Source organism: Tinamus guttatus, unplaced genomic scaffold, assembly GCF_059628265.1.
Source record: "Tinamus guttatus ecotype Peru unplaced genomic scaffold, ASM5962826v1 Tinamus_guttatus_pri_ptg000497l, whole genome shotgun sequence".
Lineage (NCBI taxonomy): Eukaryota > Metazoa > Chordata > Aves > Tinamiformes > Tinamidae > Tinamus > Tinamus guttatus.
The window spans coordinates 4,174,155-4,246,243 of NW_028289031.1; positions in this window are offsets into that span (position 1 = coordinate 4,174,155).

The window sequence follows — 72,089 nt, forward strand, 5'->3', positions numbered from 1 at the left end:
ACAATGCAGTAATTTTCATCTTGGCTGTATACACCTCACCATAATGTAATGTTTATTTCCACAAATATGTCAACAGAAAATTGTTACCCATGTAAAAAAAATATTTGTTATAAACATAGGTTGATATCTAGTTCTCCCCTTTCGTGCATATGCATACGGATAAATGTGCACACATATACCGTATATGTACTCATTCTCTAGGTAATCAGAGACACAGATAAAATAAAGCTTCTAGAGTGACAGACATTGTGCAGACAGGGTTGTTAGTTTATGTAGGCTATAGGCAGAGTCGACTGGAAAATTTTGATCACTTTAATTTACTATATCCAGCATGCCTGCTGTACTCGTCCAGCACTTTTATCAAGCCCTGTGAGGTGGTATTGATTTTTTTATTTTCTATGTAGGATAAGAAGACAGAGAGTTAGGAGCAAGAGTGAATGAAGAACTTTCCTCAGATTACTGCTATTCTCTAGCTTATTGCATCCTGTCGTTTGTAGTTTCAGATGATGTCCAGTATGTCAGGGTTGCTTGAAGCAATAAACAGGGTGAATAACAATGGAAAGGCTAGATGAGAAAGATTGAAAAAGGAGAAAGAGGCAGCAAAGAAAGTAAGAAAGTGAATGTGAGAAATAGGAGAGAGTGGAGGAAAAAAAGCAGAGGTTGAGAAAAAGTGTCCTAGGTGCAGAGAGCTTGATAAGCACACTTTAAAGAAACTATAAGCAACCATGACAGTTTTTCAACCAACAGCTAAACATAAAACCTATGGAACTGTGAAGGAATTGTGAAGCAGTGGCTATGTGTAGCTATTTTGCTATAACAAAAAGCCAGACAAAATACAAGTGTTTAAGGTAGATATTGTTTTTTTCCTTTCCTGAATGAATTCCAAGTTACTGTGAAAGGATAAAACTGTCCTTTGCATGCATTAAAATGTACTTCTAGGAATATGTAATACCACGGAGATTTCTAATCTTCACTTGGCCATCTTTTTCTGCCATAAACTACTGCTTTTCTAATAGAGGATCTCAAGTCTTTTGCTTATTCTGTTGAGTACCATCACTGTGGAACTGTCACATATAGCAGAACAGATAAAGAATCATGATTTGCACCTGTTAAATTCTCACATGTCAGACAAGTACTATTGCTGACCCACATAGCAGATCCCTACTGGGCTTATGAAAGGAGCTGCACACATGGAGGCATGGAGGTCACAGTGTCCCTGTTGGGAGCAGCACAAGCATACCCACATGTAGAAGAGACACTACAGAGATCTGGAGCGAATAGATTTGCAGCAATATAGAATGCAAATCTGGCACAAATTTGTCCTTTGTTAAGATTGTATTTATGTTGCTGTTGTTTAAAAGCAGAATCTTGAAGGAAATTTTTATTTCCTTTTTTTCCCCCCCCATCTCTTGACTTGAAATATACACGGACTTCAGAAAGGAGGTGTGATTCTACTATTTGAAAATAATCTGTCTCACAGCTTTTATACTGGAGGTTGGCACAAGTACAGCTGCTACGAAAGGTAGTTTCTATAATATATTGTGCACTGAAAGCCTGTTTGTTAAACTAAGGCACTTACTCATGGTGGCTCATAGGCAAAATGACCTTACAGAAATACAGGGCCTAACTCTTCATCCTCACTGATGTGAGTAATCCTGACTCATAGAAATAGATTCCCTGCAGCCAGTTCAAAAGCTTTTTTACATAATGGCTATTACCAATTAAAATCCTATTGCCCGTTAATCCACCTTACACCAACTACTTGGGCCACCCTACACCAATTACTTAACTGGGGCCAGTTGGCCTTAAAAGCAACCCAGATCTGTAAGCGGAAATGATTGCTTTTGCAGAGGATGGGAAATCTGTGCAGGGAATGTGAAATAGATATCAGGATACCTGAGAGTGAAGAAGGCCATGGTAGAGCACGGCTTCTCTTTGCCCAGTTCCCCATCAGCAGAAGATCTTATTCCTGTGTGGTCCTAATTTGGGATCCAACATGAACCAGGTGACCCCAACAAGACTGTGAAGCCTTGCTTCTCTGTTTCTTCCAAAGAGTAGAGATCAGATAAGAGTATTGGAGCAGAAATAGACTACTTATATGATTCTTTCAGATTATTAACGCAAATTTGCTTTGTTACTTCGGACATTTTCTTAAGTATGATCATGTCCTTGTTCTAAACAGAGAAGTTGTGTCTTGGATTCCTGTTCAGCTTCAGAGCACCTCCACTGAAGCTGACAGATCCACTGGTGCAAAACAAACACCAGTAATCAAGTCTTTTTGTGTGGCACACGGCAAGCAGATTATGCCCTAGAAATGAACAGCCCTTTACCAGAAGTATTATTTGAGCGAAGTTACAGCAATTGAAGTGTAAGGAAGGGCTAATGTTGTCTTTGCTCACACCACCAATGACTTCTGTAGCGAAAATTACATTCTAAAATGTCTGTGATAACTCAAATACACCCTGAATTTAGACTTAGTAGAAATAGGCTCTCTCACTGCCAAGCAAAGACTGGTATTCTCTTAATGGAAAAATTACCAAGAAAGTGAAAAATTGTTTCAACTTAACACTGTAAATATATCAGTGAGAAGGAGGAAGTCTAACAGACTGGTAACATGAAGTTTTCTTTTCAGATTTTCATTTTCCAAATTCAGAACATCTCAGAGTTAGAGAACACATCAATTAAAGTCCAGTTATAGAATTTATCAAATATTCTTATTTTGGTAAGGCTTCCAATTAATTGTGACCTAACATTTTAATGCTAAATAAATAAATAAATGCTAACATGGCAGTTTTTCATTCAAAACGTGAATTTCCATTCAAGTTCTTAAAGGCTGCTGGATCCAGCATATTTATCATCTTAAACTTTTGCTGGTTTTAATCACTGAGAAGGGTTGCAATTGTACAAAGATACAGGAATGACTACCCTGATAGATGCCAAGTTACTCACCCAGATGCTCTGAGCATTTTCTAGGGGGCAGATGACTCCCAGCTTGCTGCATGAAAGTCCATCTCTTTGCAAGATATATCTTCTCATATTAATAAACCAATTTGCTTGTGTATAAGAAAAACAATGCGTTTGAGAGAGAATACCCTACCCCCTCTTGTGGCTCCTGTCACCCGCTCTTGTTTTATATGTACCTCCCAGTCACAGAGTAAAAAACAAAACAAACAAAAACAACAACAAAAGCACATCAACACAACCCAACATTATTTGACATTTGTGATTTATTGCAAGATTCCTCACCAAAGGGATTTTCCATATCAAACTTTCTAATATTATTTATCTGTATCTTCACAAAACAGGATTTATTTCCAAATAAGTGCAGAAGAGAAGAACTGGCTAAATTGGTTGGACAATGTAGCCACAATTAAAAATTTAATCCTCTCACAGTAGTGCAAAGGATTTAGTTTGAAAAGAAGAATTAAATTCAGCTTTAAAAAGATTTTAATCAGTCTTTTTTTTGAGGTGGGGCGGTGGATATTGCTGGAATTTGGAGTGAGGGAAAGAAGGCTAGGTGTTTTGTATCACTGATGTATGACAAAGTCATTTGGACTTTCACTTCTTTTACTGAATTATAAAATATTAAATGTCAGGGTTTGGGAATTGTGCTTGTACACTTCTGTCAGTTCTTGCGTACACAGCTTTTAAAACCCTCATGACCTGAAACTGCAGAGGAGTAAGTAGCCTTAGCTCCTACTGTCTAACATTTCACCAGATAAGTCCCCTTCCCTGTCTAGAATTTGGGACCTTCACGCTTAAAGAGCTGAAGTAGCTGGAGTCATTAGCAAGTTAAACTGACGGAAGTTATATCGGGCTGTTCTAGTTCTGATCTGATGAGCCAGAGTAGTTCTTCTTGCTCAGAAACCACACTGCTGTAATTTATGACCACCAAACTACATCAAGGGAACTTAATTTCAGTGGTTTCATTACCAGGTGTCCCTTTCTCTCTTACACACTTACCTAGAATTTTTTGATCAGAAAAGGCAATTCTGGTGGCTATGTTTTCCATTGAAAAGGTATCACTAGGGTGACTGAGTCACACTACGGTGACTGTATGTTGTTAAAATGGTAAAAAAGTAGCTACAAAGAGAAATAAGCTAGCTGAGTGTTAGAAAAAGAAGACGACAGTCAATGCCAAGAGTTTTCATACAGGAACTATTACTGCTTTATCAAAAAGTCACCAGCTGCAGCTCTCTGACCTGTGCGTTAGGCAGAAATCCTTGTCCATGAAGGGCTGCAAGAGTCTAACATTTAATTAGGGGTCAAATTAGGCATGAAACAAACACTTGGAAGCATTTGGAATATTTTAAAAGAATAAAAGTTTTAAAGTTTTATTTCAGAATACTTTCCCCAAAAATCAGAAATCAAGTTATTAAAAATAATGAAATTAATTGTGACTGCTGAAGTAGAATGTTTTTATCATGTAAGGATTTCTTTTCCCAATGCAAAGTTTCTGCACTTACATACTGAGGGAAAAATACTATGCTTCTCATTTCAGCTTCTAGCCAAGAGATGCTTATACTGTTAGTGTCACAGCAGTGCAAAATTCTCAACGAAATTTTCCTGGAAGCAACACTGTGCATGCACTAATACAAGTATAAACTAACATGTCTGTGCACAAATGATGTTTATGTGACGTGCTGCAAGCATAATGTGGAGGCCAAGAGTTGAAGATGGAAGGCAGCATTCAGTAGGTCTCAAATTCACATATATATATATATGTATATGTATATATATAAAAATACCAAATTTCAGAAGATGTGCCTATTCAGTGGAACAGCAACAATACTTATCTCTTTGGTTTGGGGAAGGTACTGTGATATGATTATCACTGTTAAACACACAACAGCTCAATACCTATACGTATTAAGCCATACATATTGACCATACGTATTAAGTAATCACTGCTCCCTCTGCATTAACTACGGGTCGTTTAAACACAAAAAGCTTGGTATTATTCAATGGTGTGAATTACTCTTGACAGTTCAGCTTTGCCTGTATTTTGTTTTTTTTTCCCTGTACTTCTGTATAGAAATAATGTTAGAAATAATGGCACATTTTTAATTATAGAGGACTCCTCTTAGCAGATAAACAATACAGAAGATTTGGGAGTTTTAACAGCTTGTCTATTGAAAACACGAGTCAGATCACATTACTTGAATTACCAGATTTTAAAAAGCCTAAAAATTAAATAAATGGTTTCAGTTCATCTAGGTTATTTCAGAACAGTAACGCAAAGATGTAACAGCAATAATTTAGACATGGGTAAAGAACCTTCAAAATCAATAGTGCTAGAAGAAATGAAACATATGCTGATGCAATCAAACAGAATTGAATTTCATATAAATGTTAGCAAATCTATATCAGATTATCACTGCAAAAACTTCATTTTCATTGATTTATAATGTATTATTATTGTTTCCACCAAACTGCCATAGACAGCCATTTAGCAGCTGCCAAGCGCCTTAAGGGTAAATAAAGGATATCATTGACAGTGCTGGGTTATAGAAGTTTAAGAGACCAATAATTCACAAGTGCGGCAGGTGTGACATTCTATATATTCTTTAGTCTTTTATTTTAATCCTGTTGTCTAAATCTCTTACAGTTTTTAAATGGGAGGAGGGTCAGTTACAGGTTTCATAAAGGAGCCATAAAGAATAAAGTGAGTTTGTGCTAGTCCTCTTGAGAGGTGGGTAGAGTGCTTTCATTAAACAATCAAATGATAGAAAAATACAGAAAGATGATCACAGGCAAACCTGTGCTAGAGACACACTCTAACAGGCCTGTTCCTCCAAAAGGTTGCTGAAGAGTGCTCTTTAAATGTGATCAAGGCTATGGGTTGGTGTACATGTACATTTGATGAAAACTCAAGTCCTGGAAGTCTTCATCATCGCCTTCCATCAGATGAGTAAAACGAACACGGTTGATGCATGTTCTACCAAGGCTGGAGCACACACTCTTTTAGCCTACTGATGTTACTGATTAGTGCAGCTGACATCAGTAGGAATGTCTACTCTTAAAATTTGGCTTGGCAGAAAGTTCTTTGAATAATGTTTTACTTGTTTTAAGATGCTGCAAGTGGTCAGGGACTGGCTGAATCTATTCCTAAGCCTACAACAAGTTTTTAGACAAAAAAAAAAAAAAAAAAAAGTTTAGAAAGCCAAACTGAAAATCTGTTTCAGTTCAATGTGGTTTGCTTTTTCAGTATTTTGATTTTTCATTTTCAAATTAATGTTTCATTGACAAGGTTTGTGAAGATCTACCTAAAAATATTTAAAAAACAGCCAACAACCAACCAACCAGAAAAGAAATATCTCAAGCCTAAACAAGCTACCTGTTTTCAGGTCAAGTAGAACAGCGAAAAATAAAAGTAAAGTCAACCAGTAAAAACTATTAAAACTGAAAATGTTTTGTTTTGATACAAGATCTTCCCTCCACTTTCAGTAAACTGAAGAAGCAAAAATTCTCACTGTTCTCTTTATGTCTCTAGTCAAGAGCATATTTAAACATACCAAGGCTTTGTTTAGTGCTCAGAAATGTAAACCATTAATTCTGCAGTTAGTTCATTTTCTGTTTGCTGCCAACATCCCCTTGTTGGAAGACAAGACATCCCCAGAAATATGTTTTTCATATTTTTAAAAGTCAGGCGTACCTTTAAATACATGAGGTGTTTCTTTCAAAACAGGTTTGTGACTTTCATATTCATACCAATAAATATTAAAGCAAGATAGTAAAAAATAATTCTTTTTTTGTTTTTATTAAATGATCGCCTGACAAGTCAAGTCTAGATTGTCTTGTAGATGTGACAGTTCTTTGTCAAAAGGAAAAGAGTTCTTTTGTTATTTTTGAGCTGGTGGGAAGGAGAAAAAAAAAGTCTTCAGGAGTAATACCTCTTGTTTTCCTTGGGTTTAGGATGCTATAATATGTGATTTTGCTTGTGATTTTGCTCAGATAAACTTTGCATTTAGGTGTATAGCATGTGCTGGGGAGGGAAAAAAAAAATCTATTGGCAAGCTCCCATCTAAATGCATGGCAAGAGGAGGTGCAGAAACCTATTCAATAATTCAGGCAATGATGACCTCAGAGGTATATGTGTATGTTATCTGCTTTGGCTCATGTTGTGTGTATTTTGGCTGAAAAGAACGCTTATGGTGAAAATCATATCAAGTTGGCCAAGCCAAAATAAACAAACACACATATATTTTTGAGGTTATTTTTGGCCATTGAGATCATTCAACCCTTTCAATATTTAAAGGAGAAACAAGATTTGCCATGATCATAAACATTTTATTTACTTTTTCCTCTGTTGCAGCATGATTATTTTCGGTAATAAATCCAGCCAATAAGGAGCTAAAGGACAATTACTGCACACTAACAGCATATGTTCACTGTCACACTAACAGGGCTTTCTACGAGCAAAAGCCTGACAGGCAGGCTAAAAAATGACGACAAATACAGCTTGGGATGAACGTGATGGTCCCAGTTCACTTCGGAATGGATCTGTGATTCTAGCCACAAAAGACACGAACTCACCTGGTACTTGCTGGCCTTATAGAATTGAAGGAGCAAGAGCATAAGATACCCTCTTAGGCTAATTAATGATGTTTTATATAAAGCTCTCACACAGCTAAAGACAGGCTTGCATTACTGCTTCTGTAAAGTACAGTGCTCCTTCTATTATAAGTCTAGCATTCAACGGTGCCAGTTGGTCATGTTTCAGTTCTCATGACTTCTAAATTCACTTTACGCCATGCCAACCAAAACCCTTCTGAAGCAGAACAAATAAACCCTTGCTTTTTCTGGTTCTGGTCCAGCATGATGACTCTTCAGCTTATATATTTGCCTCGGTGTTGATTCCCATTATTACCATTGGAACACTGCGTGGACCAAAGGTCCATTGCAATCACTTTAAACGCAGGATCGTAGCCTTTGAAAACAACCAATCTGAATGACTGAGGCAAAAAGGTCCCACAAATGGGAAAGGGATCATGCATATAAAGGTTTATTTAGAAGGTAGAACAGCAGGTGAACATCTGGGAAATTGAGACTCAATATCTGCTTCAGACAGTTCCCTTATGACCAAGCGACTCACATAAACTCAATGTGTTTTAATTTCTAGTCTGCCAAGTACTTTACTTCTTGACAAAGGTGAAGTCCATTAATGACAGAGACTCAGATTAAAGTGATGCCGGATTTTCAGGAAAGGGGCGGTGCAGGATATGTGCTTTTGGAGAACGTTTGCGCGGTAGAAATAAGACAAAGAAACCTGGGAAAAATGTATCCAGGCAGAATAAGTATTTTACCCTATTTTACAATAGAATCTCTTTATCATACAAAAGACTGATGCAAGGACAGGCAAAGTCCTCAAAGTGCTCAAGGGTGAGAATAATATTCAGCAAAGTTCAGGCTGCAGAGCATTTTGCCTTATCTGTCGGTGCAGACTTTGGGTTAGGAAGTAGAATGTATCAGGTCTTATTGGTGTGTACAGCAAAACAAGTAGTGCCAAGTACCTGGTGTCCACAATAAGCACATTTTGATGTAGCTCTCTACTTGGTTCCACAGACTGAATGCCCAAATGCTGCTAGTGTGCATTAGCTATGCTCCTGAATGCATATCTGGTTTATCATCCCCTGAGAAGAAATCGGTTCAGGTGACTTGAGAATGCTCCTCAACACAAACCAAAGCACAGTCGTATGCTATCCAAGCGCAGTCCTGAACCAAACTAAAGCACTCGTATGGACATATCCAAATTGGTCTCAATCTGAAGCTCTAATTTATGCAAATCATTCAGTTTGGTAAACATAAGTCACTCTCTCAAGTTCCATCTGACTTCATGCTCCCCTTTATTAATACATTTTTGTACCTGTGAATACACATGCTCCATTAGTAGCAGTCTTTCACATGTATGTCATACAGGTTACCTGCAAAGTCTTACAGTGTAGTGGCTGCAGCATTGGACATAAACAGCAATATAAGGGAATATTACTCCAAGTGGTCTTTCCATTGCCTACCCTTTAAATGCAAATTGTTATCTTCCTTAGATTTTAGAAGGTTATGCAAAGTGAAGGTATAAATACTAACTGGATTAATCTGGAAAGGGTGACATTGACTTGCAGTGCCAGTGAGCTTTAGAGAGATATGTTTAACAGGTGCCAATACTTACTACTTTTTAGTGTTCAGCCTCAGAAATGGGATTGCCACCTGCAAAGGCTATGTTAATCTCAGAGTTACAGGACTGAAGATTAACACCTGAGAGCTTCATACAAGCCAAGAAGAGACTCAGATAAATTAAGCTTCTTTTCAGCAAGTATCATACATTTTAAAATCATACCTTTTAAAATGTAGTACATCAGAGACTCATAATTATGTATAGAAATAGCAAAGACTGAAAAGAAAGACAGTCTTGCACAAAACACAAAACAAATCAAATCTAAATGTTCAATTACATCAAACCTGGGCCTAGCACAGGGAGATGTGATTTCTAGCAGTGCATTTACAGCTCTTGTGGAACCTTGCTTGTCAACCTTCCCTTGCGCTAATGTGACTCCAAAACAAGAATCAAATCTCTGCTTTTTTGCCATTTAAGCTATTCTAGTCCTAGTATATGTAGGATTATGTTCCTTTTACATGAAAGAAAAAACATGCAAAAGATAACCAGAATTTACAGCACCATCATTCTCCTTTAGAAACCGAGGCAGAGCATCCAAGAACCTTTCCACAAACCAACCAACCAGCCTCACGGCAAACCATCCTCTCTCTTCATTAGAGGAACAATTTAAAAGAAAAAAGAAAAAAAAAGAAAAAAAAAAGGGTGTTAGGTTAGCAAAAAGGGAAACTTAAAAGGTCATGAACTAGATTCAGTAAAACACACATTTCCTGAGTACCTTTCTAAGGGAAAACCTCATTGAAACTCTTCCAGCTCTGTTCAGAGAGCACTTTAATTGCAGCATTTTATTTTTTCATCAGTCACCACCACCCCTCTCAAGTAAGATCCCCAGTTTCCTACTTTATGTTTTCATCTTCCAAGAAAAACTGGTGGTATCCTCAGGCAGGTCTTTTTTTCCCCCTCCTCTCTCTTGCTGTTGGAGGTAGACTCTTCTAGCCCCCTCAGGTAGAGAGACCAGTCTGAAAGTGCCCTAATGATAGGATGAGTAGTAAAAGTACTTAAAGACACAGGTACTTAGCCTTTGGTGGGATGAAAAGGGACTAGAGCAAGTAAAATGGGTCACCCAAAACCAAGTCATATTCTCCTGAAGATGTGAGGGGGGACTTCACACACCCCTTTTTTTGTGGCTTGGGGGATACCTTGGTCTTGCTGTTGCCTTTCTTCAATCCTCTCTCTGAAAGCTTAGGAAGAGAGTGAACCTAGAGAAAAGTTTCTGATGGGTTCTTTCCAATTCTTGATCCTATCATTTTGGGAGGCTAAGTACATATATAGGGACTTAGCTCTTTCTAGTAATTGTCAGTGAACAAAACAGATTGAAAAATTGCCTTGGTATTTTCACTAGCAGTTTGTATAAAGCAATCCCCAGGTGATCTGTCAAACTGTAAATGCCAAATACATTTTTGTGATTTGTATTTTCTGCATACGTTTATTTTTAATAAAGGGCTTCTTGGTAGTTTTTATGTCTTAAAACCTTAATGGAAGGTAAAACAGTTTTAGCTGTGGAAGTAATGAATCTCAAGCTCATCATTGTACTATATATTTGGGAAGCTACTTTGTTAAGAAACATGAATATGTGAGCTGCTATAATGTAATTCATGTCCTATTTTACAGATAGGGAACCTGAAGTAGTACTGGTTTTAGTAATAGACACCAGACCTGCTGAACTAACATTACCTCAGCTGTCCTCTGCTGGAGAGTTGACTGCAGCACTGACAGTTTTTATTTTGGTCTGAAAAGTTACATTCAAATGTAAAATCTAATTCTGTACCCTTTATTTCTGCAAATACCCTCACTACATTCCCCTTACATTTATTTTTTTATTTTTTTATTTTTTGCTAAATAAGGTTGTAAATGTCAGGGAGAAGATCTGAATTAAGGGACAAACTTTCCCAAATAAGATGCCTACTGCCCTCTACATCAGTTTCTCTATATTCTGTTCTATATGACTTACTATCAGATATATGTAAGAGATCAGTTTGCACATTACAGAGGGAGTACATAGGTAAATACCGGCATTATAAAGTGGAATAGAATATCATGAGATACTCAAATATATTGCAGCATGGTGACGTAAAATGTAGCATTTCCTGAATCCAGGGATTTAGCTGTCAAAGTAAGAATACATTTAAGGTTTGATTGTCCTCTCTGCTTACATGAGCAGGCCTCCCATTAATGTCAGTAGGAGTTATACACACAAAAAAGGAGGATAACAGACATAAACAGTAAACAGAGCAGGAGAGTGAGAATAGATGCCAGTGGAGCTGGAAAATGCATTGTTCCCTCTTCTTTCCTTTGCAGAGCCTGCTCTTTAATAGGAAAGCTTCACCACGTTTTTCTGCATTTCCAGGAAAGCAAAATTTTGAGTTGTCCTGACACATCTTTTGACTAGTTCTCATCTTGGAGAATTGCCATGTGAAATGAAAGAAAGATGGATGCTGGACTGACAGCTAACATATGATAAAAATAAGCAGTTAACAAGCTCCACTGAACACAGGTGGGCAGTGAATCAAAGTGTCTTAACCTATTAACCTATACAGTGTGGCTCCTGTGCGGTTTTTCAAAGACATCTTGCTTTTTTTCATTACTGCTGTAGTGAGAATTACTTTCCAGTGCCTTTTTTTTTCGGTGCTGAAAACCTTTATTATGTGTTCAGCAGAGAATAGCTCGTGGAACCATGCAAGTACCATTCTTTTATCTATCAGTGATGTTATTGATAAATAGAAACAGTGGAGATAATAACATTTAAATAAGACTGTGGGGTTCTCATTAAACTTAATTCGCTTCTTAGTCAAACTTCTGTTTTACTGATGGGCATTCATCGACTTTGGTGTTACTCTTAAGTTGTCCTGGAATGGAGAATCAAGCTTATTGGCCTTAACCCCAAGCAAGTAAATCAGTGCTCATGTAATGGTTATTTCTGTATTAGAGTCCTTTCACCTTAGTGCAATACAAACAACAATAGTTCTCCTATTGTCGGCCTCCTATAGACAACCCCAACCCGTTTTTTTCTTATTTTCGAAGGATTTTCTGCTGTTGATCAGATCAAATTGCAGATGACACTGTCTAGCTAAAGAGTATCAGGTGGTGCATTGGCAGTCTCATTGATAATTTTTCTTCTTATATTTCAAAATCTATCCCTGAAAATAGTACCTTTACAAATAGTATTTTCACAAGAGATGGAAAGATTGCAAAGGTTCCTGTCCATCAAAAGCAGCTAGTACTACCAGCGTGCTTTAAGATTAGTCTGGCAATGAATGAGGCAAACACAGCTGTTGGTACTCTGTCTAAACTGACTTGCCAGTATGTACAGTGACACACCTCAAAGTCTTAATTTCCTGAATAGTAGGTAAAACTCTGGAGTACGTTGTGGCTCCTGTCCAGACTGGGCACTTGCTTTGATTTCATTGAAAGCCACAGGAGAGGATTTGGGGTCTGCCTGAATTTTGTTCTTAGGTGGTTGTGGCCAATATATGCACTGGGACATAAAGTACTAAATCATCTCACAGTCCCCTTACTTAAGCACCATTTTAATAGGAGCCTCCCAAGCTCTTCTACCCGCAGTATTTGCTTTACTTTATAGCTCCATGAGTACTTTTTTTCCATCTGATTTTCTACCCGCAAAACTATTCTACCTAGAAGAGGTACAAAGCATCCCTAGCAGGTAGCAATGTTCTAGGTCAACACTAAATATTTATTAGCTGCTAACACCAACTCTTAGACCTATAGGTAATTTCAGGTCTAGCTCAAGCTTATTCGCAGTTAATAAGATACATGGATTTCTGTGCCTGTGATTACCCATTAAGAAAAGATGTGGCAGCCTATACTGGGCACTATGAAAGTCTGGGGATGGAGGGGTACATACCGTGTGTGCTTTACTCATGTACCCTGCACTGTGGAGCTGGCTGAGATACTAACCTGGATATGGGAACACAGATGGGGCTCCTGCATGTCATTGTAGCTCCTTTTTCTCCCTTCTGACCTTCACTTCTGTATACACCTGAAGTCTGTGACACTCACAGAAGTTGAGCAGAGTGTTGGAAGGAGCTAACGCTGTGCTGACACATTGCCGACATATTGACACATGTTGTCATTTTGGGTGTAACACTCTGAATGCCTAGTCAATAATATTAGAATCTTTCTACACCGCAAATGTCAGTGTTGCAGAGACAGCTCTAAATGACCCAACATGGCTTTGTCCTATGCTGCATCAGCAGATCCCAAATCTCAGCAAAACCCTAGGAAGGAGGTGCATATTCAAACATACACAGGCATAGTCATACTGGCTTAAAGAATGGAGCTGTCTAGCCCAGTACCCTGCTTATAACAGTGGTCATTATTGGATGCCAGTGGAAGATTGGTATACATGTCTTGTATACATATAAGAATTTGCTTTGCCTCCTCAGAAGACTTTCTGATGTGTCTTGTTTATTTAATAATCCTCAAAGACTCTCACTTTCAAAAACTTGTCCAATTTCCTTTTAAAGCCATTAAGACTTTTAGACTTCAAAACATTATTTGGCAAAGCATTTACCAGATGTGTCACCTACAGCATGAAGAACCACTTCCTTTCGTTTGGTCTGAACCTGGTTCTTAATAGCTTCATTTGATGGCTGTGTTAAACTTTCTGTTTAAAGATCAGGCACTGGAAGAGGCAAGCAATCAACAATCAATCCCCATATACCATCTCTATGTTCCAGCTTACATTGCTGATTCATACTAGCTGACCTATATTCTTATAAAAGAAAAGGCACCAATAGGCAGTGAATGCCCATTTACTCTATATCTAATCTGCATTTTGTTAGAGTGCATTCTTGGCAGGCCATCTTCTTCCCTCCCTCTCCTGCTGCAAGACAAGTGGATGCTCTAATTCAATGTACGCATGCAGCAACCTCCACTGTTGGGCTTATGTAAACTTTGAATTTTAGCACAGAGCACAAAAAAACTCAAGTGATGCCCTTGTTCCCTTACCTAAAGCCAGAATACATGACATAAAACATTCCTTTTCTTCTTTAATAGCATAATTTAAATGTATTGCATTTCTTTTTGGCAAAGAGGTCCTTTTTCTCACATGCTGACTGCAGGTCTTTAAGTTTCTTTCATAGAAATGATGACAGAATGCTCCATACTGACTGACCGACCTTTCAGAGCTGCATTTTCAGAAGAGATAAATGACTGTGCCTCAATTTGTGGGCATTCAACACTACAAAAGTACTTGATTTATCAGCCAGGGTTCAACATATTCCAGAAAAAAATGAAATTAATTGATAACATTCAAGATAAGACACTTAGTATGGATAATAAATAAATAAACCCCCCAAACATTCATTATTGAAAGCAATTTTAAAATGTGTATTATTTCAATCAAAAGCTATCACATGACATACAATAAAGCCTGTTAGATTCCTTACACAAAAAGAGCTTGCATTTGAATGGATATTTCTGGTTTTTAAACTACTACTACAAATACAGATATTAGGACCCGTTTTTTTTGAGCATCATCCCAGTAGATCCCAATTCATCTTTTGTCCATTTACTAGGGATCAAAGTATAATCTTTTTCTTGGGAAGATTATCACCCTTCTGCTGAGTAGGTCTTAGACTACATATCCTTCTATCTGGCCACTACTTTCTCCTGTTGCGAAGCACCTCAAACAGTTTGTTCTGTAGTTGCTTCTTAGAAGATCACCTCTCAGTAATTCATTTGCTTAAATTACATCATAGATGAGTTCTATTGCTTTGAACTTTATTAATCATTTTTGTCTGCAGGAGGGATGTCTGTAGGTATTCAGGGGGGTATCCTTACATTCTCTGTAACTGTCAATATACTATCTTTAATGAAATTCCTATAGTGACAAACACAGACATTGATGGAGAAAAAGAAATAAAAAAGGAAAAAAAAAACCCTGTGTTTTGAGTTATAGTAGCAGCCAAATATCTCCTGAAACTGGCTAACTTACATGCATCTTGCATTTTCCTTAAGGTTAAAAAGAGCCACTTCATTTTAAAATAATGTAATAAAAACACTGCTGTCAGACTGAGACCTTGTCTGCCAAGTCTAACCCTCAAATGAAGTTTTACAGCCGAGTTATAAATCCCTAAAAACTGGAGCTGATCGTGAGAATATTGACAGTACCTTATCTAAGGAGTCCTGTTCAGGTGGGAACATGGGGGTTTAAACAGAATGTTTCAAAACGAAGACACACTGATGGTATAGCCTCGCTCACACAGATAGTTTGACCATATGCAGTAAGCACCATGCTAGTTTATTTATTTGTTTATGAGTGTGTATTAACCACCAAGGTTTGTATATTCTCAACCTCCCTTTGATCCTTTTTTTAAAAAAAACACAAATTCTGCCATCTGTAAACATTTCTGTGCTGACCATGCCTCTGGCTTAGTCAACATATGAAATCTGTAAAGGCTTATTTTTTTGATAAAAGAGATGGCTAAAGACAATTGACATTATCGTTTGAAGTTCATGGCATTTCATGCTAATTTAGTAATGTGGAAATGGAACAGAGGCCTGGATTTGTGTAGAGAACTTGTCCAAGGTTGTAACCCTTAACATATTTTGTGCATGCTTTCTCTCTCTGTGTTTGTCTCCTATACAAGACATTTAATATGATTTTGATTAGTTTCTGATGAGTTGAAATTTCAGTAAGTGCAGCTCCAGTACTGCTTTTTTTCTGGACACTGTAATATTTGGGCAATAATTTAGGAAGATGTCTAGATTTGCTTTATTGATTAAATAATAAAAGATTGTCTTTAAAAATATAATAAAAAGATAAAACATGTACACTTAAATCTCTATGTGGATTCATATATAATATTTTTCAGAATATTCTTGTCTAAAATAGCCTAAACACCGAGTCAAGGAAGAATATTCAATACCTTTAAGTCCCCTTCTTGACACTGACAGACTCCTACTAATTTTATTACAGTAATATCATGGTGCTTTACTGATGTGAAAAAATACTGAGGTCAATATGGAAGGTGTTACAAAGGTAGCTTATGGTTTGCAAAAGATAGGAACTGAATTCTGTATGTAGAAACAGTGTCTATATATCAAGGATGCTGACTTTGCTCTGGCTAAGACTGTCTTTTTTTGTAAGTATTTATGGTTATTTTGTGTAGACACATTCATAAACTTGGGAGAAAAGTCTACATACCAAAATATGTGACAAGCAGGGACACCATAATCCTATCACAGTGATAGATTTGGGGCAGCTTCTACCCATTCTGTTGATGGGGTCAAAGTCTCCACAAAGATAAGGTCATAACCTTGGGCTAGTCAAGGATAATAAAGGTTGTTTTTGTCACTCACATGTTCAGAGGCAATGATGTGGTCCCCAGATGGTGATCTGAAGGATGCAACTGTCCTCTCAGACAAAGCAGGACTCAGTCACTTTCGACAGGTGACTGTTGAGGAGCATTTGTATGAGCAAAACTGTGCCAAATGCATTTCTGCAGTGATAAAAGATTGGTTGAACACAACAGGGCAGGGTTCTAAGCTAGAAACTAGAAACTCTAAGCTAGAAACTGAGCAGCTGCATTTATTTTATAACGCTACACTTCAGAAGTTCCTTTCAGATATATGAATGGGGAGCTAGAAACTGGGAACTCTTAACAAGGAATCCAGACTCACTTGACCTTGGGACTCCCAGAATCCCTCAGTAGAGAATAACAACACCTTTTAGTATTTTGACATTCAGCTGGCCGGTGGCAGCTACATGGATACATCACTATATATGCATCATTTTGAAAAGAGAGCCTTGGCTCTGGCCCTGTTCCAGAGTTACAAATTATGTGCAAACCTCAAATATTATCATCTATTTTACCAGTCATGCATCTGGAAAAATGAAAAGTCTTCCTGTTTTTGATCTAAATTTATTTTAATATACAGGAAATAGATTGCAAAAACTCCACTTCTCTATATTTTCCCCTATAACTACAGTGAGTCTGAGCAAATTTACTTCCATTCTGTGCATCTGTTAGCTCCTAGGTCTCTTGACCCAGCTTGAGCCAGTGATAATACCACAGTAAGATCCTACTGTGCTTAAAATGTACACCCAGCTGTGTCTGTAATTTCTAGAGTTGAAATACAAATGGGAGTATCTCAAGGAATAACAGGGGAAAGAAGACAATGCAGCAAGTTAGCATCCATAATGTGCTTTTTCCATTGCCCCTCATAACTTATGTTTATTTTTTTCAGTGAAATCTTCTGTTTTTTTTTTTAAAAATCCAATCAACAATTTTAACAGTAAATCCAAGATGATCCACAAGAGGAAATGCTGCTAAAAGGAGGATTCCTGAAAGCCCAGCTGAAAATTTACTTAATCCTTTTCAGAATACATCACGCTGCAAGACATTTCTGTGATGTTCTAGCTAATATTTCGAATTCCCCAAATTTGAGATAGAGACTCTGATCATTATTATATTTACTTTAGTTTAATATACAAAATTTAGTTCACAACTGGTGTGTTATGTTCCTTCAAACCTGGGAGCACATTGTCCTGTCTCAGAACAAAGGTCCTTCTAACGGAGAAACCTCTCTTCAACAGAGGTAAGGAAGGAATTATCAGAGGAAAGGATAAGCATGTGGCAGTTCTTCCTCAGACTAGTCTCCTAGCTTTCAACAAACCTTGTCTCAGGAGCCTCCTAAATCAGAGGTCATGTCATTGTGCTGTATTTCTGTGATAAGACATGTGTGTATGAACTGAAGAGGGAAATACTACTCTGCAACTAAGAAGAATGACTTGTGCTTCCCTATTCAATGCAGAATAGATATATGCCCATGTTTTAGACAGCTGTCTTGGGTATCAAGAGTAGCAAAAGTGAAATAGCACAAATATTTGCCCTAACTGGTCAAATGTATCTGGGATAACTGGACAAGTTGCAAACTGTGCTACAGTCTTGCTTCTGTAGCATAGTGGGTGGTTGTAGATTTATATCTTCAATTTTGAAGAGGGTATCCATGCATCTTTGTCCTTTCTGTGAATGATACTCAAGCTTAAGAACCTTAAGTTAGGTCCTGACATCCATAAATGAAATATTTTGCTTTGTAAAAATGCAAACTATGGACTTAAACAAATGAACTGTGTACAGAAAGTTCTCCAAAACTTGCAAGAAGAGAAGTTTAGAGTGGACTAGACTGGCAAAGCTGAGACTTAGACTTTGCTTGTTAGGGCAGTAGTATGTTCTCTGCCTTTTTATTCTCTGAAGGTTTCACACCATACTCATCAGCTTAATATTTCAGGGTATGTTTGTAGTGTACTGATATTGTGCAAACTGACAAGTGCTTAAGGTCCAGCAGAGTCCACGTCCTGGCAGGCTGGGAGATCTAGCATTGGTGCTGCCTTCTCTCAATCCAAACTGAAGCTGAAAATAAATGCCCGAATGAGAAAAGTCTTGCTTTGGGATTTTCTTTTCTGTTTTTAATAATCAATTCCATGGACAGAGAAGGCTGAACTGGATGGAGGGGAGTGCCCTAAATAAGGTCTGCAGTGCCACGTATCACCAAAGGAATTTTCCCTTTGACATGGACATTCTTGGTTCCATATTGTGCTAGCACTTTTTTTGTGAGGAGAGGGTGAATGTGCAAAAATGTAAAATGGGACTAGGGGAAAGAACAGAGAGGGAGAGTACATACATTCATGTCTTTGGTGTAAGGCAACTGTTCTACTTCCTCCTTCCCCCAATACTTTAACTGAAAGTAAATTTGGCTTGTTTACCAAATAACTGAGAAAAGACTGTCATTGAAATGAATGGTTTGCTCGGCTATATGAATGTAGAAACAAAGACATACACCTAGACAAATGAATAAGGGCTCAAGTGTAGATTACAAACTGTGTTAAAGAAGCTGCTTCCGATAGGTCTTGCAGTGTTAGCTTTCATGGGGAACCACTTAGAAATCCTTTATCTGAGAGCTATGGAAGAGAGTATTTCTGTGTATGAAAAACAAAAACTCAGATTTTCAGGGGCCATCCTTCAAGATCAATGGAGAGCCACAGAGTCTGTGTAAAAGCAATCAGATGCAAGAGTTTTTGTTGTTAGTTTTTTTTTTTTTTTTTTTGTCTTTTAATACTTTACTGCAGGTTTAATTGCAGCAATATTTCAATGCCAAAGAGAGTAATTTGCAGCTTGAATACAGCATTAGATCTGCAATACCCGACATTTTAAAACCTCGGTATAAAAATGAGCATTTGGTACAAGTACCACAAGAATTCTCATTTCCTGTTCAACTTTCAAAGAAATTGAAGTGAAATGTCTATATTAACGTTTATAAAATTTTAGGAGTGATTCCCTTATTACATAATTAGCTTAAGCATTCTGCATATCTGCCGATTAGAGACATTACTCAGAGCTTGCCCTGGAACAGCTGCATTCCTAGACAGAAAAAGATACTAATGTGGCCCTGGGGGAGAGCTCTCCATTTTGACAGAATAAAACATTCTTGGAATACAGTTGTTACAATTCATAATTGTTCACTTTAGGGGAAAAATAGGAAAAAATCTTTTTAATAATAATAATAAAAGATTTCTAATAGCTTTAAATTCATACTTCAAAATTCTCTGCAGTTGGGTATGTAGGTAGCCAGGGGGGTTTCTCCGTGCTGTGTATAATGAAGAAGTACAAGCAGGAACTCTGCCTGCCTGCAGCTATTTAAACCTGATCAGATAGTGGCAGTGAGGATGATGACAACAGGGACAAGTATTAGAGGCTAGCATTGTGATCCAGCTGATTAAGCATAACCCTACCTGCATCAATTTAGAAACAGTAGAGCATTTGAGTTCATTTGACTGCATCTGTGACAAGGTTACCCAGTAATAGAATTTCATAAAATGAAACATGGAAATACAGCACAAATTCAGCTTGTTATCACTGCATAATTAATACTCTGTCTCCATCAGATATGATCACCTATTGATGCACTATTTTAAAAAATATCTTAATTATCACAACATGGTACTCTTCTCCAGCAATGTGATAGGCAGAATAAAGGTGATGTCTGTGATGCTCAGATCAAGTGAGTTAAAGTACACGGAATCCTGAAGGGAAGTCTCATGAAGCACAGTTGTGTGGTCCCCAAGAAGAATTTGACCAGGGCTGTAATGAATATATCCTGCCTCCTCACCCCAGAAGTCTTGGAAAAACGGTGGCCTCTTCTGCAGTGAAACTGCTGATATTTGGTATTTATGACTCTTAGGGAAAACAAAAACAAAAAAAAAACAAACAAAATTCTTGCATGCTAACTGAATTCACTTTTAAATGAAAGAATCCTAAAATTTTATTCTAGAGAGTCCTGAATCTTATCTGCACAATTTAGGTTCTTGCAAGAAGAAATGAGATAATTGTAGCTCCCACTAAACTTTAAAATGGTTCAGAACAGGTGTCCCGTCTCAGATACCTTTAATAATGCAATTATCCTTCTTGTCTGTGAGCCTGTCTCCTATCTACATGTCAATATTATAGAAATAATGGTGAAACATTACTAAACCTTTCTGATTTTAAATTCAGTTTCTGAGTCAGATATTTATGTTGAAGAAGAGTGAAAGGGAATGCAAGAACCCTTACAACAGCATTACACTTTCATGTCCCTGTGAAGTGGTGTCAAGCAATTAACATGGTGCCAAAGCATAAAGGAGTCAAAGAAACACAGTCCACTACCATCTAGGACTGTTGTGCAATACAGAAAGAGTAGTTGCAATGCTTGAGTAAGGCATATCACAAACCACAGATGCTAATTTCAGTGATTCTCTGCCCTGACTATATACGGAGAGGAACTGAGGAGGCTTGGAGACCAGGTGGTCTGAATTGCTCATTCTTTTCTGACCTCGAGTGCTACAAGTCAGCAACGGAATCCAATGATCTGAAATAAGGCTGAACTGTAATCTCAAACTTTAGCATTAGTTTTTAAGTTCCTTTACCCTTCAAACTTGTAAATTTGGGCATCTGGGCCTTTTATGTAGGTCTGCCTCTAAAACCTGTTATTTGTATTCACATGGTGGTGACAAGACCATTACATAATTCATATAGCATCCATTATTTCTTATTGCAGTATAAGGAAGAGGAAACTCATTTTGTTTAATTTCAAACTGCCTCTGACACTGTAGCTTTCAAAGTTGAACCCGAACTTCAATTAGTTAGTATTCAGCTAAGAAGAGACTGTGGAAAGAGTAGGAGAGATTAAAAAAAACACAGAAAAATGGGATGAAAACAGGAACAGCTGTAAAAGAATGAAAAGTGAAGATTACAAAAGAAACAGAATATAGAAAACTTAAGCAGAATATACAATATCTGATTTTTCACACTTGTAACCACAAAGGAGATGCTATGAGCAGTTTACATTAGGCTGGTTCACAAAAATTCACAGTAATATTATTCCTGATATAAATGGAGGGTACTACTGGGGCTGATCTATCTATTAGATGCATTTTTGTAATGCTACAATATACATTTTCATAAGAGAGATCTTGCTTCTTGTATCTTGCTTGTGCGTTTATGACATACCCCAGCACTGAGGTTCTTCCTGATGCATTCATCCATTAAGATGGCCTTTACAGACACTCCTGAAAGCAAAGTTGGTCAGCGTACGACGAGGACTGGGCTAATCAAAAATAGTTTGTAAGCTGGCTAGTAAACTTAATCACAGTAAGTTTCATTTTCTTTCTTTCTTTCTTTCTTTTTTTCTTCTTTCATTCTAATAAACAGTTTGGGGTAAGCTATAACAGTTCTTTAAGCTGACTTCCTTTTGGGCAGAAGTATCTGGAAGAGATTTTCATCTCTTTCCTTTGTCTTTATGTGAAAAGAGTACATGTTTTGGTATAAGTCTTAAAACCATTATCATAACCTTCTTTGCTCTATGTGTACCATGCACAAAATCAGGCATAAGCAGATAACAAACTTCCTGACTTGGAAGTATGACCTTTTTTTTTTTTTTTTTTCTCTTGTTTGATGTTTGTTTCCTGGTGGTTTCTCCAAGTCCATGAGACCCACTTTGCCTGCGGGTTGTCCTAGACGAGAATATGTCATTACATGAGACGCCTGGTTGCTGAGAGCCAGGTGTCTGTGCTTGTTGGAGGATTTACCCAAGATTTTTTCTTCCAGCCTTCATAGATTATTTCTCACCGCTCTGCTCACTGACCTATTATTACTCTCTTGGAAGGAAGTTGGAAATTTTCAGGCGTTTCTTCCAATTGTATATAAACTGTTTTGGACTCTGCTTACTCTAGGCAGAGATCAAGTCTTCCAGTTCTTCTATAAATCAGATATAACTTCTCTGTAGAGGACATGACCAACAGCTCAGGAATTACAAACAGTAAAACAAGCAATGGATGAGTCAAAGTAACTGGTAGCTTCTAGGAAAAGTTTTCAAATAAAGAGAAGAACCTACAGCCTTCAGACACATATCGTGGAGCAAAATGCACCGCAAGAATGTTTAGCTGCACCTAGATGGAGAGGGACTGGATTTCCAGTGTCACAGTTATGGATCCCCAGTGATTGAACTGGAATGTCTAAGAAGACAATTCAATTCCGGAAACTGGGCTGTCTGCTTGAATAGGTCGTCCCTTAGAACAGTGACTGTTAAGTACATGTCCCTTAGAGTCAAAACGTATTAAGGCACTTAGTAAGAAGTTGCCATGTGAATGGTGATAAGCAATATATTATGGTAGTTACACAGTGCATTGATAATTTTGCTGCAACAATAATACATTTGTCTTTAGATAAAATGGGGTGTAAGCAGGCTTTTCTAGTGCTGCATTTTCCAGGAAACAGAAAATTAACAACCTAAGGCAACAAGTTCTAACTGTAACAAACTGAATTAGCAGATTTTAGGGAATAGATATGATGAAGATTGGTTTTACACATTACATGGTCAGCTGGATAAAATACATAATCGGGAAAGTGGGAATGGTGAGATAAGATTTGGGGTATGGTTCTCAAAGCCTTCAGGAAACTTGGTCCTTGTTGTTAATTAACTAGAATTGTCAACTTCTGGCAAAAATTCTAGCAGACAGCCTGCAGGATACGATCTGCAAGATTATTAGCCCAGACCAAGTAAGTTTGTAAATGAATGACTGTGACTGGAGAATTACAATGAAAATACTGAATATTATCTAAAGAGCTAGTGGCATGCAGGAACCTTGCCAGTCTATGCAACCAAGAATAAAAAGGCCTTTGACAAAATAAACTTGAGGTTTCCTATACGCACATTATGGAGAAGTCAGGTATTCATAAGCTGATAAGAGCTTCTATACGGGGCTCTCAAAAGAAATGATACTTTAAAATTGGCTTTTGGGTGACTCCCCTTTTCAGTGGAGGATACTGCAAGTTAGGTAGATGTGTCGTTTTTTTTTTTTTTCTTTGTACTGTTTTTAGAAGAAAAAAAACAGGTTACAAGTGGGCAAGCAATGTGATTGCTGACTATATCAATATGACACTTCATAGTCACACAGGTAGTTTACAACAGTTAACATAAATGTCCACAGTTAAAAGAGTACCAGTAACAATAGTACTTTACTTGAAAATTGTGTGGGTGGTTAGAAATGGTGGTAAATGTTTGTCAGAAAGTTTCTGTGACATATTTATTTCCAGAAATGTGTTATTTTCATCTACCTGTGTGACGGCTTCATAAGCTCAACATCACTGACATATTCAAGGCAAAATGAAATGTAGCATCTATAGAAAAGATGACTTAATCTTCTTTGGCTTGTGAGACATCTGCCATCATATAGTCCCACCATTAGGAATAGCATCTTCAGGGGACTTGAAATCAAGTGAAGCACATTCACAGATAATTCATTTCTACAGATGTACCACTGCTTTCTAAACAAGCCCAATATATGAAATATACTCCATGATCTGGTCTGTATGGCCACTGATATCGGTTTATGAAAGTCTCTTGAAAGCAAAAATTTTGCAATGGCCAATCTGATAATCTCACCAATTATTAGAAATTCACAGCTGATTAAGAGGTACCTGATTTTTGTTCAGAAATAAAGAATCTTGTTTTATCCATGTTTTATTTCTAGTAAGTTAAAATTTCTTCTTAAAACAATTTGGCTGCCTGGCAGAGAAAGCTACTTAAATCTTATCACTGAAAGTCAGTCAATACGATATACAACTTAAATTAAGAGACTGTTTTTGGTGAAAGCCAGTTTTTGGCAATCTCCCACAAGAACCATTTTTTCCTTTAATAGGGTAAAATAAACAATGGTGCCAAATGGTTTCGCAGTGTGTCATAAGTACTGCTCTGAAAGTCATTTCTTCCTATGTGCAAAGTACTCAGCTACTCCAGCTTGATCTTGCAAAGAGTATTGAAAGATGTTCAACCTGAAATTGCACCAAAGAAATAAGGACCAAGCTACTCCTCAGCTGATTTACTGTCACTAACACTTGCAATAAATGAGTATGACCTGCTGATGTGATACCTAGCAAAGAGGCAAAGAGGGAGTAATGCTGTACCATTCAGCCTGTGATCACTCTTCCAGGCTGGACCACAGAGGCTCATGATGGGAAAACATTGCTCCAATCTGAGAGCATGCAGAAGACCATGCATAGAAGACCATGCATGCATTCCTGTAAGATGAAAACCATTCTAGCAGTAGTACAAAAGGCATCATGCCACAGTTTCATGGAGTAAGAACAAGGCTGTGCATACAGAGAAATGCCAATAGTGAAAAAAAAAGTCATATCCATATTAGAAATGAGATGTAAATCCTTACCTGCTTTGATATTTAATCACTGAACCAATCTGAGAATTGCTCCTCACTTCAAGTCCTCAAAATGAGAGTGAGAGTGTGGGTGTCTTCTGAGTGGCCATCTGTTGCTGAGCACATCATCCAGACCTGCATTCAAACTCAATGGGGAGTCCATGCCAACAGCAGTTAGGAGATGGCTGATAAATTTTGCTTTTTCCTTTCCATTTTTATGAAAAGCTGAGATTCACCATCTTAGAGGTGGACATGTTATATGCATCTCACTCTAGTGTGGCTTTAAAGTGGTAGGCAATTAAGACATGCGACAACATGAAGAAATCATAGAATCATGATCTAGTCCAATCCCCCCACACATGCAGGGTCACCTAGAGTACGTGGCACAGGACTGCATCCAAGTGGGTTTTGAAGATCTCCAGAGAAGGAGAACCCACAACCTCTCTGGGCAGCCTGTTCCAGTGCTCTGTCACCCTCACTGTTAAAATTTTTTTCCTTAAGTTCCTGTGGAACTTTTGGTGCTTCAGTTTGTGGCCATTAGTTCTGTCAGTGGCCACCACTGAAAAGAGACCAGCACTATCCTCTTCATTCCCTCCCTTGAGGTACTTATAGACACTGACTAGATCCCCTCTTAGCCTTCTCATCTCCAGGCTGAACAGGCCCAGCTCCCTCAACCTCTCCTCATAGGGCAGATGTTCCAGGCCCCTGATCATCCTTGTGGCCCTGCACTGGACTCTCTCCAGCAGTTCCACATCCCTCTTGTATTGTGGAGCCCAGAACTGGATACAAAACTCCAGATGCGGCCTCACCAGGGCTGAGTAGAGGGGCAGGATCACCTCCCTCGACCTGCTGGAGACGCTCTTCTTAATGCACCCCAGGATCCCATTGGCATTCTTGGCTACAAGGGCACACTGCTGCCTCATGGTCAACTTGTCGTCCACCATGACACCCAGGTCCCTCTCTGCAGAGCTGCTCTCCAGAAGGTCGGTCCCCAGCCTGTACTGGTGTCTGGGGTTATTCCTCCCCAGGTGCAGGACCTTGCACTTGGCCTTGTTGAATTGCATGAGGTTTTTCACTGCCAGTTGTCCAGTCTGTCCAGGTCCCTCTGGATGGCAGCGCAGCCCTCTGGGGTATCAGCTACTCCTCCCAGTTCGGTATCATCAGCAAACTTGCTGAGGGAGCACTCTGTGCCTTCATTTAGGTCATTGATGAATAAACTGAACAGGACTGGACCAAGGACCGACCTCTGGGGGACAGCCCTAGCTACAGATCTCTATATAAAATTTGAAGGCCAGCGTTGTTCAGGAGAGTAGAGTAGGTTATTAGATAGAACCCCCTGGCTTTAAAATTATGATTCTATGAAATAATATCTGTCTATGAATAAAGTAATTAAGAATGAAGTTATGCCAGAAGGAAAAAATACTATAGTGAAAGCAAATTTTAAAGCTAGTTATCTACAATCCTTTCAAAAATCAAAAACCAGTAGCAATAGAGAGCCTAATGAACCATATTGATAAACATAAAGAAAAGTTCAGGTCTCCTAGAATAGCAAGAAGCAGTAAATGCAAATGGAAAAGGAGCACTGATTTGATTTTGAGAAGGAACAGTGACAAAACCAGAGGAGCACACAGGAATCTCAGAAAACCATATGCCAAAGTTATCACCAAAGTCTTTATGAAGTATTTATGCTTGCTAATTGGAAGAAAGGAAAAAGGGAAACTTGGAGCTGGAAATGGTTTTATAAGCACATATACATGCTCTATTGTGTTATATAGCACTTATGAGCTCTTAGGCTCTTTCCAAAAGAAAGTGATTTCTTTTGGTACATGAATACTTAGGCATTATTAGGCTTGGAATTGGAATGTGGGAAGGAGCATAGTGGGGCTAGTCTCTTCCCATCCATTTCCTCTAGTCAGAGCATTTATACTCTGTACCATGTTATCTATGTAGCTGTTATCTCTTGCATCACTGCGCTGCACTGATATATCATGCCTCCCGTTTTTAAAGATTCTTGTTCTCTATTACCCTTTCTTATTGCTGGCAAGACACATAATCATTATGTATAATTAAATATGGACTGTGTATTTTGATTTCATGATGAAATGCAAATTTTTCCAGTGAATGAGTATGGCTTCTACTATGGCTTACATGTCTTCTACTGCAGTGTTTCACAACACTGTTGAGAAATCACATCATTTCCAAGGTTCTTAAAAGCAGTTAAAATAATGTTCATACTAGCAATAATTAGCAAAGAGACTATATGAATAATCACAGTCATTCCCACAAAGATTTCTTGTTTTCACAGACCAATCCATTACCTGCTTCAATGAACCGTCTTGTTGTTAATTTGCAGGGCTTTCACCCCTAGGTGATGGAAATACCTGCCCTCTTCTCAGTCTCCCATTAAGTATGGTTTTCAGTAATATGTATAATTCATGAGAAAAATTTGTTTGTCAAGCATTCCAGACAGGTCACTTAAATCCTAGATCAATTGATAATGTTCACACCAACATGGCCTAGAATGAAAACAGCCCTTATACTGATTTCACTTGTTACTTTAAACTAATGAGCTGGGCTTCAACTTTTAACGATGCATAGTTATCATTATTATTTTAAATAAAGATTAGCAACAGAGATTTCAAACAAACAAACAAAAAGGCTATTAGTTGTTAGTCTGAATGTACTACTTGCAATTCTAGCAATAAATATACTGCATTGTTGCAAATGTACTCTGGACTTTCTGGCCACTGCAGGATGTGGGAAGATGAAGGGTGAAGAAAGTTCAGGTAGCTTTTAGCTTTAACATATCAACATAGAATCTAGCTGGAACTGTGAAGTTAACAAAAACATATTTTGAGGGCTTGGATTACAATTTGTAACCCTCATCACCTCCTTCCTCTGCCCAAACAAGAATCTCTTATTCTGTGCAACACAAAATGCCATAAGCAAAATTTAAATACAGGTACTCTTAATAGCAATTAAAATCAACTGTGTATATCTTTTCTTTTTATGGTTAAAAGGTTTGCTTTGCCATTTCCCTGATTTTTGTATTTTTTAATCTTTTGTATCTTTATGCTAATGTTGAACAGAAATCCAACATTTCTGCTTAGCATTAAACACTCACTTAATGAGGAGAAGACAGGTGAGTCCTGCTCAAAATTTTAATTTTTGTACTTGGTCTTCTGGACCTACCGATGTCTGTGGAAGTTTTACCATTGATACTTATAGAAAAAGACACTCTAGGGGCCCTAAATCTCAAGGAGCAGAGTTTGATTCTGAAAGAAAAAGACCTTGTATTTTGATGAAAATTGAGACAATTCTGAATTTGTGGAAAATTAGACATTAGTAAGGGTTTTATTATCTTCATTTCCTAAATGCACATTCATACTGTATTTATATAGGACTTATTCTTCCATTTATATTTAAAACAAGCAGTTACTACTCTGGATCCGCTAATGTAAACAAGTCTGAGTACTACAGTGCATAAATATAATTTAAAAATTGATGTATGTAAATATGACATTTAAGTGAACAGGTGTAAATACATCAGTCTGCTGCAACCTCGAGTTTCCTGCTCACAATCATTATTTCCTTTCTGTTCTGTGCTCACTCTGCTTAGTCCTGCAGGAATTATGATGTTTGTTGTAGTATTCTGTAATGTGCAGAACTTGTATACGAGAGAGCTGTGACTTGTACATAAATACTTCTGACACTGATTTTTTTTTCCTGAAAAGTTTTCAACTTTTATACTTATTTTTACTGAATATTAGAAACCTAAAAATTGACCTTCTTTCATCATCATCAATTCACATTAAGCATCCAGTTGCTGAACAATCTCCCACATCAACAGAAGTCAGACTAGTTCCTTCTGTGTATTCAACTGTTGCACTGTTTGTACTTAGTTCCATAGAAGGTAAACGGAATAGACATTTCCCTACCTCACAGAGAATGCCATGGATAATATCCTTAAAGATCAAATATATGCAGGGTTTATTTCTGCACATGTTGCTCTGAAACATTGATGTCTTTTCACTTTATTTTTTTTTCTCTCTCTCTTTTTTTTTTTTTTTTTTGGCAAGCCATGTTTTCTTTATTCAGATTATATTTGTCTCACCTGAATTCTTTCATATTCATAGTCTCTTGTCTGCCCTAGCTTAGTCACCCAAGCTCCTTCTGTTGCAAGTGGAGATGACAAGCACCTCCAGAGGGCAATCAACTATTTTCACAGGAAAACATCTAGATAATGGGATGACTCACCCTCCGGAGGTGCTTATCCATTGACTGAAGAGGCAGATGAGGGCCTAGCATTAACTTCATGTGAATTTTTAGGTGTTTAGGTTGAAGATCTAGATGAGGTGAAATCTGCTCTGACATTCATTTTCTTCTTCTGTTGTGCTTTTTGTGCATACTCAATAAAAACACGAATGCATATTTTCCTGTTACACAGTGTCTCTGCTCACACACATTTCTGTAAGTGCTGCATCTTAATATGTGGATGAATGAGTTAAGGTGGTCTGAAACAGAGAAGTTGTCAGGAGAGATGATATAAAATAGTAGTTGATTCCTAATGATAAAGGGAAATACTCATATGGACAGATTTTTAATATGGTCTGCACAAAGGCATGACAGATGAGGACTTGCTATTCCAAGGCACGCAAGAAATCACAGCAATGCTACTAAGATTGGAGTATGTTGTTCTTAGCTGTCTTCAATGGCAGGAAAAAAGAATAAAGTCACATGCAAACTGCTTCTGAGCATGCTTTGTGAAATGAGCAGCCTTTATTTTCCAAAATGACTGAACTCTATTGCCTACATCACCACATTGCCATGTTTCTGATTTTAGCTCCACCTACACCATGTCATGAAATGCTGCCTTTGGAGATGGAGCTGATTTAAGAAGTTCCTACTGTCAGTAGGTCTTTGGTTGTGCCACTAACCTGGAAACTGCCTCATTGACTACACAAAATAAGCACTTACTTTAATCAGCAAAGCAGTCATGGTTCCCACCAGGAAGGTTCTGAAAAGCCATGGATTTTGTCGCCCTCAAGAGAACAAGGGTGATGTGGGTTGGCAGCTCCTGCTGACAGAGCCCTCCTCATAGCATTGAGACCACCCTACCCAGAAGCAGCAAGCGGGCTTTCCCAAGGCCTTCCCCTTAACAACACAGCATCCCAGATTTGCCACTTTCTATGATTTTAGTCCTGGATCCTTATTCTTGCAACTACAGTCTGATTTTGCTTGCATTGCTGGGAAGGCTTAAGACAGCTTTGCTCAGAAATTCCACAGTGGATGACTGCAAGGCTAAAGAAACAAGGGTGAATGAACAAACAATTGGAGCATCAACAATATCATATGCATATATACAGGAATACAAAATACAAAGAGCACATTGCTCTCCGGCACTATATATACAAGACCTGTATTTGAATGAGTCAGTCAGGGTGCCTTCAAGCAATGGACAAGGCAGATAAGCAGGTACTTTGAAGAACACATGTTCTCAAGACCTTCATCTGGTGTAAGTTGGTAGAGGTTCGTTCTCCTTAATGAGCTGACGCCTGCTTCTCCCAGCTGATTCTTGACTTATTTATATTTTAAATCTTATGCTTCACTGTTTGTCGACAATATCACAAACATTAGCTTGTTTTTGGCTTGGCTTTTTCACTTTAATAAACTTCGGGCTCAATAATAATTTCATTGCCAAAACCTCAGATCATGCAGTCATTTAATGAGAGGGAATGTGTGGACTTGGAAACTCTATTTGTTTCCTGATATCTAAACAAATCTAAGCTGTCTGTTTGTATATGAGAGAGCCATTTCTTTATTACCAGGAGAGGTAAGCTCTCCAGGGCAGGAGCTATCTTTCTCTTCTATTTGCCTAGTGGCCAGGCAAATTCTTTTTATTGTATTTTGGTTGTGCCTGGAGGCTAGGTCACGGATCAGGGCCTCCCTGAGCCAGACATCATACAGAGGCCTGACATTTTTTACCCCCAAAGCCTTAGAGTACTGATTTATATTACCCTCTAGTTACATAAATAACAATTCGGCTATCAAGGTGTCCTTGTTCCACAGGGACGTTGTTTATGTCAAATGTTATATCTAATTGTCTCTATGCTCAGACAAGCACATGCAGTGGAAACTATGCAACATGGATCAGCCGTGTCCCATGATGCAGTCCCTCCTGCTCCCACTCTGTCAGAATGTGGAGCGAAAGAACACGACTGTGTCTAAATTAGCAAGTAACTCAGCACCAGCACCAGCAATAGAGTGACACACTTGTTGCCAATGTCCCAGCATACTCATGGTGTGCGTTTTTGGAGGAGATCTCCCTAGACTGACTCTGAAGTGCCCCTGTGAAGTGAACACTCTCTAATGGTCCAAGTGCTTCTCCTGATACAGTATCATCCGAAAGAAGACCAGCTTATGCTGAGATGACTCCACACCTACACAGTAAATGGGGTTGATGGGGAGACTTGCTTCAGAAGTGCACTCCTGACTCTCATTTAAATGCTAATGCAGATGGTTCCTGAGGCTCTGCCCAGCTCAGAACTCAAGCAGGCCTTGCCCAGTGATTATACTGTGTCCTTTCCACCCTCTCTAATCACATTCTGAGAAAAAAATACGGGGAAAAAGCACATACAAAATGTTCACTTACATTTTAGAGAAAACAAACAAATGAACAAACAAACAAACAAACAAAAAACAAAAAAACACACTCATTTCCTTGCATGCCTGAAATAAGGAACACGGGAAATAACATTTTTATATTATGAGTATGTGAATATAGTTGTTCTAGAATGGAGCTTCTTTCAGTAAAACAGGAGAAAAAGGAGGCCTAAGCCACCTAAGGTCAAACTGCATTTCTACAATACATATGATGTATCACAGGATTTTACAAAGAGGCATCTTTCCTCTTTAAGATTTTAAATAAACGTAAAATAGTCTTTATATGTCTGGTGTTGACATTGGCAAAAGAACTCTGACAATCCTTGGAGTTTAATCTGACAAAGAGATGCTCAAGCTAATTCCTAAATGGGTTTAACTGATTAGCTGCACATTTTTCCCCCAGGAAGCTGTATCATCTGACACTATGACATCATTGATGATTAGGTGCAATGTCATATAAATCTGTAGGAAGCACATAGTTTAAATCCTAGTATGTCTGAAGCTTTCTTAGTCAAAAAAGTAGTGTAAGTAAAACTATGTAAGTAGAAGTCTTGACTAAGAGAGCACATTTCATTGCAGACTGACTCTAAATGAGCTTATGTTTGAAACTGTTTTGGTTTTGAGCTACCAAAGGAAAACATTAGTCCCAGAATGTATTAGAATCTGATGGGGATAAAATGCAGTTTCAAACAGAAAGCAAAGTTTTCTTCATACAAATGTTCTCCTCATTGAGAAGCATGAACGCTGAAGAAAAACAGGCAAACAAAAAAGCCCAGTCCCATTCACAATATCTCACACCAGGCATTACTTTGTGGCCTCTCAAGCGACTTACAAAATCAATGGTCTAACAGGGTATCCTGCCTTGCCAGTACTTCTTAAGACAAGGCCAAATGTAAATGAGTTCAGGAAAGTAGCCTCTGAGTATACCAAATTTGGGTTTTGTCCTATAATTGTAAGGCAAAGGATTGGATTAGATTTCAGCTATAGTCACTCCTGGTTGGTGAGAAGTGGGTGAAAAAACACCAAGTGGCAAAATAACAGTTGTGGAAAGATGAGCCACAAACCTGTCCACAAAAAAAACAACCAAACAAACAAAAAACAACCAACCAAACAAAAAAGCTTCCCTGGTTTTTCACGTTTTAATCCTTTGACCTCTTAATATTCCAAAGAGCCTTCAGAGATCCCTAGTGGGATGGATAATAGATATCATAGGAAGCAGTAGGATATTGTCTCAGTATTTACCTATTTATTTGAAATATTGTGTTCTGTGCCCAGCTAGTCCTCCGGGGGCCGTCAAAAAGCCAAAAAGGTCCTACACTGCCCAATTAACAATCACCTGGAAGTAGAAATAACCCATACACTGTGAATGGTTTGAGATTTTCTAGTTCTATATGAGAGGTCATATATGTGCCTGAGTTTTCTTTTTATGTAAAAAATTATTTGTGTCGGTGTATAGTCTCTGTTAAGATCAAGGGGTTTCAAATATCCCACTAAGCACACTATTTATAATTTCTTAATCTTCCTGTCTCCCTCAAAGTTTATGTCTTTCACCCCTAAGGTTTGGCTGGCTGAAAGCAAAAGGAGACCATGTCTGGTCTTAGCTTAGACATTATCTAGTCTCTTGGGTGATAAGCAGTTCTGTGGAGATGTCAATAATAGCAAATAACCCAGGGCTGTATAATAGAGAAAAAAACAGGAAGAAACAAAAAGGGGGCAAGAAAATGAAGTTTCTAACCTGTCAGCCCAGTTTCTTGTGTTTCTTGTGTTATTTCTCATGTTTATAAGTTTTTGGAGGTAGTGGCAGTTTTGATGGTAGAATAAGGATCATGCTACATAGAGCTGATGAAATGGTCTCCATTGCTGTGGTGTACGTTGAAATTCCTGCATGTGTAAGTTATGCACATCATTATTACACTTCCTGATCTTTGTTACAAATATGAAGAACTAGTCCTGTTAATACCAAATAAAATTGTCCAGCTTTGTTAAATTATTTTTTTCTAGTGCTTGTGTAGTCATGTCCAAGGGTAAATATTTGGCTTCAGTAGTAGGGTGGAACATAACTGAGTAGAAGTCCTTTATGAACTTATTTTCATTCAGCATATCATATCCTGACACAGAAAGTTGCACATTAACCAGACTTGTGACTGCATGCTACTTTAATTGTTTTTATTTGGTGCTCTGCATAGCCAGAGGCTTTTTAAATGTATTAATAAACATTACATTAATTTTCCATTGTTCCCAGTCTTAAGATATCACAGGTCAGAGTGGAGCCTAGTGGATCCCACTGGAAAACAAGACCAAACAAAAATGCCACATCGTATCAGGAAGTGATGTCAGTAGCTGGAGTTTTGCTTCCAAACTTCTGTGTTTTACTTGACTTGTGAAGCTGTTTTCCTGTGCAAACCCATAGGCATAATACTTGTGGGAATGGCTGAGGACAAACATCTTGCAGTTTTACTGACTATCAATGCATCATTCTTTGACAGACTATTAACAATCTGTTGACCCACGTAAAAATTGGAGTTTCAGGGAAAAAGAAAGCATCCCATGTCTGCATATCGATAAAATGCTCACACTGCATAGATACATGAGTATATTGGATCGAGCTGCTCTAGTTAACACATTCAAGATCCTACTTATTGTCAATATCTGACCCAAAACCAATGATTCATGTTCCAAAGAAAATGCTGCTTTTATATTTTTCCACCAACCCAGTCTCTCACCACAGACCCAAGTTATTCCTCCAACTACTGCTCTACATCTGGGTGACATGAGAGATAATTGCAGGACGCTTACAGTCCTGATAAACTATGGTTTCCCCTGCTCTGCAGCCCTTTGAAGTTGCAGACAGTTTCATGATAATTGATAATCTAATCTCTTGCCAGCCTGTTTTTTTTTAAAGACTGCTCTGAAACAGCAAGAAGGGGAAATATTACAGCATAAGTATTGATTGCTGCATGCAGAGGTCACTGTGTGGGGATTACACTTCTATCACAAGGTTCTTGCGAAAGGTGAAGTTTTGGCAAGATCCTAATAATAACCACAGAGAGCAACTTAAATACTGGGGGCAGGGGGAGGAAAATGATTTTTTATTCTTAGTACCTCAAGGCTATACATGGCAATTACTATTGCGGAGGCAATAAAGAAGTTGTTAATTACAGGTTTTATACCCTTGTAGCCCAAAGTAGGAATGAAAGGACTAAAGGTTACAACGTGGTACTGAAGAAAGAGAGAAGGAAGGACAAAAGAGTAGCTGGAGACTTTTTTACATGCAGGGAAGTGAGTTACTTATGTTACAGTGGGATAAGCCATGGCAGAGAGGTAATTTCAGTTTGATCAGGATAAACACTTGGAATGTTACTTAGCAAGTAATTTGCTTTATTTGCCTTCGTATTTGTGCTGTGATTTCACGATTACCTAAAAACTCCAAATCGACTAATATATTCCCTGGAACCAAGGCATTGCATGAGGACAACGTGGAAGATTTATATTAATGTGTGTCAACTCTAAAGAGATTTTGGAGTTATTTTAATGTCTTAAATAGTGTACAGTGGTTTTGCCACAAACTCCCCAAAAAAAGGAAAAACAACTGCACTTTACAAGCACAATCCCTCCCCTCTCCCCCTGAAAAAAAAAAGAACAGACAATAAATATCTGAGTATTCAGCAGAGTTGATTTGAAATTTAGAAACTTTCTGTTCCATTCCATTGGACAAACTTATTCTTTGGCATAAGTGATATTCATGAGAATTTGTAGTACTGTACAATATGTTAACTAGGGGCATGTAATTTTCTGAATGCTGACAGGGATAAATATATGCGCCTGCACACACACAAAACTCACACATACTTAATGAGAGCAAAATTAAAGTCTTTCTGAAACAGGGCTGATTGATTAAAACCCAACAGACCCACACAAATATGAACGCTAATACGCATGGCTCATAAAGTGCTTTCAGACCGCATCTTTCAAAGAACATTACAAACGCTCGTTTCTCACCAGACTAAACCCTCAGCTGTGCCAGAGTAGCAGGTGGGATAACTGGTGCGTTAGAGGTAAAGCCAACTCTAGGAACATTTCCTCCCTCTGCTTGCCTTTTCTTCCCTGATGGCACACTGCAAATTAGAGCTCTTAACATTGAGTCAGACTGTATTTCTTGGGCAGACAATCGCCAGGCAACATGCTTTGACCTTATGCATTCTCACCCCACATACCTACAGAGAGAAGAGAGTAAGAAGGGCTGCAGTAGAGCTATCTACACTTGCTTTGCACATTCTGAGAAGGTGTAAAATTCCACTGCATTCTGCATGCCTCTTCATATCATTGGACTTACTCAGCGTTTTATTGGAAAAATCATTAAAGTTGAATTTGACAAAGAATAGGCTCATAAGCCATTCTGTAATTGAATGCAATCGGATGTAATACTCCAGCACTTGCTATTTCTTTATTGCTGTTTTTTCTTTTCTGTGATCTTTCAAATTGTGTCAGTGCCTTACTTATAGATCTTTAGATAGTGTAGGCACTACTGCTGCTCCTCCAACTCTGCCACTGCCTCTTCTGATTACAATAACTGTTGTCATTAACTGGGAAGAGATTTGAATTTCTAGCAGGTGATACTTATTCACCCTTCTATTACCTATTTTGCTCTTTTTTTATGAATTCTGTAGACTTCCTCAGGCAGTCAGATGTAAGAGTTTCCACAAGACCCTCCTTTTTACAAGGAAATTCAATGTGTAGTAAAAAGAACAATTTGGTCACTTGCTCTACAGTTTGGTCAGAACTGGGAAGCTCCTGCACATCCTGGGAAGCTTCTGGACACCTGCAGATCCAACGTTTCAGCAGTGTAGCTGCACAGATGATTAATTCAGACTGTCTGCCACAAGCTTAGAATATCTTGGATGTTTTCGCCCTTCTTCACATGCCCTTTAAAGCTGGTCTGCCCAGTGCTGCAAAGCTAACATGATCTCTCAGACTCCTTGCACAAATACTGTGCAGTTCACTTAACATATTTCTGCCCAGGATGTCCCAAGCCTTTGGGTACCTATTCTTATACACTCGTATATTTCTATTATGATACAAACTTCATGTTTTCTTTCTTCCTTCTACTGTCTATGCTTCCTTATGGTTCCAGGTCTCTCTATCCTTTCTTCATCTTTGTTATTCTCCCAGCTCTATGCATCTGCAAATGTGAGAGGGGAGTCCTGGGTGTAGTTGTACTCTGACGTTTTTATAGAGGAGAAGAGCAAACAGAAAAAAATAGTCTTATAATAGACCAAGAAATGCTTCAGTCTAGGCAAGCAAAATCAAATTGTTTTGTGTGATCACACTGGCCTGAGAGTAACATTCCCCCCACAGATTCTCTTACATGTAGTATCTTTCTTTTACTGCTTGCCTTTGTCTTGGTTTCCCTTTTCTCTCTGTCCAGATTCTTGACTATCCACCACATTTTCTCCTCCATCCCATTCTCCAACTCCATTTTCTCCCTTCTGTTCCATATTATAGAGACAGTTTGAATTAACTCAAGGATAACAACAAGGGCAACTGAAAGTACGCTTGCTGATTGACCCAGATTAGCCATTCTGAATAAAAACACATGGCTTCTCCATCTTTTATCTCTGAATAGGAATTGCTATGGAAAATTATTAGCTACTACTGTGACCCACATCAGTGTCAGGTAAGGAAGCACAAAAAGCTTTACATAGATTAAACTTAGAGTGTGCCTAACTTTGTATTGTCTTGTTTCTGGTGGGAACCCTATCACATTTTTGCTAAGACTTCTATAAACCAGTAATATTAGCACACAGCTTTCCCCACAACTAAGCTTTTATGTTTACTTATTGTAAATATGGGGGGAAGGGAGAATGCTTCTCTTCGTCTATTAAAGCACCAAATACACCCTAAATAAAAGACAGAATGGAGTACTTTTTTTTTTTTTTTTATCTTTCCCACAGCCCTGACAGAACTTCTGGATTTGTTTACAGTTGTAAAGGCTTTTCTTCTTAATTTAATTCGTAGGTTGATCTTAGTTCCCTTGCCTGCTTCTGTGTCCTGTATTTTCCTGAATTAAAGCTTTCTTTGCTGGCTTGTTTGTCTCCCCTAGCAGTGTTTTTCTTTGTGTCTGCTCATAATATCCTTTCTGATGGATGCTGTTTCTTCTGTGACATCTGCTCTATCTGAAACAGGGCTGAGACTTTCTTTGATGCAAGTTCAGACAAATAACTCAGTTACTTGCTGTTACTAGGCAAGTAAAAGTATTTTATTTTTTTTCTCCTTTTCTGGAGAGAGTTTATATAGTTTTCTTCATTGTAGACTTTGTTAATATTTTCCACAGATTTACTTCCCCTTGCAGATGCACAGTTTCATAGCGCTCTTTTATGAAGTTAAAAATTACAGGCAAGTTTTACACTTGCCCTTTGGCACCTGCAAATGAATTAACTGAGATCTGTTAATGCTGACTAACGTGAGCCGTGGCTGCCTGTCACAGAGAAGTACAAGCAGTGTTGGCTTTGTGTCTACACCTGAAAGAAGGATTAAAAGGAAAAAAAAAGTTGGATAAAATTTTTGCTCTCACAAAGCACTGCTTTCAGCCATGATGTACGTGACATGTTGCATTACATGTATATATTAAATACATATTAAATATTTGAAGGTGTCTCTATTTAAAAGTAACTAAGGCAAAATAATATTAAATGTTTGGCCTTGTTTCACAAAAGAAAGAGAATTTATAGCACAAGCTGTCACTCAGTCCTTCACTAATCCTTTTGTGTCTAGGTATTACAGCTCATATGGTATGTAGGATCTGAGCGCCCCAGAAACCTAGACTCACAGGATGAGCTGTTGCAGTAATGCCACTGATTCTGAACTCTTATGCTTCCTTTCCTTGGCTTTACTTAAGCCCTGAGGACTAAAAGACATTGTCACCTACGTGTGTGTCCATGGAGTGCATGTTATGTACATGTGTTCAAGAGCAGAATTTGATCTTCGATGTTATGTTTATACTGAATGTGTAGTATTTGCTGTATCAAATGCTTTGCTTTGTAAATTTAATGTATATGCCTAAGAAAGTCTCTTACTGAAATTATCCACCTATTTTCAGTGAATGAAAGTAAGGGAGACAGTACAACCTCCCTTTACATTTTTTTAATCATTTCCTGTATCAAAACCTTTTGCACATACCAGGTCTTTAGTTTCTGCAGGCATCAAAGGCATTTTGCTTTCATTGACTATGATCTGATGATTATGTGGACTATTTTTTGTATAATTTAAGAATAGATTTGCAAGGACAATTGCTTTTTGCTCATGCAAATATAAGACACTGCTACCCCTTGCACCTGCAAATGAAATAAATGCCTGGCCAAAATGAATGTGCATTTTGTAACTTAGTGTATGCACCTCCATATTATATGGGCATTCCATATGTACAAAAGAAATAAAAATGTGTATTAATTTGCCAGCAGGTCAGACTCTTTTCAGATCGCTTTCTTGTATTACACAATGATGACTCTGCTACACTCTTTTCCGTGTAATTGCAATGAAGGCAATAAAGTCACAGAAAACTTTGCATGCTAAGATGAAAGATGTTTATGAGTAAACAAGAATTTGCAAAAAATGACTATCACATAGCTCGTCAAAGATCCTTACACTTTTAAAAATAAAAAAGACTTAAAATTTCATATGTGGACTATGCATTTCTATTGGTGGTCCCAGTGTGTGGTAATATTTCCTGCAGTAATCTAAAAAAATATAGGTAGAAAGAGAATTGTATGTTTCACTTGTGTATTTTATTCTGTTTTATGGAGCAACACATTAAGCTTTTGCCTCTTCTGATCATTTTCTTCACATTGCCTTCACTGACTCTTTCCCTTTCCTTTTGCCTTCTCACACCTGATTATTTTCTCCTTCCTTTATGCATGTCCATAGGGAAAAGAGATTCATTAGCCTCTGAGTATCCATATTCTGATTTGTGACAAGGAGCTTGGATGTCTGTGGATGGTGCAAGAATTGCAGAACTGCTGATTTCAGAACTACTTCCCTTCAGCAGAGCAAGCAGCAAATGATCAGGGGAGAGTAAACTTAGTTTTACTGTCCTAAACTATTATTCTAATCCTAAATTCCTTTTAGTTTATCCTGCCTCTTAAATAAGTAGGTGTGTTTGATGTCGCTTAATAGGGAGGATATTCACAAGAATGACCTGCATATAGAGGACACATTCTGTAAACAAAATTGCATTTTGCTCATTAGGTACAGTACAAATCAATTCTGGGTAACAGAGACATCCTAATAAGAAGGGCTTTTTTGTACCTCTGCCACCAAGGTGAAACTTAAAATATGTAATATACATATATATCAATCAGTTATTAATCATACAGTGACAAACTATATCCACTCAGAAACATTCAGTCACCACTCATAAAAAGGATGTTCTGAGGATTATGAATAGGTTGTGTACTCAAAATTGCTAGTTAACAGTGAGTAGATGAAGTGGATCTACTTATATTATCTTCACTGAGGTTATTCCTAAATATACGTTGTGTCACCTTCAGGGAGCCTTCATATAATAACCTCATATTATGTAGCATTGCAAACACGTGAACTTCCAAGAAGATCAGACCAGGAGTTTCTGTAATTCATTCTCCTGTCTGAGAATGACTGAGATGTATTCACAAATGAGTGTTAAATGTGATAAATTTGTAAGCTAGATTTCAAGTCAATCAATTAGCTAATTGAAAGCTACTGAAAAGCATCTAATCTTGGATTATCTGCAACATAGGAATATTTTTACTAGCTAGGCCCACTCTAACAAGGTGTTAAATGAAGGAAAACAACAGAGCAAGTTGTGGTGACCACTACAAAAAATGTGCAGTCTATAATCAGACACTGGCTGGACAACAGTGCATCTAGAGATCAGTATTTTAGAACCCCTTAGGTTTAGCAATGAGACTATCTAATACTGATGTGAGTTAGAGGAAGCAGCCTAGTAGAAAACAGAAACTTTCAGAACTGATCTAAATAAAGAGGTGGAACTCACTGTCTGATAAGGCAAGGGAATGATTCACAGCTGGGAAAAAGTCAGTAAGTGAAATGTAAGGGGTGCAATTTAGGGGAAAATGTCGTAAATGATACAACTTGAATGGTGTGCATTAGAAAGTTTGAAATGAAAGGCACACGCGGACACAAGGAATGTGCGTGGCATAAACTCTTTCCTTTGAAAAAAAAGGAAAAAAAGAGAATCCAATATCCTATCAGTTCTGCAATATAGGTAAATCACAGGTATTCAAAAGCAGTGCGGCAGAGTAAATGTTTATCAGACTTTCATGAGCAGCATTTATTTTTCTGGGTCATAATTTCTTTAGAGGGGAAAAGAGATGATTCAGTGGCCTTGGATGGGCTACAGAAACTTTTACCTTTGGGTAACGGTTTGAATCCAACCTAACTTTGAATCCTCTAATTTTTGAGGCACACATGAAGGGACAGATATTTGTATCCTTGCATAATGCTTTTGTGTCCTTTTTACTCACTATGCTTATGTGGACAATCTTGTTCCAAATGAAGCCTGCTCTTACTCCTGAAAGCTGCCTTTCTCCTGTCTGCCACACGTTTAGCTTGGCCATGTCTGGGCCCCTTCACACTATCCAGCAACACTGATTCTTGATTGGAAGCAGAATAAACAACTGCGAAATCAAGCAAAGGTATTAAAGAATTTACAAGCAGTTGCTTGTAATCACAACTTAGTGAGAGAGAGATTGAAGGCTCTAAGAGCAAAGATGGTCTAAACCAATATACTGAGCACTACCAAATAGCCCAAAAAGGAAACATTGCTTATGGGACATCAACTCATCTTTATCTGTCAACAGTGAAAACACAAAACAAGGCTTGCCCTTTTGAAATGTAAACAGAAAATTATGCCTCCAACACAAACCCAAGCCATTAAAAAGGCAGCTTTTATTCTTTCCCATAATGTTCGGGAACATAAGGCAGTAGCGCTGATGTGACTCCACAGCTGTTGCCAGGGGAAAGTAGGAATGTAGCCTGCCACATCTGGGGTGACATCTTTGAAGAGGCACTTAATCTGCAGTGCTGAGGTATGCTAAGCCTCTTTGCTTTTCTTTACCAGTTCTCAAGCTAATACTACTCCTGGAGAGCAATGCTGATTTCAAGTCAATGGCTGAGATGAAAGAACAATTAAGGACAGTGATGCTTTATGCATTGTGGAAAATATAAAGACAGGACAATAACATAATTCCTTGATCACTCCGGCAGAAGATTTACTTTGCCACACTTTAAAGTTGTAAGTTCCCTGCTTCTAAAACAAAAATGACAGGAATTTTTAATCACCGAGTGTGTGTTTTGTGAATTGAAGGGGTGCATTGAAAGAGTGAAAAAATAAAAGGTATCTGCTATTACACTGGTGTGATTCTATTGGATCAAAGGCTTTTCTTCTGTGTAGCTCTTCAGAAACAATTTGCCAGTATTGCTAGGCAGGCATTGCACAAAGAAAGACATCAGGTAGAGAAACACAAGAGAAGCTTTAATAAGTAAGAATGCCTTTATGGCACTATTCCCATTTTCTCATAATTGAAAATCTAAGAAGCCAGACCTTTTTGGTGGCTGCACAATAAATAAATAAAAAAATAAATAAGAGGAGAGGAGGATAGAAATTCTGCTCTGAAATGTCTACTTCAAACTTTCTGCTGGTTTAGAGAGGTTAGCCCTTATTTCAAAAGCAGAAGACAAGGCAGAATCGTACAACAGGGTAAGTGGACATTTTGATCTTGAGACTGGTGTGCTTCACTGAGATTTGACTGGCTGCATTGCTAAATACTGATTTGAAGAGGAAAATAACCTCAAAATGTCAGAGTAGTAGACCATTTTTTTTCATTTATGAAAAGTGTCACTGAAAACTTAAAATGTGCAATAAAGACCAGAGTCTATGGTAAACCATCAAGAGAGCTAATATACATTCAGATCCAGTGGAATAAGAAAGGGTCATTGGGACAGCAGTATCCTATTTCTATACTGCCTCTGATAGCTATGTGACTCTGGACAGGACATTTAGGTTTTGATATAAAACTCTTTAACGTCAAGAGAAAGACTCCTGTGGGATCTATGTTTCTGATTTTCACCTGAGTCCTACTGTCTTCCCTTGTGTACATTTGAAAGGTGGACTCTTTCTGTGCTTTGGTGTTCTCGTCTCTAAAGGGTCTATGAAGGGAGTAGCTACTTAGTATTATCTAAAATAACATTTTAATACATAATTATGTTCAGAGACCTAAAGAGAGAGATAACAAAATACTACGTGGAAGGTTCATACGGATATGATGGGAAAAATAGAAGAGTGAAAAGTTGTTGAAGATATTCCTAGGCTGGCGGACCAAAGTCAAAGATCTCTTCTGTGGCTCTAGAGCAACTCATGAATATTGAAACTGTTATGGAAGTGGGGATTGGTTAAATGATACAGAAGACTTTTTTTGCTAATTTGATGCTAATACCCTGAGGTCTTATTCAGTAGGAAGTCAAAGGAATGATTTCACTTCCGTTTCATGATCTTCAAGACATTTCTTTCTCTCTTGTCAGCAATGTGCATTGTCTTGTGGCACTGATAGTTCATGTGTACGAGATCATCTTTATATTAGTCGTCCTCTTAGGTGGTCAAGTGCAAGGAGAGATTTCTGCTTTCATCTGTTTCTCACAACACAGCAATAAAGAATCTTGGGTCACCTGGGTCACCTCAGACATTTACCTTGGTTAGCAGTGGAATAAAAGATAAAACTGTGGAATTGATGGAACTTCCACTCAAATGCTGCACACAAATAAGTCTCTGATTCCAGATTTTTTAAATTTTCTAGCTATTTGTAAAAAATAACACTTCTAAATCAAAGAAGTAACCAGTGCTGTTTTACCAAAACAAAATTTATTGCAGGTGGACCAGTTGTAGCCTTTAATAATTGCAGAACTTTATATGTTAGTTCACACACACCTGCTAGGAATATTCTCCAGACCATGAACTATTGGTTCAGGGTTAAATCTTAGTGTTTTAATTAGGATCTGGAAGCAATACTGCTTTTTTGTAACAAAGATTTGACCAAAGAGAAACTCACAGATCAGCAAATATGAAGAGATACCTGTGTGCTGTAGTATCATTCTGTGACAAATATTCAAGGACTCACAGGGATGGACACTTACACAAAAATGTATTTTTTTTCCAAAAAAGTTGCAGAATCAGGCTTATTGGTGAATAATCTAAGGCTCTCTAAGTTTTGCTGGATGAGAAGAACTGCCCTTCTCATGATTTTCAGCAGTCCAGGGAGAACACAAACAGCAAAGATGTATCCAAAGAATTGTAAAGCTAAGCCAATTTCTATAGGGAAAAAATATTACAGAAATGCCTTGTTTTTGTGTAAGCTTATAAGGAAAGGGGTAACTATCCTTTCTCCCTAAAGGGGTAATCACCTCTTTTGGGGTCTGGGAATTTCTCTAATAGCTCTGCTCTAGGAAGACAAATTACCAAACTAGGGCACTCACTTGGGATGCAGGAGAGAAGAAAGAGAATGGACTTGACCTTTTCCCTCCTGCATCTCAAATGTCTCCCTTAGCCACTAGCCAGTAGAGTGGGTGAATTATATTCCCTTGTGGTCTTCTTCCTACCTTTGGAGGCCTTCGTTTTGTTCCTGCATGCAAAAGGGCTCCTGTTGCACACTGCCAGGAACGAACAAAGCACTGGATTTGCTGTTGCATTCTCATACTGAAGCAGGCAACTGGATCAAGTAAAAAGGCCTTAAAATGGCACACATTAGATATGTAAAATAAGGTGGGTGAAGGGAATAGCAAAGCAGTACTACACAGGAACTTGGAAAGGCCGCTTCAGAAAAAGAAATGGATCTTGGCTCTGGGCGAGCCAAATCCAAGCGGTGGTCCCAGTCTGTTTGTGGTAGTTAGCTGTGCACTGCCACTTTAAAAATCTATTTACAGGTACTGTTTTTGCATGGACAAATTATTTTCTATAATTACCCTTATTCTTTTAAAGAAAAGACCCCTAGGAGTCTCTCAAATGATAACACAGAAGAATGACTGAACCACACAACAGCAGCATCTCCCTCCCCAGAAGCAGCCATTGAGGTGAGGTGAGCTCAAGCTGCCCTAGCCACAGCAGGTAGCTCAGCACACTCGCTTGCGTCAAGTGTAGATGTCTGAATGGATATCCGCTCCCTCCCTCCTTCAAACTATCCTGCCGTCCCACCGCTCTGCGTGTGCTGGCTTGCCCAGCTGTACCCTTTTATGCCTCTTACAGACAGATACACAAAAGCTCTGTGCACTAAACATTAGTTCTGCCTCCAAATTATGCACGTTCCCATTAAAAAAAAAAAAAAAAAAAGGGAAAAAGAAAAATATTCACAAAGCCTGTAACTGGGAGTGGACTGTGCTCATAACTCTTGGCCTATGAGCAAACTTAGAGATTATACAAGCAAAAAACAAAACAAAACCCAAAGTGCCGCCTTCAGAGGTGTGGGTTGTATTAAAGCATAGTGGGCCAGAACACTCTCCATGTATATCCCAAAAGGCAACTAAAGTTTCCCTTAATTTTACACTGCTACAAATGAATTTGCAGTAAAGGAGATGGTCACCCTTTGCTTTTGCATACCCCTATCCTATGCCTGCAGCTTTCTGCACGTGCACACACATGCATTCTCTCTTTGATGCTCAAGGCTTCAACTTTATTAGCCTTCTGTAACAGTTATAAGCAATAAATATGGTAAAGCAATAAATATCAATGTTAAATAAGAACAGACTAAGCCAGCCCAATATTTTAGGCTTTTCCACAAAGGCAAGCAAGTCTGGAAATGTTTCTAGAAGTGCAAGTGTAAACATGAATCTGGCTCTGAATAGTCACAGCATTTGTAAATAGCTTCTTAATGACCTTTCTCGCTCCTGTGCCTGCAGCAGGAGACCAGTCACATGAGTTGAGCATTTCTAAATGCAGGGCACTCGGAAAGGAGCTCTGGGACAACATCCAACATGTAAGTTCCCTTTCAGGCTTCTAATTCTTCTTCTTTGTCCACTTAGGCAGGGGAGTGATGGACACACTATATACTTCCCAGAGGTACTTGGCGCATCAGAGTATTTTTTGCAATCTAGATACATATTTTGATTTGTTAGTCTAAAGCCTCTAACCTGCCAGTATATGAGACTGGGGTCTTACGTGAATGAATACATATGAGATACTGCAGTACTGCAGCAAGGCAAGAAAATGGAAACCTGCACATACATATAGGCAGACAGCACCTAACTCTTTTAATTTTAAAGACAAAACATAGTGTTTTGTGGTAGCAGGGTGACTTAGTCTATTTAGATGTTACCTGACATTCAGGACCATGAGATCCCATCAAACAAAGAAGGACCCTTTGGCCTTGTGTGGAGAAAACCTAAACTGTTGAAATGTGTAACAGAAGGGACTCATCTGTTCTGCAGATTGCAGTGCACTGTGGAAACACCCAGTCACTAAATGAGCTGGCTCAGGGACTAGAAGCAGAAAAGCCAGGCAGGTCTGTATGAGCTTAGGTGATTTTTCATGCTGTTTCAGGTAGAAAGATTTTGCAATCCAAGATGTTCGTTTAAAGCTAGTTGGGCTGTCTCTATGCTCTGCTGCAGAAAGCCAAGGGGATTTCACTTCACACATCTTAGAAACTATGGTATGTATGTCCACACTTAAGTCGCGTTTTTAGAGCGGTCTTATGGACAGAAATAAATACTCTTAGGATATAATTCACCCCATTATTTTTAAATGTCTCTATTTGGATAACTCTCACCGTGTTTCTCTTCACTGAATATAAAGAGGGCTTAGACTTCTAGCTCTGAGATAGACATCTACATGTAACAGTCTAATGCAAGGGAGATAAATCCCCTTCATTACCTTTTCAGGCAGCTTGAAAAGACTCTTCACTGTCTCAGAGTTGTGCTAATACCAAAGCCTAAATGCAACAATGTATGCAGAAGCCTAAATTCCTGTGCAACAGAAATGAGCATAACTGATAACTTATTGTAGCTTTGTCTCCCTCTGACAGTTGGACTACATGCAACTTCAGGAGCCTTTGAGGATATGTCTCACCTCATTATTATACTATATATTATATACTGAGATCCATACGTCTTTGGGTCTATTGCACTATGCAGATATGCTGCACTGCGTACTAGCATACTAGCACAGCATTATGGTAGCATACTAGCATAATAAATGAACAAAACCACTGCATTCCAGGAAACAGCACCCTTTCATGAAAGATCTTGGATATTAGTGACAGAACTAGCTGTGAAGAGAAGTTTTTCCATACTGAAGCAGAAGGAGCAAAAGGAATGTTCTTTACATGGACACAATGTACCACAGCACAGGTACACTGATGATGGTGGAATTCTGAGCCAAACTCTCTCGCTCAGTGGACCTCATCTTGGCTCTCTACTGGTCTGTAAATCTGGGAGACCTTTCCACCTTGGCCATCTCTTTGGTAAACCTACTGAAACCACATATGGAAAGCGTCTGTGATTTCCAAGTAGGAAATGGTTCTGGAAGCCATAGAAATGCATACAAGAACGCTATGTCTGGTGACTGAAAGACTTTCACAAGTTAGTGAAGTAACCTCTGGTATTGTTCTTAAAGCCCAGAAAAAACATTCATTAATCAAATAAAGATTGTCATCCTCCAATGACAAAGCTTAAAATATCCAAATCTATTTACAAATGTTCAGAGTGAGACCATTAAATGTTAGAAAGCAGGAAAGAAGGCCACTATCTTCTCTACATCCCTGGCTCAAATTTCAGTCAGCAATAAATAAGGCACTGAGAGCTATTTGCTTTTAACAAAAAGTAAACTCTTCACTGTAGACTAGCAAATCTTGAAGTGAGATGAGTGTCTAAAACAGCGATAATTCAGGAAGAAGGAGTTGCCCAACACAACTGAAACAAAGACGATACTTTAATGTAAATCAATACCCAGAAACTTGTGAAACCAGTTAGAAAAAGTTCAGACGTCTATCATAGTGTGTAGATTTCTCTAAACACTATATTGTGTGTGCTACCAGCTAGTTTGAACCCTTTTGTAAACTCAAAGCTAGTGTATCTTGTCAATTGTGCTGAAGGGTTTTTTTTCTGCTCATTATTTGAATTTATAGTATTTGTAGTATAGTATTTATAGGTTGTATGGGAGTAGTGAAACTGACCTCATGCAGCTAATATATGCATTATATATAAAGGCACAGAAAGACTTTGGACTTTAAACTATATCACTAATTTCATATTTCCAGTAGTTTGTCTGGTGGCCACTTGGGGCCCTTCAGCAATTGGCTCAGTACCAATGCAGAAGCAAAAGCAAGTCTGTGGACAAGGAGTGAAACAAGTGCATCTGGCCTGTGTTAGATGAAAAATCAGTAAAAATACTTCTAAAAATGTTAACTAAATGTTAAGTGAAGTGTTGGAACTGTATGTTTTGTACTCTAGCCCACTGTATATTGGCAAGACCTAACATTTTCAGAAAAAGCATGAGCAATTTTAAGGGCTTTAATTTACTCTCTAGTAAAATTTGCCAAGGATAATAGAAAGTTTGCAAACAGAGAAATTAAGGATGGAAGAGATTTATTTGATTTCTGCTCTAGCTTTCCCTCTTTATACTACAGAATAGTTCAATACAGAAGGAGTTCTTGTCAGCCTAATTTTCTTTTTAGTTACTTGTCTTGGGACTACTTCCTTTTCAGTTTTTTCACCATAAATTTATACTGAAATTGTCTAAACAATGCTCAGAGAAGCTGATGACAATTTAGAATATTTTTTGATGTATCTCTCAACTTTCAGTGCATTGAACAAAGTGCGTTTTTTGCACTAGCAAAAAATGGGTTAGTCACCAGCTTATCCACTTTGATATCAGTTTCTGCACTCTTCTCTGACCCCCTTTTCCCAGTGGTTCTTCTAATGACATTCTTGAATATCAGAGACAGGAATTAATGCAGGATTTAATGCAGGTCCAGCAAATCTAGCATATGGTCTGAAAAAGTGGTCAGCAGCAGAAGCTTCAAAGAAATGTGCATGAACACTGCGGTAGGCCCATAATCTGATCCCTGAAAATCTCATCTTAATCTCAGATAGGGAAAAGGTAATTTAAACTCAGAAGTATGAGGTGTCATTTTTCCTTTAGAACATATGTTACCAAAACTAAATTACAAGAGTGGATAGTTCTGTCAGTCATGCAGGTCTATGTATGACAAATTTCTCTCATTCTTTTCTGGGGAATTTTGCTGAAGTCTTCCCTTTAAAGACTTCCTCTTATTTTAACTGAACCATCTTTAGTGGAGCAGGGACAGTATAGCCATCATAAGATCTCATCTAGTTGCTTCCTTTTGGGAAGCAATTGAGTTGGATTTCCTCGTTTGTCTCCTACGCTGACTCAAGAGTCTATGAGTGTTTTGTTTGTGGACTTTGGTAAGTGGGTCACTTCCATTTTTCAGAAATAAGAGATTGCTGACGCACAGAGAAAATAGGTGGGTATAAACAGTGTGTTCACTAGTATCTGTAGCAGACAACAGAGATATTCAGTGTTTGAAAGGATAACTCTGAAAATAATATGAAGTTTAATGCTGTAGTTAAAAAGAATTCCTAGTGTGTCTCTTTCCTTATTAGAGAACATTTTGTTTTTGAAGCTATGAGAATTATAGAAAAATGTTAATTTCACTGTTCTTCTCATACACTATCAAGAGAAAAGTGTGCCCTAGGTGTCCCTGCTGGAGCAGGGGGGTTGGACTAGATGATCTCTAGAGGTCCCTTTCAACCTCAACCATTCTGTGACTCTGTGAAAATAGGCTCCCTTCCTTTGTCAAGTGGAAGCCTTTATGACTAGTTGTTTTTAAAAGATACACTTGGATTTACTGCATCGAGGAAGCAAGCACTTTGAAAAGAAACACATGATCTTTGTAATCTTATCCCACAATAGTATGTAACAAGTGTTTGGGAATACAACATTTCAACATTTAACATATCAACATATACATATCAACAATATTCAACATATCAACATTTAATAAACAAAATACCCTTTCGAACATCTAAGCTTTAAGAAGAAATGTGTGGCTCATATTCAAACCATCCCACAGTGAAGACTTTCAGATGTGGTTCTAACTTACTCCCTGCTATCCTTCTTTGAAGGAGACAATGCACTTGGTGTTGCTTGGATTTAAACATCTTCTTACCTTTGAAGCATACCAAGGGCAGGAAGCATACGGCTTCCTTGTTCCCTCACACACCATGATTTTTTCTCTCAGAGATCTTTTGCATATATTCCTGAATATATACCTGAAAAGGGACTAAGATTGGATTACCTGAATAAGTATGGACAGGACAGAGAATTTCATTCAGTAACTCTACATATAATTTTAAATTCAATTATTCTTTATTTCTTTTCAAGTGATGGAAAATCAAGGCCACATCTAACCTGACCTAGTAATTTAACATCCATCACTGTGAAAAAAAAATTAAATGTGAATGACTCCAACTGCAGTTTCCATGCACAGGATATTGCTAAGATGTTGCTTTATTTTAGCAGTTTATTTCTTTACAAAGTTAGTCTGTTTTTGCCACTTAATTGGGCTGCACCATTCCAGTACCCAGGTTCTGTTTCCACGCATTTGGAGCCCTCACCGTATCCCAGATTCATCCTTTTCTCTATGCTAATGCAGTACACGAGCCATTCAGTCTATTGTCTAGTGAAGTAAATCTCAAACTGATACTCAGTAAACCATGGCCTGTAGTTTCCATTTTTCTGCAAGGTCCCAGATGCCTGTTCTCCAGTATGTTGGAAATGAGGGCTGAGGCTTGGGCTGGATAAACAACCCTGCATGGGAAGCTTCTTTATCAGACAGACTGGATGCATGCTAGTGATTCCTGAGCAATATGTGCTCCATCATCATGTTATTTGCTGAGTGACCTTCTCCATCTAGATTTCTCTGTTCTAGCTAAGCACTGTTGTAACCTACAAAGCAATGATGTAACCTACTGCAAACAACTACAAGCTTTGTTTATATCCATATGTCTGTGTTGTGTGAAGTATTGGTCTCTGAATGTGAGGCAAAATAATCTGCAGCTCTCAGGCTGCTCTACCTTATACAGTCACCAGACTAGTTTCTTGCTTGCCTCAGGGTCCAGAGACAGTAAAAGTAGCCTAAAACCACATCACTCCTAATGCCTTTTGGTCTTGTGCTGATTGTGGCTTAATATTTGCAGACAGAGTTTCAATTCTGAGTCTTCAGGATGCAAGTGGCTGAAAAGCTGAATACTACAAGACTTAGAAGAAAGAGAAGTTTGAAAAGGCATAAAAAATGGAAGTCAAATGACATTCCTTCTCCCTCTCCTCCTCCCTTCACACACATACACAGATATTTTGCCTTCTTAAGCACTTTTTCACTGACCTTTTTTTTTTCCTCTTTCCTTTTTTTTTTATTTCACTCTGTATATACTGAGGAGAAGAAAAGGTACACAGCCATTTTTACGAGAATGTTGACTGAGGGTGGTCACCATCTGTGCAAACTGTCTGCGATTGTGACTTCCTCTTTGCCGCCTTCTCAGTAAGGGAGAAACCTCACTTCTTAGATAATCTGAGAAATATTATTATCCATCACCCTTGCCACCATCCTTTCCCTCCTTTCCCCCCCAGCCCTTCAAATGATTGGTATTTTCCAGTCAAAACATGTTTCGCCCTTGCCTGAAAGGGCTCCTTTAACAACATAGACATCCTGTTTAACATTCGAAGAGGTGACTGGTTAGCACCAGCAGCCCTGATGTGATTATTTAGGTGTTGAAACAGAGGGCCTAGGATGGTTGCTTAATTAGCACAGCAAATAATTAAATTTACTACTTTTTTACAGGGTAAAGAATTTACCTCTCCTCTTCCTTGCTCTGCCTTCCTCTCCTCCTACAAATCTGACCTCTTAGCAACCTAGAGAATGGGATCAACACTCATAAAGTTTTACAGTTCAACATAGACATATATTAAATTTATCTAACTAAAACAAGGCAAACCTGCAATGTTTGATTTTTAGTAAGTCTTTTCCAGGTATAACTTTTCTGGTTGAAGACAATACTGCCCCAGGTGTTGTCATTCGTCCCTAGCTGAAGGTTACATTGCATTCACGTGGGTTCTTCCTCATATACTTTAGGCAAAATCAAAGGGCTGAGATCAACTCCCCTAATTTTACTAACCAACTGTTTTTACCTGAAGTGGGTGTTGGAGCTCTGATAAGGACAGCTTCATCAGAAAAAAAAAAACAAGCTGATGGTGATCTCTGAGAGGTGCAATAAGGGTGCTTAAGAGGAGCAAAGAACATAATAACAGTCTACACAAGTATCTGTGAAACTAGTTTCTACTTACAGTCTTTGACTGTAGAAACACATCTATGAAATCTATTTGTGCCTATTGAAGAGGTGTCTAGTTTCTTGATACTAGCCACCTGGGGTATGGTAGCCCATCAGAGAGAAACTTGGCAAAGAGTGGCAACGCCAAGTAAAGGAGAGAGAGGGAAGACAGTCTCTTCAGCTTGTACTAACTACAGACAAAATTTAGACTATGGTCAACTGTTTCAGCTGTGTTTAGAGTAGGGGTCTGCAGTAATTTGACTGCAATGCTTACTGTTTGCTGGTGCAGGCAAATCCCCACATTGCACGCTGAAATTGGAGATCTTTTGTCAATGAAAAGGATCCTGCTCCTATATATATACTTACAAACAATATTTAAATTTATGCTCAGACGTCTACAATTTGCTAACAGCACTATTATCATATAGTTTTATCACAACAACGCTAACAGTGCCAACCCCCCTCACACTTGTATGGTGACTTCCATATGCAATTTCACAAATTGTTTTACCGCTAGATAGCAGTTTGACTTTACAATGACCTGCTGAAGTTGGGAACTGTGGTTCTGTTCATTTCAAAAGCAGCTAAAGTAATGGCAAGTACCCGGCAGGAGATCTCAGTGTGAGTCAACTGAATAGCCTAAGGAGTCAAAGTTATAATTTCCAGGCAAATAAAATTTCTCCTTAGGACTTCTCATGGAAGTTTTGGCCTTGAAAAGGCCTTGTGATTGTGAGAACAGGCACACAGAAGCCAAGAGTGACAGACCAGCACCTGCAGTATCCATGAGCAATTAATGAGGAAGTTTCAGAGACAAAAGGGAGGCTGGCTGAATTACTGGGCACCAGGGCTTTACTCTGTTTTCTACACCGGTCTGACGTGCAAAGCCTGACTTTGCACACAGTATCCCATTATCGCATAGGATGAACTCCCCACAGTCAGAGATGAAAATTTGAGATGATGGTTTGAAGCATCGGTTTTCAATTTTGGGGGTTTAAGCTTTCTTCTCATTGGGTTGTCCTCAGAGGAAAGCTATTTTTTCCTTCAAGATCCTTCATTCTGCATTCTTGTTAGGTCATAATGACTATTTTGTTGAAACAGTTTAAGCTCTATTGCTAAAAAGAACTAGGTAAGAACTATCTAAAGACAGTTTAAAGTTTATATTCTTTTTAAAGAAACTATTGTAAGCCTTGGGCCTCCGAAGGTGCCTTTGTTTTGCTGAAGTTGAATATGCTGTTGAGTTATAGGAAGGAGGTGGGGCTGCAACTGGACAGTGTGATTTTTAGTAGAGTTCTCTACAGCACCACAATGTCACAGACTCTTTGTAGTTCTGTGGCTTCTTATACTTATACTTGGGCGAGGTAGTCAGTCAGATAAGCAAATAGCCTCCCAAAGCAAGAGATCTTGTGGTTACTAAATTGATGGTGCAAGAGGAACTGTGGAACTGGAGTGCAAACACCAGACATAAAGCTCTAGCTCTGAATATCTTTTTCTTCCCAGCAGTTGCTCGCTTTTTCTCTAGAACAAACTGCAACTGTGAATCCTCTAACCTACCTTGCGAAGCACAGATACATTCTGATTAGAGTAAATCAGCATCACTTAGCAGTGTAAGTGAAACCTGTAAAAACAATGGTCTTGTTTTGCTTACCCTGAAGTAAATCAGGATCAAGATGGCTGACAGCAACAGATTTATACTGATGCAAAACTGAGGTAAGATCAGAATCAGGCCAGCTGAGTTAAAATATATTCTTCTGTGCTGAGGGCTATTGATGCAGAGTACTACATTTCATCTAAATTAATCTTGAACTGCTTGCTTGCTAGATGAGCAGAACAAATAGTCATTAGTCTTGTCATCTCAGCAAAATATGACACTGGCTTGAATTTTAAAATGTTTACCATAACATTTTACATTTACAAAGTCAAAGCTTCTTACCCAGTGCTGAAACTGGTTAAACAATTGCTTCTCTATATTCTGAGGGACAAAGCCTAAGGAGCAAGGACTTGCCAAAAGTTTACATTATACCAAGGAGTGGAATCTGTCAAAATTGTGGTGGATACACTTGCATTTTTGAATCAGAAAAGGGCATCTTGAAAAATGATAGAATATTTGTCATGTGAGTCTGTTCCTGTTGCACTGCTTTTAGAGATGATGTGATTTGTATCTCAAAGTTCTCAGTTACATACCACCCTGAAACCATATTGTTATCTTCTACAGAAACAAACAAACAATTTAGCCTGACCTATAGTTTAATGTCCGAAAGAAAGAAAGAAAGAAAGAAAAAAAAAAAAAAAGAAAGATGGTCAATGGCTAGTGCTCCACTGTAGTAATAAAATGTCTAGACAGCAATTAACATCCATTTCCCTTAAGAATGCAACTGTGTCATCAGCAAATCTTTACTACTTTGCAGGGGACTAATCTAAATATGTTTAATCATTAATCAATTTCCAAAATCTGAACGCGATTTGCTTTTCATGGGCTTTGTCTTCAAAACTGCAGTCACTTTATGAGAAAAATACAAACCTAAGGGGGGATTATTCTGGCCTCGGTCCAGTGGGTGAGACTGCTTAGAAGATCAGTGGTGCTGTGTCTTGTTTGGGAACATTGCACTCTTTCTGCATACGTTAGCACTTTCAGTTTCCTTGATTCTTTTCTATTTCCTCTTTGTCTGTGTGTATTCATAGCAAGCAGCAGTGACTGAAAGCACTGAGCGGGATTCCGCGCACAGACTGGTCCTGTAATAGCTGGCAACTCTATCTGCCTTGTGAGCTGGCTTTGAGAAATATCCCTCTTTCCTTCTTTGAGCTGCACTTCTCTTCCCCCAGAATTATTCTTCCAACCAATGCTGAAGTCTCTCACAGGTCACTGATTACTATATTTGCATGGGATTGCACTAAACTTCCTGTCAAGCACTGGGAACAGGAAATTACTCTTTAGCTTTCTACAATTAAACACAAAATTCACTGTGCTCCCATTACTGACACAACCACCAAAGAGGTTTTAAACCCCAAAGGAAAGTAGTATTCTAAATGGCATAAATAAGGAGGGAATCTGACCAATGGATTTGTGATCACTGCAGTGCACTCTAACTGCTTCAAGCCTACTGATGCCAGCAATGAATTTACCCTAATTTACAGTATCATAACCGAGCTCAGCCTCAGGCACTGGAGTGTTCACTGAATGCATCAAAGTACTTCAGCAAAGAGAAAATGGCACAAACTGATACTGCCACCCCCCCCTTTTTTTTTAACTTGGAAGCCAGGAAATGTCTCCTTTAAGCTTATACTTTGCTTCGGTGTTCTTTGTTCTTGCCAAGCAAGTAGAAAAGGTGAAGTTTATTGCTCTCCAGCAGCAGCGCTTCTGGAACTTCTGTAGTTTGCCAAGGCCAAACGCTTCCTACCGCACCCAGGAAGCAATGCAGGCAGGCTAGGCTTTACCTACAGGTTTTGCTTAGTTATTAAAAAAGCGTTTCTCCTTCTCTGGAGTCTTCAAAACCCACCTGGATGCCACCCTGTGCCACGTGCTCTAGATGTCCCTGCACCTAGAGGGTGGTGAGGGCCAGAGGGTTGGACTGGATGATCTCTGGAGGTCCCTTCCAACCTTAAACATTCTGTGATTCTGTTTCTGACAAATGGCTAGTTACATGTACATGATGAAAACTCCAAATGAAACATGCACTGCAATTGTATTGGAAAAAGACAGATTATTTATCCACACTGCTTGTGTAAGTGGATTGCACATTGTGATGCTAAAGAGACCTAAAGAAAGGGATGTCAGCCTTTGGGCTGAATACTAGCCACCAGTACAGCGCCTTAGCTGCTACTGGTCTCTCCAGCAGATATAGTCTGAAACCAATGCTTAGATTGTGAAGTGAGAGAAGTCCATCAACCTTCCCTCTACAATACACTAATTCTGATGGAGAATATGGCAATAGAGCTCCAAAATGGAGAAGTGACCTATCTACCTAGAGCACAGCACCTCTAGGCTGCCTTCTTTAGAAGGGGAAGGAAGGGAGTAGAGAAGAAGTAGAATTTTGGCCTTCAGTTTGAGGAGGGGCAAGGACACATGTGTGGTGTCTTTTGGAACTTACCTTGGAGTGGTTTTGAGATGGACGCAGGGATTCAAGAGTTGGGAAGCACTGTCAATCCTAAAGATTATAAAAATGTAGCCTTCACAGTACAGTTACAGAATCACAGAATCACAGAATCACAGAATGCTTAGGGTTGGAAGGGACCTCTAGAGGTCATCTAGTCCAACCCCGCTGCCCCAGCAGGGACACCTAGAGCATGTGGAACGGGGTGGCACTCAGGTGGGTTTTGGAGATCTCCAGAGAAGGAGACTCCACAACCTCTCTGGGCAGCCTGTTCCTGGCTCTGTCACCCTCAGAGTTGTGGAGTAAATGGCACTCTACGTCACGCTGATTTGCAACCTGCTGCTAAAACACTGAGACTCCTCCAAGGCTTAGTCTCCTCCAAGCATGATCCTTTATATTTGTTTTTACTATAAATGAGTGTTCATGCAAAAAAAGAGTCCTTGGAAATTTTGTTCAGAGAATGCATTTGGACTGACAAAAAAGTCCATGCAGCTCTTCTAGATGTTTATTTTCTCTCTTAGCATCTCTTGTTTTATTGTTAAACTTTTTTTTTTTTTTTTTTTTTTTTTGGTGCAAACGATGTCACCTCCTTAAAGTTCTTTGAAAAATTAACATAGTTGTCCATTATCTTGGTCACTTATTCTCTGCCTTTCAATATCTGCTCCTCCTAACATTTCACAATACATCAATCTCTGATCCTTGGCACTAGTACAATTCATTTTCCACAAGATGCTATTGAGACTGTAAATAAATGCCACAGCATCAAGGGGCAGACAAGACGGAGCCTGTCAGATCTGGAAGTCGGCAGCAAAGTTATAATTACAGCAGAGTGGTGTGAGGTGAGTTCCTTGCATCCATAGATTTAATTGTCATCAGCTGCTGGGGAAGTAAAGGATGGGAAAGAGAAGATGGAGAGTGATGAGGGTAAAGAGTGTTACCAAATACGACCAGGGCTGTTTTTGCAGTTCCCGTTATTTAACTTGTTCATACGCCATTAGCAGAACTGTAAGAGGCCCTGTGTTTAAATGGCAGGGTTTTCACAAGATGACCTTTTATACTGAGAGCATTTTAATTGTGACCAATCTGAAAATCATACTGATGTTAAGCTGAGCTGCAGTAAAATAAAAACAGAATGGACCTAATTTTCAGAGAGGTCAGGCCTCTACTGGAAACAGGTTAGTGCAAAGCACATCAAGATATGTTAACACAGCAGTCTGAAAGCAGGGGTAAACTAACTCTGCTTACACTTAATGCAGAAAAAAGGCTGCGCTAACAATGTGCTAACATTGCTGCACTGAAACTAATGTACTCTGCGAAGTACTGCAGACATATCTTTTCTGCCACTATTCCTGAGGAGTGGTAGAGGACTGTTTTTATGCTCTTACACTGGAAGGAGTGTATTTTTATGGCACTGCTTCAATGAGATGAATACGGAAATAGCACTCAGCCTAAGTCCAAATATCAGAACTTGGCCTGATAAGATTTTCATGTCGCTACTGTGAGCATTATTGTCTGCATGCACAGAAGTGGCATTTTTTTGAACACGCTGCCTTCTCCTTCGTTAGCTGGTGACTTTGCTGTGCAGTCTCTTGGAGAAAAAAGTAGAAATGACTTGCAGTGATGGAGTTACTTTTCTTCAGTTGTATGCAAGAGTTGAGAGAGACAAACTTCAGATATGTCAATCCAAACTTTCCTAAAATACTGGTCAGATCTGGATTCAGCCTTATGGATCTAATATAAGGCTAAGATAAACCACCATGTGAGGCCTAAGGCTTTCCAGTGTCTGTTAATTTTTATATCAGATCCTCAATTAAGATTTCATCATTAATGAATATAATTTTCACAGGGCACACAAATGACCAGAAAATTTCTATCAGATCATATCGGTCATATCTAGAACTTTGGTGGAATCAAAGTAAGATGTTGGAAGACTCTGGTAACATGTTTTCTTTGTGTTCATTTGATGTCTTCCAAACTTTTCTATCACTTCTGTGGAATCTCATTTGACTTGCCTGGAGGATTTCCTGCACAGGCTGATGAGTGGTCAAATGGCCAAGGCAGAGTCAAAATGACCTCCTTCCAAGATACCATTGGTCAGTAGGATTGTTACATGCCTCAACTATTTCACAGTGATAAAAGCCAGTATGCAGCATTGGCAAATGCTCATCATGGGAATGGATTAACCTGGAAATAGAAAAGACACACTGGAACATAGAGGTACAACTGTAGAGGATTATTTCTTTTACACTAGTTGTGTATTTGACAAAAAAAATTAGAAATTTACATTTCAGACAATGTGAGGCACGGGATTACAGCTCAGATCTACAGCTCTTTCTGAAGTTTGAAGATTTTTTTTACTTTGCATTGCACAAAAAACTCTGTAAAGTTTCCTATAAAGTGGAATTATGTGAAAACATCTATTTTCAAACAGATACCTCTGCATTTTAGTCTGGAAGAAGTAGGAAAGTCATCTTCAAATGAGAGGCACAGGGGACACCGAAGTCCAAAACCTTAACCTGTCTCCAAAATCAACAACTTCTCATCCCAGATTCCTTTGGAGCAAGCAGATTGGGGGATTGAATAGAGATATATAGGACAATGTCTTCATCTATGTAACTGCTAAGAACCAGAATTGGACTAGTTTTCTTCCTGACTAAAACTTTTCTCAAACTGATATTTTCATAATACTTGAGTTCTAATCAGTGTAATTAACGCACTTCCTACTGCTAAAGCAATAGATTCCTTTTTTAATTGTGAAACATTTTGTGATATACTGTGCGCTTAAATAAAATCTTTCCACTAATTTACTTCTGGCTAGTTAGATGTCTGAAAATAAAATGACGAGCTCTTGTTGTGAGGTATTTGATATTCCCAAGGTTTTATATTGAAGATGTTCTATTTTAATTCGCAGTACCAAAGAAACATTCAAAAATGGGGAACCACCATGAACGAAAAATGGGGAGTGTTCCCACCTAACTTAGGATACATTCTTAATAAAGACATGATTGAAAATATAAAAAGTGCCATACAAAATTTCTTACAATAGGATAACAAACCAGAAAGTTAATTTGTCAGGCTTAGGACATTCAACTATGTTCTTAGAGCCTTCATCGCTTTTTACGTTGATTGTGAACACATCAAACAGAAAAGGAAATGTGGAATTTTAACATCATAAAATTGGCTTGATACCCTTGAACAAGGTTCACCCTCTCCCTGATAAGCACTGGATAAACATAACTTCTCTTCCAGCTGGAATAAAATGTTTGTTCACAGGAAGGATGCAGTCACTGGAGTAAATGCTTCACACTATTTTGAAAATAATGCATTTACAAGAAACCATAAGGAAAAAAAAAAAAGAAAAGAAAACATATCTGGGAAATCTGAAGGTGAATTGGAAGCTTTTTTGCTTCTTTGTTTACTTATTTGATTCCGTTAGATTTCCATCTAACTGAGTAGAATGTGTTTAGGAATTATTATTATACCTTTACAAAATTTATTTTACTTTCACTGGAAAAGCAATCACTTTCTTAGGTTGTAATTTGATTTTTCCTCAAGTATGGACTACTGTTCTCTGCTTGTGGGTATGAAAAGAACATACTTTAATGCAGCTATTCTTTCAAAGAAGTGCATCTGCAACAGGTAATTCAAGAATTTTTGCCTACAGAATGTCTGTTTAATAGGATGAAGATCAGTCTCAGAAATCTCACACAATTTTCTAGGAACTGCAGGTGAGCATGACCTATAGCACTGAGTCCTAGGAAAATAAAAGGTTGAGCTGCAAGGTCTACATAAAGATAGTGTTGCAGATCACTAAGTCTCTAAGCATCTTTTCTTTAAAGCATTTTAAAAAAGTTCTTGCTGCATTTAACAGACCCAGAACTTGTAAAGTATGTGCATAACAATAGACCTTAAATAGGCCACAAACAATAGACCTCTTCTGTGCTAGATGACAGAAGATGTAGACAATACACAAGAGCAGTGTTGAATGAAGCTTGCAGACATCTTTAATGCTTTCCATCCAATTCCATTAATTTAAGAGGTGTTAGGACATATTTAGAGAGTGACTTCATCCTCTTTTATTTTCCTGCTAGTGACAAAAGAAAAATAGGCTCATGTCTTATGTAAGGTTTTGTTGAATAGGTTCATAACTTACTTGTAAGGCAAGTCCAACTGCTAATGTTAGGTTTCACAGCCCACTCTCAGAAGGTGAAATTCTGCCAGTTCCCCCAGGACTCATAGAAATCTAATTTTTTTTGTGATTTAAATTAAATTCAGAATCTCTTTAGGGAGCAGGTCACACCAGCTATGCAAGTCCTAAACCCACCAAGGACCGAAAATTCCTTCAGGTAGGACATGCAGTATCTTACTATAGAGGTAGCAAAGGACTGAATATGTTGTATCTGGTCTGTCCAATCTCTGAGGTCTTTCCTCTGGAAAGTCAGATTATACAGTCTGGGCACCTCAGTTCTTAGAAATCAAGGAATAATTCCAATAGAATTCTCATTGAATTTTTAAAACTTATATTTTCCAATTGAAATTTTCATGTGATCTCCATGAACCTTTCAAAAATTTAAAACACAGTGCTTTCCAGTCTAAATGCTGAATTATGCTGAACTAATCTAATCTATTTTAGCTCTGCATTCCTTGAAACATCTGTCAGACAGCTGAATACCTGTGCATAGCATAGAGGGCTAAATAATACTAGAAATTGTTTTGGGTACGTATCTGGAATTTCATATCTGACTGGCTGAAAATAGCCAAGAGTTGATATGAGAACTCACAGAATTTCTAACAAAGTGCAAATAACTGAAGGGAGGAATCATTTTTACAGTGTGTTATGTGAAACATAATCTTCCAGGTTGAGGAAATCTGGAAGATTTAAAGAACTTTTGCCAAGGAAAAGGCGCTCACAGTAGGACCTTCCTATATTCCTTGATATTCAGGATCTTGGACTTAATGATAAGTGCTTTCTATGGAGTGGGCAGATGACCTACAGAACAAAAAATGGCAAACATTGGATGAGCAGATGTTCACTGTTCTAACACGTCCTTCCTTCACGGGTTTGCAAAAGCTATAATCAACGTTGTGCCACCAATCAAACAAGCTTCTGTCACCTGAAGAAACTGTAAAATCTGGGGAGGCTCATGTTAAAAGTGACGTGGGAAAACACAAGCTGCAGGCTACACAGTGACACAGACAACTTAGCCTTTTAGAGCTTCCTGGCTCCACTGGCTGAGCATGAGCAGTGCTGAGACATTACAGCATGATCTTGCTGTTGGCAGGATCTACCACTCCAGTGCCTGGCTTGAGGCACTTTCTTACATAAGCATGCTGAGGTTTCCGTAGGCTTCTGTCAAGGTTCAGAAGCTGGTGGGCAGCCTGCAGGGCACTGCTTTTCTTTTCTCCCTTCGCCTGTCCCATTTCTGCAGCATAAAAATGGGTGGGAAGCACCAGCACGTCGGGCTGGGCAGAGATGAAGAGGGCAGCTGCTCTCTGCTGGCATTCCTGCATTCATTCTGCAGGCAGCACTCAGACTTGTCATGCAGCTGTTGCTGTTTGCCTAAGAGCAGGCAGGACTCGAATTAGGCAGGTGAAGGAGCTATTAAGGTATAGTCCAGGCCAGGAAGCAGCTGGCACTTCTGGCTCCATGCCCTACAAACACTCCCTCCAGGCCCTTTGCTCCCCAGCTCACTCTGGTAGTGGATTTTTTGTGCTTCCTACTCTTTCCGTTATGTGAGAGAGAACTGATTTTTACTTGAGTCTCCCGGTCTTCCCTGTCTTAGCACCCTGGCAGCATACTGATCCCACCACAAAGCTTTCCTCAGTGCCTCCGTGTGGCATTTCAGGAATTTTTAATGGAAGGAATAAGGATTTCCTCTAAGATCTTTATATTTTTCCATCAGCGTACTGAGAGTTGAGGTAAATCCTGCTCATAGAACCAGCAAAACATAATCACTTCATTTTAATGTGAAGCTTTATTTTGCATTTGATTTGAAAACATAAGGCATCATTTAAAGGCATCAACTGAAAAACTTAATTCTCAACTTTGAGCCTTTTCTCTTAAGTAAGCTTGTATATCCTCACAGGTCTTTTCTGGGGAGACCACACAGATTCGCCACCCAGGAGACCTCTTATTCCCATAAGACTCTAGCAGTTTTGCAGGTCCTGATTGACATGAACTGCAGGTATCCTAGGAAAGACTTAAATCCATGTTTGTAGTCCTTTCTTTTTCTGCCATGTAACCTCCTTTTTACTAAGATGCTAATGCAAATTTCAGGTGAAATTGGCATGTCACAATCATATGAACAGACATGGAAGCCCCAGGTATTCCTGACTATTTTATCTTGGTATAACTAAATCTGAAATCAAGGTAGAAAGAGGTGAACAAAAAAAAATCCCATTTTCAGTCTCTGTAAATATTTAATGGAACTGTGATGTTGTACCACTATCTACTTACCTAGAAGTGATGCTTTTTCTAAGTACCAGCACCCAGACTGGTTTGTTGCTTCCAGCTCTGAAATTCTTTACCTGCTTTCAATCTGACAATATCTTACGTTTGAAGACTCTCACTATTCATTCAGCCTAGCTCTAAATCTAAATAAGCATGAGTCTGTCCTGTTTCTTATGCAACTCTGATGCACAAAATTCTCAATAAAAGCCTGTAAGATCTATTTAAGTAACCTACATGCATGGCAGCCAAATACTGAGGATGCTCAAACAATAAACTTATAGAACACACACAAAAAAAACAGAATATCAAACAATCATTAAGCATTTCCTGAAGAGCCCTGTCTACCTTGGCCACCCATGAGCTCTTTGCCTATTATTCAAGGCAGATGGCCTAAAAAAGGGGATCTGGCTTCTGCTTATATTTATTAAATGTGCAGGAAGAGCCCATCAATCACAACAATGGGTTTTAAGTGTTTGTTGGGTGAGAGGAGAATCCCATAAGCAGTCTTTGAAGTGTCTTTTGCTGAAGGTAAACATCTGAAGAACATAAATAGCTTCTTTCCAATGAGTAACCTTGTCAAAGTGGGCAGAATGGAGAGATGGGGGAGGGGTGCCATCATGAAAAGGAAAAGCAATAAAGGATTCCTTATGACAGCAATTTGCACATTTACTGCTCTTTGATATGTTAACTAGATTTTGCAAAATGGAATTCTTTGTCTTTTAGAGGTCCTTGGGCAATGATAGCTCATAGTGAGAACAATGTTTTGCAATAGGCATAATGCATCTTCTAATTAATAAGGTAACTTGGGCAACCTCTGTAAACCAGTGACATTATCATTATAACAGGACACAAGTGAATAGCTGTTTATAAGGAAGGAAAGATGCTCATAACAGTAGTATCATTATTTACTGAGCTCATTGACTGAAGTGAATTGGATTGAATACAAGGGGATCAATAGGTTATGGGCCCTGTTCACTAAACTTTTACAAGCCCTTTATGAACCTTTGATTCTAGAAAACAGAGCTTCTCCATTCAGAAAACTGTGAGTGCAGCATTGCAAATATTCACTTTTCATATTCAGCACAGGTTAGCACTATGTGATGGAAATTCTCCAACTGCACTGAGAACAAATGGGCAGGTCAATAATCTTTTTCAAATGAAAAATAAAAACTTTTGAAAAATAGAATATACAAACATGCATGTATATGAACACTACTGAAGACCAAGTGTTACTATCTGGTCTACAGAAAGTCGAAATAATGATATTTTATTTAGAATTACATTACAGTGGGGATGAATGGCATGACAACTCCATCAGCAGAAATTATGCTGGGTCCTGAAATATGAGCAGCAAACTTAAGATTCTTTCTTGGAATGAAACTCACTTGCTAAATTGCAAACTATATCATGGTGAGCGAACATTTTCATTGTGCTTGGATATAAGCAGAAGTAGCTGCATTTCAGAAGTGAGCAAAGGGATTCACATAAATTAAACCAGACTATTCAGGAATGCTATACGTACAACATCTAAAATATTATAGTAGCTGTACAGTATGGAGCGCTGTCCCTTATTTTGGAGTTTGCATGCCCTGTAATGTTCTGGTGGAGCATAATAATACTTTCTCTGTGCTTAACAGTAGTATGAAGCATAGAAAAAATCAGAGCTATTATGGTGTCATTCAATATCTTTTTTGTACCACTCCTGAACAGCTTCTTGGCAAGATTAAGCTCTCTCATTGAATCTCTTTTCAGCTAGGTATTTTTCATACCTCTATCTCATACTAGCTTTACTTCTATCATTCTAAATCCATTTTCCTTCTCCTTTTGCTGTTGACATATATTGTCTAGTTCACACAGATCAACACTCTGAAGTGCTAGGTCTTATAGAGAAGGTAAGAACACATGTATCCTCACCAAGAGGATAAAAATACGTTTTTCAGAGCTCTAAGTCCCTTCCAGTTCCATTATGGTCTTGACTGAGATTTGGATCTGGTCCAGAGTTTATCCGTTTTTCCTATATAGTCACACATACTGCAAAGCTTATAGCAGAGCCAAGGTGAAAAGAAGTAGATAAAAGGAACACAGTCTTGCCCTGAGTGAGTCCATCTAGTTTTGGCCATGGTTTACCCTCTGTATCACATCCTGGCATGGGTATAACCAAGACGCAAAGCGAAGGGCTGTCCTAGGTACTCGTCCGCCAGAGCTCCTGGTACCACATGGAGAAAGGTCAGGCCATGGCCAAGGCCTTCCCCTTGGCTTCTGGGTGGCTTGCTTGTGCTCAAGTAGGGATCAGTCCTTGTCATAACAGAAAGAACAGATTCCATCAGGGAAGACCTTATATGGAGGGCATATGCTTTTCCGTGTCAAGAAGTGGGAATCTAAATGACGGCATAGGCTTTCCCAATGCTTCACCCACACTAAGGGTCGTGAACAGCCTGGCCCTCAGCATTCCCATTCGGTCACAGATCTGAGTCACAGGCAGAAAAGTTCTTGATTTCCTTAATTCCTACTTTCCTTTCTTTATTTCTGATCTTCTGCTGAAATCCGGCATCTCAGAATCTCAGAATTGGAAATCTACTCCTCACTCCCCTTTTTTTATTTGCATGTTCTGAATCAGCATTCCAAGGCCTTAGAGTCTCACTCTCTATGGAACTGCCTACTGCCTTTCACTTAGTACTATTTCTTTCGGTGATCTGCTCCTGGGAAAAATATTGTGTGGATTTTTTTTTTCCTTTTTGACAACAGCTTTTTCACTAAGCATCTTTTCTAACAAAGAAATCTTAGAAATCTGTTCCTTGTTCTGGGAGAAATATGATTTTGTCACTGAAATAGAAATGCACATAAAGGAGCAGCCCAGTATCTGTAACCATCTGAGCGAAGGTGTTGGGTCTGATCATCTGTTCCAACAAGTTTTGATCTCCCTCTGAATGTTGTGCCTCTGGCCTAATCCGTACCATTAAAGGCAAAAACACGTAAAAGTCCTCACTGTCTATGACCAAGCAATACAATCATCAGGGCATTGTCTGCTTTCTTGTTAGAGAGGTACAATTCCACTGAAGTCAGATTTACACCAGTATCAGCAAGAGCAAAATTGGGTTTCCCCTATAGTTGTTGTTAACCTTTATCAGCGTCACCCGGTAGTACTGAGATGACAACATTAACAAATACAACACCAGGCTGATCTTCAATAGCCATTCTCTCATTTACTTTTCCTGATTTATTACTTCACTAATGACACAATGGATTTTCCCATTAGTTTATTATTATTATTTATTATTGATACTAGGGTTATTCTGAAAGAAAATGAAATTAGAGAACAAAGAAAATGAAATTATAGAACTGACCTCAACTCAAAGCAGCATATTATTTTCTGGAGTTCTGAAACACTGCATGGAATGGACAGTTTCCATTTCACTAGTATTCAATCACTGGCATTTGTCTTTTGTATCCCAGAGCAATTGCATAACTCTAATATTGACCTTAACCAGAGCCCTTTGTTTCTCACCCTAACAGCCAAAAGCATTAAAAATGCGTGTTTACTTAATTTGTCCTGGCATGCAGTGTAATTACAAGCAGTTTGTTTTCTCTGTTGTAAAATATGAGCTAGAGAAGGAATAAAGTAATGTGGAAAATTAACATTGTGATGTACTGTATAGTGGAATAACACTAAAAACACTTAGCTGTGTTAGTACTGGAGGTGCTATTTGTGTTGTGTGCAAGAGCAATAAAGAATTAAATGCCTCTTTCTAAACTATATTTGCATGATTTTCAACTGCAGTAAAATTAATCTGAGCTGCCTCCAAGTACGAAAGAAAAAAAAATCGAAGTGCAAACAGAACCGAATAACACTTGTGCAGGCCTTAAAGTTGTACTCTTCTATTTTGTGAATACTACCACACTGTTTACTAAACTCAATGGTTCTTACAAAACTGGACCAAGCAATTGCATTTAAACATTCCCCTACTGTGTCTAACCCTCACGAAAGCCCTGCTTCATGTTGATAGGAACTTTCTGATGCTGCAGCAGCCCTGGATATATGAGGAGATTAGTGTGCTAAGGTATTTTTCTAGATTATTTTTGTTCTTTTTGTTTCTAGTGTAAGTATTGTACCCAAATCTATCATTATTTCTCATCTATACCAATTCATTTACAAAAGAGTCACTTCTCTCTCCCGCCTTCACAGATCTCCCCTTTTCTTTGTGAAGTACTATGTGCTATTGTGGTTACAAAAGTGTAAATATCAAGTAAAGCCATTAGAGTTAGTGGAATATTACCTGTTAGTACTAAAATAGTCAAAAGCAAATAATGCCTTCTCTATATTTTTAGCTATTTGTATTTTTCTCTGTTTGTTCTTTCATACCTGTTATGGAGCAGTAAAGATAATGAAAGAAGGACTTGCATCAACCACCATTTATATACATTTAAAATGCATAAAAATTAAAATTGGAAAAATATGCATACTAACTCATTCTTTTACTTTCTTTTTCCTCTTGTATTCAACAGGGGTTTCCCTCAAAGATAATATATTTTTAACAAATATCTTTGGGTAAAAATGAACATTCGAACCCTGGGTTGTTATTTCATATACTTTGTGAAAAAGTGTCACGCGCAAAGAAATGACACTGCTTTCCTAGTGCAAGACAGCTACTTTCTATTTGCAGAAAGGGATCCACAGTCTCCTTGTTCTGGCCTCTGTGCAACCCAGTTTATCCTTTTTGTCATCTGACACATTTATATTTTTAATAACAAGTTGGGATGAACCTGGAAGACAAGGAGGCTTTTAACAGCAGTGAAGAAGAAATCCAGCTTTATTCTACTGCATGCTGGAGCTAGGAAAGTCATTAGATTAACCTCACTTGACAGGTCAGGCTCAGCAAATATTCTTAAAAATAACTCTTCCAGTAATTTATGACCTTTGGGGAGCATAATCAATAGTGTTAAGAGGAGAGGCAGCCAGACAGCACTTCCTGGTAGGAGAAAGTTTCTTGTCTTTGTAATGTTTGCATTCTGTCTGCTCGTATGCAATAAGACTGACTTGCCAGTGATATCATACCCCTTTTACTCCATCAGTTTCAGAGACATACATTTTTATTGTCAATTTACCGTCTCCTCTGTTATTTCATACAGTATCTAATTCCAACACCAAGCAAAGCACAAATGTGATTACAAAGGGAAGGGAAAATGCACAGTTTGTTTTCTTCCACATCCACCCTGACCTTTTTGGATCATTTGAGAGAGAATGGTCCTCTGCCCCAGGATGTCATAATACAAAGTCTTAAACATATACTTCATTTTAATGCACTATAAGCTTCTCATAATGCTTAATTAAGCACAGGATTACATCCCCTTAAGATCCGGGTCTGGGTGAATGTTATACTCTGGCTGTGTCTTTTTTTGTAAATCTGGTAACTGCACAAGATTTGAATGTGCAGGTGACAACAATATTTCTGTATTTGTTATTCATTTTCATTTATTTTATCACTGGGGAGATTTCAGCTAACCTTTTTCAAATTAAAGAGCATTGCCCTGGCTACTCAAACACAGAGCCATTCCTTCAGGGTTCAGTACTGAAGTCCTATTTTCTGAAATTAGAGCCCCTCAGGAGGATGCATTGATTTCAGTGGGGCCTCACATTCACTGTCTAACGCACATGCGCTATCCACGTGGACCTGCCTGAGGCAGGACTGCTCATTCCCATCTTTCTCTGAAAGGACTTCTAGGGACGTATGAAAGGATACAGTGCAAATTGTAATAGGATAGTGCACTTATTTTGGTGCTACTCAAAGAATTACTGGATGCTGGCTTTTTCGATGTCCTTGGAATGGAAGAATGGCTTGGGAATTCAATGGAATAAAATAATTCAGAAGGAAAATCATTTACATTCACAATCACTGGCAGAAGCTTCAATGCATACAACTTCATGTCAGCATCTAATCCTAACAACTGTGGCTGAGAAGAAACCAGGTTTTCTCCAGAGCTAAAGCGAAAAGTGAAAATGACATTTTTCCTCTCCTTTACACCATTGTGAACAAGAACCATCAGAAGTAGTTAATAAAACATCTAGCAACAAAATTAAAGCAGGTCACAAACAGACTGTTGAAGCAGTAGGCCACAAAACATAAAATAGACTCAGATCACATCTTTCTCCATGCAGGTTTAAAGAGGAATGTAAAAAGTTTGTGTGTCTATTCCCTCTGCATCTGAGAGTAGAAGCTGAAAAGGAACTTTTGGACATATGAGGTCACAGACTTCTTAGAGATATGAACATGCGCTCTTGGAAGCTCACCATGAACACACAAATATGTTGCCTGTCATCTTCCTCTATATTGGTAACACTTTCCACAGAACACAGATTTTACCTCTATATGCAGCCCCATTAGTAGCTTTATCACCAAATTAGCTCCTGACTAGGGTTTGCCATACTCAGCCTGGGATTTTCAGGACCTATATGTGCTCCTTATATTCATTTTGATGACTGTGGGAAGAATCATGTACCACACAGATAGCAGCATGTGCCCATTAAATCTGCTGCTTTGCAGAGGCACTGAATTCTCTGTAAAAATTGCATGGTTGACACAGAGGATATGTTCAGCTTTTCAAAATCTAGGCTGTATCCAGTCAGTGTAGTCTCTCTTAGATGTCAAGAAATCCTGAAGGGATATATAAAACCTAGTGAATTTCCAGTCATGCAAAATTTTGCAGATGGAAGAAGTAGGAAATACTCTTTTCCCATTAGAAGACATTAGACATTTAATTACTGACAATTCCTTTTTGTTGGCAATATTTTCAACATCAGCTTATCCTGCTGTAGGATGAAACAGAATATTTTAAACACTGTGATGAACAACAGGGACCAATCAAACAAAGTGCAAAACATACATAATTTTTAATTATGATGTCTCTACTCTCCAAGAGCTTGTTTCCTAATTACCACCTTTATATAACACATTCATCATTAGGAAAGGCTGAAGATCAATTTCCAAAAATCTGCAATGTGCAGCACAGCTTAATATGCCCATAAATAAATGCATATATTTTAATATTGAAATGTAATGTTATAATCATCTACTTTGCCTGAATAATAAAAGCTGAAACACTTCACTCAGTAAGTCCTCTATCAACATATTGAAGAACGGTTAATCCAAAACAAGTCTGCTCACTCTGAAATAAAATGAGAAAAACAGTAAGGATGAAAAAAAAATAAAAGTCAGAAGTTTAACTACCTTATATTCAAGTAAAGTTGAATTTTTACCCTCAGATTGGTTTTGTGTCTACGTATAATGGAGTAAGAACAAATAAGTTAGGCTGTCACCTGGGGCCCCTGTAACTTCTGGGAGATTTTAAAAACTCAGCTCATACCAATGATGCAATAGCTTCTGTCAGTTACTTTTTCAGTGTACTGTGAGAACTAGCGGAACCCCATAATCAACTGGAAGAAGTAAACAAACAGGCACAGGAACATTATTTTGCTCCTTATGTGATGTTATAGGGTGTAATTAAATTTTATTATCCTTTGGGAGGGACTATAGAATTCAATTGTGACTTCAAAGTTAGTCATATCATCATCCTAAACATATGGCAACAAAAAATCGGTAGCATCCACTGTCTTCCCCCCACAAGCAACCACATCCTCTGCCTCCCTTCCATAAGCTGTAGGGCTGGTACTTCAGATGTATTCTGGTCCAGCGTATCTCCACACATGAATTTCCTGGTTCTGTTTGTGAGGTCTTTGCAATACCAAACTTCAGAAAATATTCATTCACAGGAGCGAAGTGAATGTCATTTAAGCTTGTTTGCAAATCTCCGGACTGACTGATGGACAGAAAGGCTCCTGTTGATGAACATCTTCAGTTGTTGCCAGTATTTTCTTTTCTGTCCAAACACATTCAAAATAGACATATTAGAAGTTGCTGCCCTGCAATGTTAGTGTTTTAAGAGGCATATACCACTGGCTGATGAAAACCTACACTCGGGTGAGCAGTGTGTGATGTTAGGCTAGAAGTAAATCTGGGAATGCTATTAATCTGGGCCAACTTTTCTTCCAGTAGCTCTAGATAGAATTTTGTATTATGTAAAGAGGCAACAGCTACTGAGACTTTTAACATTATTTTTCAGTATACTTACCCCTTGCCAAATGTTACTGAATGCGTGGGGAAATCCTTTTTGCCTGTATTGAAATCAAAGAGTTATTCGTGCAAAGACTGACAATATTGAAGTCTTTTGATTTGAATGTCTTAATTTGAAAATAACCTAGAGGCACTTAATAGACTTACATTTCTTGTAAGCATTTGATTCACAGCTGCTAAAAAAAGGTTTCATTGCAAATGAAACCTGGGGCATCTGCTTTGTCATGTCAGAATGACAATTGGGTAGGATGCCAGGATGACATGGAAAAACATGAAACAATCCATCCAGCTGCATGGAAATTGTCTAAGTGCTTCTCTCATGTGCATAATAGTATCCATTGGAAAGAGAAAAATCTGTGTAGACCATGAAACAGATGTTATTTAATTCCCCTTCTACCAAGAATGCCCATAGGTGCAAAAAGTCCATGGATCTTCAGATTCTACACGCATTTGTAAGGCAGCATTTTCAAAAAGAGAAAAAAAGATCTGCAATGGTTAACTAGAGATACTATTGTTCTCCACTGAAGGCAAGTGGAACATTGGAACAGAATTTACTGCTTCTCTTCTCTTAGAAAAATATATGTTGTTTTGCAGTATTCCCTCTGTAGGGACAGTTTGTACTCATCTTCAGACACTGTATCAATGTAAGGGTCATTTTTGTGTATGAGAGGTCTTTATTACATGGGGCTGAAAAAAATAGCTCCTGGAGCAATTAGCAAGCTAGAAATACCTAGATTCCGTAAGAACAGGTTCAAAGTTTTGAAGATTGACTGAGCACCCGAGACAACCTGCATCTGTTTTATGTTGTTTGAGTAGATACCAACTACTGGTGAGTAGATACACCATCATGTTTTTGCAGTGTGGAAGATCTCACTCATGGCAGGTATTGCTATTAACAAGTTACATATGCACATTGAAAGAACAGGATGGATAATGAGGAAGTTATGTTTGAAGACAAATTAAAGCCATGTTTGCTTTGCACGAGCAAATGATGCAGCTACTTTTCAGAGCAAATCAGAGTAGCAGGATGTAGCTACTTCTCAGAGAATGTTTTTTGCTTGCCTAATGAAGAGCTTTGGCGTATTTTACATTTAGAAGTGTCATGCACAGAGTTAAGGAGTTCCATTTCATTTTTCTTTGGCATTTTGCCAAAGCTGTTAACAAGCAAATGGATACACAATAGCACATATAGCATAAATGTATGACCAGAAAATAAAATTTTACTTGTGCTCTTAGATTCTATTTGTAAAGATACTCAAATCAGTTCCTGGATTCCTTTTGGAGTAAAAAATGAAAAACAAAGCAAAACAAAACAACAAAACAACAAAACAACAAAACCCCTGCACATGTTGCAAGGCACCATCAAGATGGATTACTTGATATTGAAACATTTAAGATCATTGAACCTTTGGAGTAGCTCACATCATCAAGATCCCCAGAACTACTTTATTAAGTAGAAGCAACCTATCACTTAAATTTTACAGGTCAAAAACTGAGG